Raw genomic sequence first — 72,089 nt, forward strand, 5'->3', positions numbered from 1 at the left:
CCGTCCGCCCCTCCAGGTCCACCCAGATCAAGACCTACTCGTGGGACAACGCGCAGGTGCTGCTGGTGGGCAACAAGTGCGACATGGAGGACGAGAGGGTGGTCTCCTCGGAGCGGGGCCGCCAGCTGGCCGAACACCTGGGTGAGCGGGGCAGAGGGAGGGGCCCCAGAGGGCATCTAGTCCAGACCGCTTCAGTTAGGCCGGACGGCACACTCAAAGCCCTCCCGACAGATGGCCATCCGGCCTCTGTTTTAAAACCTCCAGAGTTGAGGAAAGGTTGTATGAAACATACATTATATTAATATCTATATATATAAAAGAGTGATGGCATCACGGCAGCGGACAAAACAACAAAACTACAGGCCCCCCAACCTCGAAATTTGACAACACAATCCATCATCCACGCCTCTAGGTTGATACAACAAAAAGAAAAGAAAAATAAAGTCCTAATTAGAGAGAGAGGAATAATTGCTTTTATCCAATTGCTGCCAGTTAGAAGGCTAAGCTCCTCCAACTTGGTCTCCTAGCAACCCAATAAAAAATAATAAAAAACACTAAAAATTAATACAATAAAATACTATCATAACAGAAAATAACTAAAAATAATACAAGAAAATAATAACATATAATAAATAAAAATATAACTTACAATAACATTAATAAAAAAATGCAAATAATGTCAAATAAAAATTACACAACAATTTTTAACCAATACCACCACCACTTTGCCACAGCAACGCGTGGCCGGGCACAGCTAGTAATATATATGTGTGTGTGTGTGTATATATATATATGTGTGTATGTATCTGTGTGTATATATGTGAGTGTATGTATATATATTAATGTGTATGTATATATATGTATATATGTATGTGTATATATATTTATGTATGTGTGTTTATATAAATGTGTGTGTACAAGAATTGTATGTGTTTATATATATATATATATATATTAATTTGTATGTATATGTGTGTGTGTGTATATATGTGTGTGTGTGTGTGTATATGTATGTATGTGTTTATATATATATAATGTGTGTATGTATATATGTGTGTATGTGAATATATATGTATGTATGTTTATATATATATTGTGTGTATGTATATGTGTGTGTGTGTGTATATATATGTTTATATGTATGTGTATATATATATATGTATGTATGTGTGTTTATATATATTAATGTGTGTGTTTATATTAATGTGTGCATGTTTTTGTGTGTGTGTATATATATATATGTATATATGTGTGTGTATGTGTATATATGTTTGTATGTGTTTATATATATATTAATGTGTGTGTATATATATGTGTGTTTATATATATATATATATATTAATGTGTGTATGTTTTTGTGTGTGTATATATATATGTATATATGTGTGTGTATGTGTATATATGTTTGTATGTGTTTATATATATATTAATGTGTGTGTATATATGAGTTTATATATATATATTAATGTGTGCACGTATATGTGTGTGTATGTATATATATATATATATGTTTGTGTATGTGTATATGTATGTATGTATGTATATGTGAGTGTGTGTATATATATATGGATGTGTGTTTATATATATATTGTGTGTGTATATATATGTATGTGTTTATATATATATATATATATATATATATATATATATATATATATATATAAATGTGTTTGTGTATATATGTATGTGTGTTTATATATATATTAATGTGTGTGTATATATATGTATGTATGTGTTTATATATATATATACTAGCTGTGCCCGGCCACGCGTTGCTGTGGCAAAGTGGTGGTGGTATTGGTTGAAAATTGTTGTGTAATTTTTATTTGACGTTATTTGCAATTTTTTATTAATTTTATTGTAAGTTATCTTTTTATTTATTACTAGCTGTGCCCGGCCAGGCGTTGCTGTGGCGAAGTCTGGTTGGTTTTTTTTTGTTTGTTGGAGGCAAGTATGAATGCTGCAATTGGGAAAAATGATTAGGATGTAATGGCCTTGCAGCTTTAAAGCCTGGCTGTTTTCTCCCTGAGTGAATTTTTTGTTGGGAGGTGTTAGCTGGCCCCGATTGTTTCCTGTCTGGAATTCCCTTGTTTTCAGAGTGGTGTTGTTTGCGATATTTTATGTGCTTCTACTGTCTGTGGCCCTGAGAAAACAGAGGATTTTCCAGACTTCGATGATGGGAATACTTTGTTGGGAGGTGTTAGCTGGCCCCGATTGTTTCCTGTGTGGAATTCCCCTGTTTATTTACTGTCCTGGTTTTAGAGATTATATTGTTCTGCATTATTCTATCCCAGTAATTATTTCATATTAAAGAAGAATCTCACTTATCCAACATTTGCTTATACAATGTTCTGGATTATCCAACGCAGTCTGCCTTTTCATAATCAATGTTTTTGTAGTCAGTGTTTTAAATTCCTTGTGATATTTTAGTGGTAAATTTGTAAATACAGTACAGTAGAGTCTCACTTATCCAACGTAAACGGGCCGGCAGAATATTGGATAAGCGAATATGTTGGATAATAAGGAGGCATTAAGGATAAGCCTATTAAACATCAAATTAGGTTATGATTTTACAAATGAAGCACCAAAACATCATGTTAGACAACAAATTTGGCAGAAAAAGTAGTTCAATACACAGTAATGCTATGTAGTAATTACTGTATTTACGAATTTAGCACCAAAATATCATGATATATTGAAAGCATTGACTACAAAAATGCGTTGGATAATCCAGAACATTGGATAAGTGAGTGTTGGATAAGTGAGACTCTACTGTAATTACTACATAGCATTACTGCGCATGGAACTACTTTTTCTGTCAAATTTGTTGTATAATATGATGTTTTGGTGCTTAATTTGTATAACGAGTACCTAATTTGATGTTTAATTGGCTTTTCCTGAATCCCTTCTTATTATCCAACATATTCACTTATCCTGCCGGCCTGTTTATGTTGGATAAGTGAGACTCTACTGTATATTTCTAATCTTATATTATCTGCTCAGAACTGGATTATATGAGGCCCCTTCTTCACCGCTGTATAAAATGCACACTGAAGTGGATTATATGGCAGTGTGGAGTCAAGATAATCCAGTGCAAAGCAGATAATGTAAGATTATAAATGGGTTCTATAGCTGTGTGGAAGGCCCTTGAGTCTACACTGCCATATAATCCAGTGCAAATCTGAAAATCTGTGGAAGAGGCCTAAGTGAGGCCTAAGTCTGCCTGTCCCCTAACTGAAACCTGGCTGTCCCTTGGCTGGTTGCTAGGCAACCAAGTGGGCAGAGATTAGCCCTCTAAACTGGCAGCAATTGGATAAAAACAATTATTCCTCTCCCTCTAATTAGGACTTTATTTTTCTTTTCTTTTTGTTGTATCAACCTTGAGGCGTGGATGATGGGTTGTGTTGTCAAATTTTGAGGTTGGGGGGCCTGTAGTTTTGTTGTTTTGTGAATTGCCGTGATGCCATCACTCTTTTATATATATAGATATGTATGTGTGATTATATATATATTAATGTGTGTGTATATATATGTATGTGTTTTTATATATATATATATATATATATATATATATATATATATATATATATATATATATTAATGTGTGTATGTATATGTGTGTGTGTATATATATATGTATGTAGGATGTCTTTTTGGACCCTCTGAACGACCACGATGATCACCCCGGGTTGTGTCCCCTCCTTCCCCGCAGGGTTCGAGTTCTTCGAGGCCAGCGCCAAGGACAACATCAACGTCAAGCAGACCTTTGAGCGCCTGGTGGACATCATCTGCGAAAAGATGTCCGAGTCGCTGGACGCGGCCGACCCGGCGGTGACCGGGGCCAAGCAGGGCCCCCAGCTGAGCGACCAGCAAGCCCCCCCGCACCAGGACTGTGCCTGCTAAGAGACTCCCGCCGGCGACCCCAGACACCCCCTTGTCCCCCCCCCTTGCTTCTCGACCCCCTTTGCGTTGCGGGGGCGTGTCCAGACCCCTTCCCCGGGACGGAAGGAGCGGCGGTGGCTTTTAATGATCGACGTATTTATTTATTTATTGGTCTCTACATATTTATACTTCCCTTCGGTGTACTTCCTGACCCGTCCCTCCCCTTCCTGACCCGTTTTGGGGGTTTACGGTCCAAAAATAAGGTGGTGTGTTCAAAAGGGGGGCCTTTATAAGACCCAGTAAAAGGACCCTCTTGCGGGGTCGCAACGTCGGGAACACGTTGTATGGATTGACCTGTATTGATACTACGTCGTCGTTGTTTTCCTAGCTTGTTTTGAAGGCCAGGCTAGGTCTCTAGGTTGAGCATTTCTTTCCTTTGGTGTTATTTCCGCTATCCCTCCTTTCTCCCAGTATAACACTGGTTTCGGTACTTCGTTACAAGTAAGATTCGTTATACTTCGTTATAAGATTTGGCTTGCGAGATACGACACGATACAAGATCTTGGCTTGCAGTTGCATCCAGATGCAGGTCAGGACCCTCTCTGACTTGGTGGCCATCTATTTATATTATCCCCCTTTTATCCCAGTATAAGACTGGTTTCGGTACGTTGTTACCGAAACCCTATACCTTTTGTCTAAGTTGATACTAGTTCTTGCGAGATACGATACCAGATCATAATCCAGATGCGGACCAAGACCCTCTCTGAGTTGGTGGTCACTTATTTTTCTTCTTTGTGTTGTCTGTGAAATGCTCACATATGGTAGTAATTGCGCTTGAGCCCCTTTCCTCCCAGTATAAGACTGGTTTTGGTACTTCGTTACCGACCAATGTGACCCCGTAATTCAGAAATTATTGCGTCCAGATATGGACCAGGACCTTCTCCGACTTGGCGGCCATTTATTTATTATTATCCTCTTCGCTTCCCAGTATAACACTGGTTTTGGTACTTCGTTACCGACCGATGTGACCCCATAATTCAGAAATTATTGTGACCTTCTCCAACTTGGCGGCCATTTATTATTATCCTCCTCACTTCCCAGTATAAGACTGGTTTCGGTACTTCGTTACCGACCGATGTGACCCCGTAATTCAGAAATTATTGCGTCCAGATACATACCAGGACCTTCCCCCAACTTGGCGGCCATTTATTTATTATTCTTGTTTTCCAGTATAAGACTGGTTTTGGTACTTCGTTACCGACCGATGTGACCCCGTAATTCAGAAATTATTGCGTCCAGATAAGGACCAGGACCTTCTCCGACTTGGCGGCCATTTATTTATTTTCCTCCTCACTTCCCAGTATAACACTGGTTTCGGTACTTCGTTACCAACCGATGTTGCCCAGTAATTCAGAAATTACTGCGTCCAGATATGGACCAGGACCTTCTCCAAAATGGCGGCCATTTATTTATTATTATCCTCCTTGCTTCCCAGTATAACACTGGTTTCGGTACTTCGTTACCAACCGACGTGACCCCGTAATTCAGAAATTATTGCGTCCAGATAAGGACCAGGAACTTCTCCGACTTGGCGGCCATTTATTTATTTTCCTCCTCACTTCCCAGTATAACACTGGTTTCGGTACTTCGTTACCAACCGATGTTGCCCAGTAATTCAGAAATTACTGCGTCCAGATATGGACCAGGACCTTCTCCAAAATGGCGGCCATTTATTTATTATTATCCTCCTTGCTTCCCAGTATAACACTGGTTTCGGTACTTCGTTACCGACCGATGTGACCCCGTAATTCAGAAATTATTGCGTCCAGATATGGACCAGGACCTTCTCCGACTTGGTGGCCATTTATTTATTATTATCCTCCTCGCTTCCCAGTACAACACTGGTTTCGGTACTTCGTTACCAACCGACGTGACCCCGTAATTCAGAAATTATTGCGTCCAGATATGGACCAGGACCTTCTCCGACTTGGTGGCCATTTATTTATTATTATCCTCCTCGCTTCCTAGTATAACACTGGTTTCGGTACTTCGTTACCGACCGATGTGACCCCGTAATTCAGAAATTATTGCGTCCAGATATGGACCAGGACCTTCTCCGACTTGGTGGCCATTTATTTATTATTATCCTCCTCGCTTCCCAGTACAACACTGGTTTCGGTACTTCGTTACCGACCGATGTGACCCCGTAATTCAGAAATTATTGCGTCCAGATATGGACCAGGACCTTCTCCGACTTGGCGGCCATTTATTTATTATTATCCTCCTTGCTTCCCAGTATAACACTGGTTTCTTTACCTTGTCCAAGTCGATACGGGTTTCTTGGATCTTGTCTTGCAGTTGTGGCCAGATGTGGGACTCTCTCCGACTTGGCGGTCATTTATTTCTTATCCCTCTTTCCTCCCAATATAACACTGGTTTTGGTACATGGTTACCAACGGATGTGGTCCTACTTTGTCTCCGTTGATTTCTTGGATATTTGTAATTGTTGAGTTTCTTGGATCTTAGTTTGCCATTGCGTCCAGATGCGGACCAGGACACTTTCAAAAATGGTGGTCATTTATGTTTACAATCTCTCCCAATATAAGACTGGTTTCGGTACCTTGTCACTAACGAATGCAGCCCTATACTTTTTGTCTAAATTGATACGAGTTCCGACGAGATCTCAGCTTGCAATATACGATACGATATGAGATCTTGGCTTGCAATTGCATCCAGATGTGGACCAAGACCCTCTGACTTGGTGGTCATTTATTTATCCCTCTTTCCTCCCAATATAAAAAACTGGTTTTGGTACATCGTTGCCAATGGATGCAGCCTATACTTTTTGTCTGAGTTGATACGAGTTCTTACGAGATTTTGGCTTGCGAGATGCGATACAAGATCGTGGCTTGCAATTGTGTCTCTGACTTGGTGGCCATTTATTTATATTATCCCCCTTTTATCCCAGTATAAGACTGGTTTTGGTACATGGTTACTGAAACCCTATACCTTTTGTCTAAGTTGATACGAGTTCTTACAAGATTTTGACTTGCGAGATACAATACGATACAAGATCTTGGCTTGCAGTTGTGTCCAGATGCGGACCAAGACCCTCTCTGACTTGGCGGTCATTTGTTTCTTCTTCATGGTGTCTATGAAATGCACACATATGGTAGTAATTGCTCCTGAGCCCCTTTCCTCCCAGTATAAGACTAGTTTCGGTACTTTGTTACCAATGGATGTGGCCCTATACTTTTTGTCTTAGTTGATACGAGTTCTTGCGAGATTTTGGCTTGTGAGATGCGATACAAGATCGTGGCTTGCAATTGTGTCTCTGACTTGGTGGCCATTTATTTATATTATCCCCCTTTTATCCCAGTATAAGACTGGTTTCGGTACATTGTTACTGAAACCCTATACCTTTTGTCTAAGTTGATACAAGTGGTCATTTATTTATCCCTCTTTCCTCCCAATATAAGTTTAGTTTCAGTACATCGTTGGTGATGGTTGCGGCCTGTATTTTTGTCTGAGTTGATACGAGTTCTTACGTGATTTTGGTTTGCAAGATTCAATATGATATAAGATCTTGGCTTTCAATTGCGGATAAATGTGGACTAAGACCCTCTCTGACTTAGTGGTCATTTATCCCTCTTTCCTCCCAATATAAAACTGGTTTCGGTACATCGTTGGCAAAGGATGCAGCCTATACTTTTTGTCTGAGTTGATACGAGTTCTTACGAGATTTTGGCTTGTGAGATACGATACGAGACCTTGGCTTGCAGTTACAGCCAGACGTGGGCCAAGACCGTCTCCGACTTGGCGGCCATGTATTTATATTATCCCTCTTTCCTCCCAGTATAAGACTGGTTTCCGTATATCGTTGCCAACGGACGCGGCCCTATACTTTATGTCTAAGTCGATACGAGTTCTTACGAAATTTTGGCTTGTGAGATACTATACGATATGAGATCTTGGCTTGCAGTTGCGTCCAGACGCAGGCCAGGACCATGTATTTATATTGTCCCTCTTTCCTCCCAGTATAAAACTGGTTTCCGTATATCGTTGCCGACGGACGCGGCCCTATACTTTATGTCTAAGTCGATACGAGTTCTTACGAGATTTTGGCTTGTGAGATACTATACAATACGAGATCTTGGCTTGCAGTTGCGTCCAGACGTAGGCCAGGACCATGTATTTATATTACCCCTCTTTCCTCCCAGTATAAAACTGGTTTCCGTATATCGTTGCCGACGGACGCGGCCCTATACTTTATGTCTAAGTCGATACGAGTTCTTACGAAATTTTGGCTTGTGAGATACTATACGATACGAGATCTTGGCTTGCAGTTGCGTCTAGACACGGGCCAGGACCATGTATTTATATTATCCCTCTTTCCTCCCAGTATAAAACTCATTTCCGTATATCGTTGCCGACCATGTATACAGGACCATGTATCCCTCTTTCCTCCCAGTATAAGACTGGTTATCGAAACCCTGTACTTATCCCTCTTTCCTCCCAGTATAAGACTGGTTATCGAAACCCTGTACTTATCCCTCTTTCCTCCCAGTATAAGACTGGTTATCAAAACCCTGTACTTCGTGTCTAAGTTGATACGAGTTCCGACGAGATCTCGGCTTACGAGATACGATACTAGACGCGGACCAAGACCCTCCCCGACGTGGTCATTTATTTTTCCCTCTTTCCTCCCGGGTTTGGGGACACAGTTCCTCGGATCCCGCTCTTTTCCGCCCAGCAAAAAGGGACACTTCACCTTCCTTCCGGCTTGTATAGACCCCCACCCCTTGGCCCGGCTTTCCCTCCCTTCCTCGGTGTACAGAAATATCCGAGAAAAAGGAAGATTTTGGGGTGTTTTCCCCTCCCGGCTCCCCTTGTACATAGACGTAGGTTGTGCCGTGCTCGTGGACCTCGCCGTGACGTGGTTTTTTGGGTTATTTTCGTGTGACGTATTTATGTCCTTTTTATTTTTTAAGAAAACACAAGGTATCGCCGTGACGGTTTCCTTTTTTTTCCAGTTGCTTGTGAGTTGTTACTCATCCATGTATGTATATATATACATATACACACACAGAGAGAGAATTATTTTAAAAAAGAGAGAGAGAAAGCGATGCCGGGAGATGGTGGCGGGGTATAAAATTATTATTATTATTATTATTATTATTATTATTATTATTATTATTATTATTAAATCACGACCCTTTGGGTGCAATTTGGGAAAAGATGGGTTTTTACGACGTATTTTGGGCTCATGTTTCCTTTTCCCCCTGTTTCAGGGATGCTGCTCTCTCTCTCTTTTTGTCAAGTTTACTTCTATGGGGAAATAAATAAAAATAATAAAAAACAAATACACTGTACTGTATGGCAAAAAAAGAAAACAACAAAATAATAAACCTGTCGGAAGTGTCGAAAAAGAATTTTCAGTTCCGTGTGTCGTCGAAAGGCTTTCGTGGCCGGAATCGGGAAAGGGCTAACACCTCCCAACAAAGGACTCCCCCAGGCAGGAAGCAGCCAGGCTTCTTCTCCTTCCTTTCTCGTCCTTCCCTCGTCCCTTCCTTCTTTCCCTCCTTCCCATACTTTTCCCACCGCTTTTCTCCTTCCTTCCCTCACTTCTTTCCCTCCCTTTTCTTTTTTCGTCCTCACACTTCCTTCCTTTTCTTCCCTCTTCCTTCCCTTCTTTCTCCCTCTTCTCTTTTCTCCTCCTTTCCTCTCATCCTTCCCTTCCATTTCTTCCTTCCCTCTTCCCTTCTCTCCTCTTTCCTTTCCTCGCTTCTTACCCTCCTTCCCTTCCTTTTCTCCTTCCCTCCTTTCTTTCCTTCCATCTTACTTCTTTTTGCACTCCTTTCTTCCTCTCATACTTTTCCTTCCCTCTTTCCTTTTTTCCCCTTTTCTCTCCTTTTCCTCCTTTCCCTTATTTTTCTCCTTTCTTCCTTCTCTCCCTCTTCTCTTTTTTCCTCCTTTCCCTTGTCCTTCCCTTCTTTCCCCTTTCTCCTTCCTTCCCTCCCTTCTTTCCTTCCTCCTCTGCTTTCTCCTTCCTTCTTTCCCTCTTCTCTTTCCTTTTCTCCCCGCTTTCCCCCTTCCTTCTCTCTATTTTCTCCTTCCCTCACTTTTGTCTTCCCTTCCTTCCCACCCATCTCCTTCCTTCCCTTTCTCCTTCCGTCCTTCCTCCCTCCCTCCTTTTTTCTCCTTCCCTCCCTCACTTTTCTCCATCCTTTTTCCCTCCCTCCTTTTCTCCTCCTTTCCCTCCCCTTCTTTCCTTCCTTCCCTTTTCTCCTTCTCTCCTTTTTCTTCTTCTTTCCCTCCTCCTTCCTTTTCTCCTTCTTTCTCTTCTCCTTCCCTCCTTTCCCTTCTCCTTCCCTCCTTTTTCTCCTTCCTTCTCTCCTTCTTTCCTTCCTCCTTCCCTTCCTTCTGTCCTTCCTCCCCCCTTTTCTCCTTCCCTCCTTTCTCTTTTCCTTCCCTCCTTTTTCTCCTTCCTTCTTTCTCTTCTCCTTCCCTTTTCTCCTTTCTTTTCTTCTTTCTCTCCCTCTTCTCCTTCCCTCTTTATCTCCCTCCTGCCCCTTTCTCCTTCCCTCCCTTTTTCTCCTTCTTTCTCCTTCCCTTTTCTCCTTTCTTTTCTTCTTTCTCTCCATCTTCTCCTTCCCTCTTTATTTCCCTCCTGCCCCTTTCTCCTTCCTTCCTTCCTTTCCCTTCTTCCCTCCCTTTTCTCCTTCCTTCTTTCCCTCCTCCTTCCTTTTCTCCTTCCCTCCTTTCTCTTCTCCTTCCCTCCCTTTTCTCCTTCCTTCCTTCCTTTCCCTTCTTCCCTCCCTTTTTCTCCTTCTTTTCCTCCTCCTTCCCTCCCTTTTCTCCTTCCCTCTTTATCTCCTTCCTTCTTTCCCTCCTTTTTCTCCTTCCTTCTTTCCCTCCTCCTCCCTTTTCTCCTTCCCTCTTTTCTCTTCTCCTTCCCTCCCTTTTCTCCTTCCTTCCTTTCCCTTCTTCCCTCCCTTTTCTCCTTCCTTCCTTTCCCTTCTTCCCTCCCTTTTCTCCTTCCTTCCTTTCCCTTCTTCCCTCCCTTTTTCTCCTTCTTTCCCTCCTCCTTTCTCTTCTCCTTCCCTTCCTTTTCTCCTTCCTTCCTTCCTTCCTTCCTTCCTTCCTTCCTTCCTTCCTTCCTTCCTTCCTTCCTTCCAATGGAGCTTTTCGGGGATTCTCCTCCCAAACGGTTCTCCTCCTTCTCATCAAACCCGCTTTGGCTGAATTCCCACAGCCACAAGGAGTCCTCCTCCCTTGGACCACAAAGCCCAGAATCCCCCACCTGGAGGGTCTTCTTTGGGCCTTTATTTCCTCATGTTGAATTACGTACAAAGAACAGAATAATCATGATTTATTTCAGCACCAGTTGAGTCTCTTGTTCCGAAAGGCAAAGGATCGAGTAGGGGACGGCTGTCCGGAGAGACCTGCTCCCGTGGGGTTCAAGGAAGGTGGGCGGAGGGCACGGAGGAGAAGAGCCGCTCGCCCCCGCCGCCGAGACGGAGCCCGTTTTTCTCACCCGGCCGTTTGGATCTCGGCCGCGGCACAGACTTCGGGCTCCTCTTCCAAGCCGGGAGACGGATGTTTGGGCTGAAAAGGAGGAAGGAAAAGAATGGTATAATAATGTCATATATTAGTATAATAATTAGAAATAGGGCCATAGAATCCTAGAGTTGAAAGCCTCCCATTATTATTATTATTATTATTATTATTATTATTATTATTATTATTATGACACAGCAAACAAGATAGATATGCTGGATTTCGTATCACAAAACCACAAGTCGAACACTTCCCAAGTGTCTAGGACTGTGTGATGTATTATTATTATTATTATTATTATTATTATTATTATTATTATTATGACACAGCAAACAAGACAGATATGCTGGATTTCGTTTCGCAAAACCACAAGTCGAACACTTCCCAAGTGTCTAGGACTGTGTGATATATTATTATTATTATTATTATTATTATTATTATTATTATTATTTATTTTATTATGACACAGCAAACAAGATAGATATGCTGGATTTCGTTTCACAAAACCACAAGTCGAACACTTCCCAAGTGTCTAGGACTGTGTGATGTATTATTATTATTATTATTATTATTATTATTATTTATTTTATTATGACACAGCAAACAAGATAGATATGCTGGATTTTGTTTCGCAAAACCACAAGTCAAACACTTCCCAAGTGTCTAGGACTGTGTGATGTATTTTCGGATGATGCTGCAGATCCCAGTCGGGTGGCCTTTTGCAGTTGACAGATCGTAATTTTGTCAATGTCTATTGTTTCCAAATGCCGGCTGAGATCTTTTGGCACGGCACCCAGTGTGCCCATCACCACCGGGACCACCTGCACTGGTTTCTGCCAGAGTCTTTGCAGTTCAATTTCGAGGTCCTGAGAGCGGCTGAGTTTTTCCTGTTGTTTTTCGTCAATGCGACTGTCACCTGGGATGGCGACATCCATGATCCAAACCTTTTTCTTCTCCACAACTGTGATGTCTGGTGTGTTGTGTTCCAGAACTTTGTCAGTCTGGATTCGGAAGTCCCACAGTATCTTTGCGTGCTCATTTTCCAATACTTTTGCAGGTTTGTGATCCCACCAGTTCTTTGCTGCTGGGAGGTGGGACTTGAGGCATAAGTTCCAATGAATCATTTGGGCCACATAGTTGTGCCTCTGTTTGTAGTCTGTCTGTGCGATTTTCTTACAGCAGCTGAGGATATGATCCATGGTTTCGTCGGTTTCCTTGCACAGTCTGCATTTTGGGTCATCAGCTGATTTTTCGACCTTGGCCTGAATGGCCTTTGTCCTGATGTCTTGCTCCTGGGCTGCAAGGATCAGGCCTTCTGTCTCCTTCTTCAGGGTCCCATTCGTGAGCCAGAGCCAGGTCTTCTCTTTATCAGCTTTTCCTTCAATTTTGTCAAGGAACTTTTCATGCAGTGTTTTGTTGTGCCAGCTGTCAGCTCTAGTTTGTAGTGCGGTTTTCTTGTACTGGTTTTTTGTCTGCTGTGTTTTGAGGAGTTTCTGATTTTTGACTTCAATCAAAGCAGGTTCTTCACTTTGCTTGACATCTTCTTCCAGGGCATGTTCTTCTTCTTTGACGGCTTGTTTGACTTGTAAGAGTCCTCTGCCCTCTGATCTTCTAGGCAGATATAGCCGGTCAACATCACTGCGAGGGTGCAGTGAATGAGGAATGGTCATGAGTTTTCTTGCTTTTCTGTCCAAAGTGTCCAGTTCCGCCTGTGTCTAGTTTATGATGCCAGCAGTATATCTTATGACAGGTAGGCCCAGGTGTTTATGGCCTTGATGGTGTTGCCTCCATTGAGCTTGCTTTTCACATGTTCATGCTTGATGTCCAGGTATTTATAGGCCTCTGGCTGGTGACACCTTATTGTTTGGCCATTAGGCATATTGATGCCCTCACTTTCAATGATTTTTCCCTTCTTCAATGCCACTGTCGAACATTTGTCCAAACCAAACTCCATGTTGATATCAGTGCTAAAAATTCGGACAGTGTTGGTCAGAGACTGGATTTCAGTTTCGGTTTTTCCATGTCATCCATGTACATCAGATGCGAAATTGTGTGAGAATTCTTAGATGCTTGATAGCCGAGATTTGTTTTTTGTAAGATTGTTGACAGAGGGATCATGGCGATAATGAAAAGCAGAGGGGACAATGAATCTCCCTGGAAAATTCCTCTCCTGATGTTGACAAGTCCATAGCTTTCATTTCCAACAAACAGTTCAGTTTTCCAGTGCTCCATCATGTTTTCAATGAAGGTGCCAACGTTTTTACAAATCCCGATGGCGTCCAGGCACTTGATGATCCAGCTGTGTGGGAGTGAGTCAAAGGCCTTTTTGTAGTCAATCCACGTCATGTGAAGATTAGCTTTTCGGCTTTTACAGTTATTATTATTATTATTATTATTATTATTATTATTATTATTATTATTATTATTACTGTAGAATTGAAAATGACCCCAAGACCCATCCAATATCATCATCATTCCTGAATCATAGAGTTGGAAGGGACCCCGAGGGCTTATTATTATTATTATTATTATTATTATTGCTGTCCCTCTTGGCCAACTCACGCGATGCTTCAGGTAGGAGAGGTAGGTGTCCCATCCGAGCGTGATGACGTTCATGTAGACCACGCGGTACTTGGGGGGCAGGAAGAGGAAGTTGACCAACTGGGCCGGCGGCCAGACACACCAGTCCATCTGCGGGAGGGAAAGCGGGTCAGCGTCTCCATTGGGCGAAAAGGGAATCGAGAGGAAGGCGGAAGGGAACCCACCTTATAAAACTCCCAAAAGTTGTCCTCCAGCTCCTGCCAGCTCCGCTCCAGCGCCTGCCCTTCCAGGGTCCCCATGCCTTTAATAATAAAAAATCATCATCATCATAATTATAATAATAATCTTTGATGGCCCTTGGGGCCTCTTCCAACTCTACAGTTCATTAATACTACTATTACTACTATTAATCATCATAATCATCAACTTTGATGGCCCTTGAGGTCCCTTCCATCACTACGATTCAATAATAATGATGATGATGATTATAATAAGCATCACTGTCCTCATCATCGTCATCATCTTTGATGGCCCTTGGGGTCTCTTTCAACTCTACAACAACAACAACAACAAGCATCATCACCACTACCATCACCATCATCATCTTTGATGGCCCTTGAGGTCTCTTCCTTCACTATGTTTCAATTATCATCATCATCATCTTTGGTGGCCCTTGAGGTCTCTTCCATCACTACGATTCAATCATCATCATCTTTGATGGCCCTTGGGGTCTCTTTCAACTCTACAACAGCAACAACAACAATCATCATCATCACCACCACCATCATCTTTGATGGCTCTTGAGGTCTCTTTCATCACTACGATTCAATCATCATCATCATCTTTGATGGCCCTTGGGGTCTCTTTCAACTCTACAACAACAACGACAACAATCATCATCATCATCAGCACCACCACCACCATCAACATCATCGTCTTTGATGGCCCTTGAGGTCTCTTTCATCACTACGATTCAATTATCATCACCATCTTTGATGGCCCTTGAGGTCTCTTCCATCAGTACAATTCAATCATCATCATCATCATCTTTAATGGCCCTTGAGGTCCCTTCCAACTCTCCAGTTCAATAATGATCATGATGATGATAATAATAATCATCATCATCATCCGATGGCCCTTGGGGTCTCTTTCAACTTTCCGATTCAATAATGATGATGATAATCTTTGATGGACCTTGGGGTTCCTTCCATCACTACAATTCAACAACAACAATCTGGTGGCCTTTGGGCTCTCTTCCAACTCTCTAATTCAATAATGATTAATAATAATAATAATCATCATCATCATCATCTTTGATGAACCTTGAGGTCAATTCCATCAGTACAATTCAACAAAAACAATAATGATGGATGGATCTTGGGATCCCTTTCATCACTACAATTCAACAACAACAACAGTCTGATGGCCCTTGGGCTCTCTTCCAACTCTCCAATTCAATAATAATGATGATGAAAATAATAATAATAACACACAGTCCTAGACACTTGGGAAGTGTTCGACTTAAGATTTTGTGATACAAAATCCAGCATGTCTATCTTGCTTGCTGTGTCATACAATAAAATAATAATAACAATCATCATCATCATCATCATCATCTTTGATGGACCTTGGGCTCAGTTCCATCACTACAATTCAACAACAATGACAATAATAATCTGATGGCCCTTGGGCTCTCTTCCAACTCTCTGATTCAATGATGATGATGATGATAATCTTTGATGGTCTATGGAGTCTCCTTCAACTCTACAACAACAACAACAATAATCATGGGAAGTGTCCAACATGTGATCCAGTACAACAGCCAGCATAGTGATCATGTTTGCTGTGTGCTAACCTAAACCTCAACGGCCATCCAGTCCAGCCCCGTTCTCTCATGACACAATCCGATCCCTCCCGATAGATGGCCATCCAGCCTCGTGAGCCCCGTTTCCCAGCCATGTTTGGGTTCAAACCGACCACCAAACGCCCCCAAATGGGCTCACCCAAGAAGTACCAGACGCCCAGCGCCGGCGAAGCCACGATCTGGTCGATGAAGACTTTCTTCAAGACGGTCCGGATGCCGCTGAGGCCGGCCGCAGGGAAGGCCCCGTCCAGCCACAGGTACCAGTAATGCATCAGCGGGCCCATGCTGCAGCCGATGGCAAACATGCGCGCTGCGGACAAGAGAGACACTAATAATAATAGAATATGACCTCACAATTGTGTTAAAAAACAAAGTATGGATCATTGATGTTGCAATCCCAGGCGATGCACGCATTATTTGCCGATACATCACACAGTCCTAGACACTAGGGGAGGGCCCGACATGGAATCCAAGCCAACAGCCAGCAGAGGGATCTTGTTTGCTGTGGACTCATCTTGTTGTGTTTCAAATAATAAGAATAATAATGCTGGCTGCTCTCAAATGCCAAACTAGAATGGCCCTTGGAGGAGAGGCGGATAAATAATAATAATAATAATAATAATAATAATAATAGATTGAAGTCAAAAATCAGAAACTTCTCAAAGCACAGCAGACAAAAAACCAGTACAAGAAAACCGCACTACAAACTAGAGCAGAGTCAGTACAAGAAATCCGCACTACAAACTAGAGCGGAAAACTGGCACAACAAAACATTGCATGGAAAGTTCCTTGACTTATAAATAATAATAATAAACTTTATTTTTATATCCCGCCCCATCTCCCCGAAGGGACTCGGGGCGGCTCACAACAGGGACAAGCCCGAACAACAACAACATATTTAACATAAACTTGTGATTTTGTGATATGAAAAGCTGAGAAGGAGAAGACCTGGCTCTGGCTCACGAATGGGACCCTGAAGAAGGAGACAGAAGGCCTGATCCTTGCAGCCCAGGAGCAAGACATCAGGACAAAGGCCATTCAGGCCAAGATTGAAAAATCAGCTGATGACCCAAAATGCAGACTGTGCAAGGAAACCGATGAAACCATGGATCATATCCTCAGCTGCTGTAAGAAAATCGCACAGACAGACTACAAACAGAGGCACAACTATGTGGCCCAAATGATTCATTGGAACTTATGCCTCAAGTCCCACCTCCCAGCAGCAAAGAACTGGTGGGATCACAAACCTGCAAAAATATTGGAAAATGAGCAGGCAAAGATACTGTGGGACTTCCGAATCCAGACGGACAAAGTTCTGGAACACAACACACCAGACATCACAGTTGTGGAAAATAAAAAGGTTTGGATCATGGATGTCGCCATCCCAGGTGACAGTCGAATTGACGAAAAACAACAAGAAAAACTCAGCCGCTCTCAGGACCTCAAGATCGAACTGCAAAGACTCTGGCAGAAACCAGTGCAGGTGGTCCCGGTGGTGATCGGCACATTGGGTGCCGTGCCAAAAGATCTCAGCTGGCATTTGGAAACAATAGACATTGACAAAATCACAATCTGCCAACTGCAAAAGGCCACCCGACTGGGATCTGTACGCATCATCCGAAAATACATCACACAGTCCTAGACACTTGGGAAGAGTTCGACTCGTGATTTTGTGAAACGAAATCCAGCATGTCTATCTTGTTTGCTGTGTCATAATAATAATAATAATAATAATAATAATAATAATAATAATAATAATAATAATAATGCTGGCTGCTCCCAAAGGCTGAACTAGAATGGCCCTTGGAGGAGAGGTGGATTAATAATAATAATAATAATAATAATAATAATAATAATAATAATAATAATAATAATAATGCTGGCTGCTCCCAAAGGCCCACGCTGAAATATATCTGCCTCAAAGGCATTGCTGAGTCTCTCCCTTTGCAATAGAAGGCATACAAAACAGGAAAAGCTTAGGACTTTGGTCCCTCGGCTGAGCAGAAAGGTGTGCTCTTTGCACCCATAAAAGCAGGAAAAGCTGCGCCAGCAAGATCTACATCAGGATGTGCCTTCTTGCCTGGATGAATGGGTTTGGACCGAAAGGCTTCCCGCTGAAATATGGACCCAGGTGCGAGCTCCCCCCCCCCCTGCTTCCTACCTGTGCGGGCCAGGTCCTGCTTGTGGTGGTGGTGGGGCTCCTGCCTTCCGCTCCTCTTCCTCCTCTCCCAGGCCTGGCGGAGGGTGTCCCCGGCGGCCAGGAGCCCCCCGCAGCTGAGGGTGTTGGTGAGCAGGAGGAGGCGGCCCCGGAAGAGGGGCCTCCAGAAGGCCGAGGGGCCCCACAGGAAGCGCCGGCCGTGGGGCAGCATCACCCCCTTCCGTCCCTCCGGAAGAAAGAACACCTGAGGAAGGAAGGAAGGAAAGAAGGAGAGAAGAGTTAAGCACCCACACGCAGCCCTAAGACTTCTAAGACTTTATTCTATATACAAATTCCACAGTCGTTAATCAGCTGTGCACAGCGGTTCAAAGACTTTATATACAAATTCCACAGTCGTTAATCAGCTATGCGCAGCGGTTCTAAGACTTTATTCTATATACAAATTCCACAGTCATTACTCAGCTGTGCGCAGCGGTTCTAAGACTTTATTCTATATACAAATTCCACAGTCGTTAATCAGCTGTGAGCAGCGGTTCTAAGACTTTATTCTATATACAAATTCCACAGTCATTAATCAGCTGTGCGCAGCGGTTCTAAGACTATTCTATATACAAATTCAACAGTCGTTAATCAGCTGTATTCAGCGGTTCTAAGACTTTATTCTATATACAAATTCCACAGTCGTTAATCAGCTGTGCACAGCGGTTCTAAGACTTTATTCTATATACAAATTCCACAGTCGTTAATCAGTTGTGCACAGCGGTTCTAAGACTTTATTCTATATACAAATTCCACAGTTGTTAATCAGCTGTACGCAGCGGTTCTAAGACTTTATATACAAATTCCACAGTCGTTAATCAGCTGTGCGCAGCGGTTCTAAGACTTTATTCTATATACAAATTCCACAGTCGTTAATCAGCTGTGAGCAGCGGTTCTAAGACTTTATTCTATATACAAATTCCACAGTCATTAATCAGTTGTGCACAGCGGTTCTAAGACTTTATTCTATATACAAATTCCACAGTTGTTAATCAGTTGTGCACAGCGGTTCTAAGACTTTATTCTATATACAAATTCCACAGTCCTTAATCGGCTGTACGCAGCGGTTCTAACACTTTATTCTATATACAAATTCCACAGTCGTTAATCAGCTGTGCACAGTGGTTCTAAGACTTTATTCTATATACAAATTCTACAGTCGTTAATCAGCTGTGAGCAGCGGTTCTAAGACTTTATTCTATATACAAATTCCACAGTCGTTAATCAGCTGTGCGCAGCGGTTCTAAGACTTTATTCTATATACAAATTCCACAGTCGTTAATCAGCTGTGAGCAGCGGTTCTAAGACTTTATTCTATATACAAATTCCACAGTCGTTAATCAGCTGTGCGCAGCGGTTCTAAGACTATTCTATATACAAATTCAACAGTCGTTAATCAGCTGTATTCAGCGGTTCTAAGACTTTATTCTATATACAAATTCCACAGTCGTTAATCAGCTGTGCACAGCGGTTCTAAGACTTTATTCTATATACAAATTCCACAGTCGTTAATCAGTTGTGCACAGCGGTTCTAAGACTTTATTCTATATACAAATTCCACAGTTGTTAATCAGCTGTACGCAGCGGTTCTAAGACTTTATATACAAATTCCACAGTCGTTAATCAGCTGTGCGCAGCGGTTCTAAGACTTTATTCTATATACAAATTCCACAGTCGTTAATCAGCTGTGAGCAGCGGTTCTAAGACTTTATTCTATATACAAATTCCACAGTCGTTACTCAGCTGTGCGCAGCGGTTCTAAGACTTTATTCTATATACAAATTCCACAGTCGTTAATCAGCTGTGCGCAGCGGTTCTAAGACTTTATTCTATATACAAATTCCACAGTCGTTAATCAGCTGTACGCAGCGGATCTAAGACTTTATTCTATATACAAATTCCACAGTCGTTAATCAGTTGTGCACAGCGGATCTAATACTTTATTCTATATACAAATTCCACAGTCGTTAATCAGCTGTGTACAGCGGTTCTAAGACTTTATTCTATATACAAATTCAACAGTCGTTAATCAGCTGTACGCAGCGGTTCTAAGACTTTATTCTATATACAAATTCCACAGTCGTTAACCAGCTGTACGCAGCGGTTCTAAGACTTTATTCTATATACAAATTATTTACAAGTTACACAGTCCATCGCTCATAGAAGACATGCTTTCTTAAGCAAAGCAAAGCACGTCTTCTCTCCTTGCCGAAGCACACACAGGATAACTGCACATTCCACAGCAGAATGATGAACGTCCTCTCAGACCGGAAGTCACGACCTATTGGCTGTTGTATCACTCAAGCTGGCCTGCTGTTAACACTTAAGTTGCTGGAAAACATGTCCGGTATACACAGCTGCAAACCTCCAACAGCAAAAACACTTGATTCATCATCTCCCCCTTACACCAAAAATACACCAACATAATCTTTGTATCTATTGTTCTATCTATCTATCTATCGAGCTATCTGTCTATCTATCTGTCGCACCTCGACCTTGATTCCCCTTGCTCTAGCACACAAACTCCACGGCAGGTTTGAGTCTTTTTCCTTTCTTAAAGACAGAGAGTAAAAAGTCCTTCCAAAAGCAAAACACCAAAGGTCAGTTACAAATATCGTCTTTTTTAATTTATATTTTTTATTGAAGTTTTACCTTATAGGATAGAGTAAATTAACATCAAAAGAGTGAGAACATTTGATTGTATAGAAAGTAGGAAAACTGTGATTAAAAAAAGGATCAAAAAGAGAAAAAACCAAACACCAAAAACAAAGCTAGTGTCCATATATATATACATATATATATAATCTGAAGAAATGGCGATATAAAAATGCAAAAGTACTTGGCAAAGAAACACACCAAAAAGCAAAAGCAAAAAAGCATTAGCACTGGCATTAAACACTTTGAGTAAAATCGCTAGGTTAGAACCAGCTGACATTGGTAATGTTCTAACAAAGAACTGCCAAAAATTATTGTTCCAGTACAACAATTGTACTGTTGTACAAATATAGTCTTGAGATATAAGTCCAGAAGCTTACAAAGAATAAACAACATCCAAAGAGAGCACGATAAATGCCAAGAAATATGGATACACGGGCTGTAATATAATCCAAAGCACAGTTTTCTGCCTCGTGCACCTGAAAACCATCATCATTAACAACATCATTTCTTCCCATGGGAAACCCTTCCTGCTCCTCATCTCCCACAGCAGGAACACTCTGCACCTGAGTCCCATAATTCCCATCAGTCATCTTGAAACTCATCCTGAACCTGAATCCCATCATCCTGAAACTGCATCCCAGAATCCTCATCAGAGTCTCACAAAGGCTGAGTCACAACACTATCTCCCCCTCCGAGTCCCCCCTTCCACCCTCCCAGTGGCCGAGGCTTGGCCGGGTACACATGATGAAATTGAGCCACTAAATCCGGAGCATGCACATCCCGCGCATCTACTCAACAACGTTCTTCAGGCCCATACCCAACCCAGTCCACCAAGTACTGTAGCCGACGACGGCGTTGGCAAGAGTCCAGAATTTCTGCCACACCGAACTCCTCCTCCCCATCACAGAGCACTGGAGGCGGCGGCGCACCGTGGCCACCATCCGAGCAAACGCTCGTGGCCAGATGCAGCAAAGACTGATGAAACACAGGGTGAATCCGCATCTCCCACAGAAGTTTTAACTTGAAAGTCACAGGGTTGATCTGGTGAATTACTGGATAAGGACCCTCAAAACGAGCGACAAGCTTACGGGAAGGCCTCTGAAGGGGAAGGTGTTTAGTAGACAACCAAACGGTCTCCCACCTGGATCTCAGGGCCTTGCTGCCAATGCACATCCGCCATCCGTTTGTAGTCCTCCTTGGCTTGCTCAAGTTGAGCTTTCTCTTGAATCGCAGATAGTTCCTGCAATCCAGGATGAACTTGCGGTAGTAGTTGGCAAAACCCATGAACCGTTGAACATCTTTCTTGTTCATGGGGGAGTTCCATTCTAACACCGCTGAGACTTTGGCGGGGTCCATGGAAATCCGTTCAGTGGAAATACAGTATCCAAGAAAGTTCATCTCCGTCAAATCAAAAGCACATTTTTCCTATTTGGCATAGAGTCCATGGAGCATGGTGCACACCTGCTGATCATGCACCCGTTGATCTGGGGAGAAAATAATAAAGCATCCAAATAAACGACCAAAAAATGGTTCAAAAAATAATGGAAGACGTTGTTGACGAAGTGTTGAAATGTGATGGAGCCCGAAGGGCATGACTAGATATTCGAAGCTCCCGAAGCAGGTCTGGAAAGCTGTCTTCCATTCGTCACCCTGCCGGGTGCGGACCAAGTTGTATGCTCCCCACAAATCCAGCTTCGTGAAGACTCACACATCCCTCAGCTGGTCTAGTAACTCGGGAATCAACGGCAGGGCGTAATGGTTCTTGATCGTGATGTTGGAGCCTCCGGTGGCCTAGGGGATAAAAGCCTTGTGACTTGAAGGTTGGGTTGCTGACCTGAAGGCTGCCAGGTTTGATTCCCACCCGGGAAGAGCACGGATGAGCTCCCTCTATCAGCTTCAGTTCCATGTGGGGACATGAGAGAAGCCTCCCAAAAGGATGGCAAAACATCAAAACATCCGGGCGTCCCCTGGGCAACGTCCTTGCAGACGGCCAATTCTCTCACTCCAGAAGCAACTCTGGTTGCTCCTGACACGAAAAAAATTGTGATGTTGTTCAAAGCACGGTAGTAATTGCACAGCCGCAACTCCCGACTTCTTCTTGACAAACAGGACTGGAGCCCCAGCCGGCGACTGCGACGGACGGATGAACCCCTTGCGTAGGTTGGTATCCAAAAACTCCCGGAGAGCGGCAAACTCTGGTTCAGAGAGAGAATACGAACGCCCATGCGGAATTGGGGCGCCTGGCTCTAAATTGATGGTGCAGTCATAAGGCTGGTGTGGAGGCAACTGCTCTGCTTCCTTCATATCTCAAAAATCCCGATACTTCCGAGGCAGCGCATTTGACGGTTGCCCCGAACTCTCCTGCACCTGGCACCTCTGCCGCAGAATACAATGTTCCTTACAAAAAGACAAAGTGGAACGTAATTCAAACTGGGTTGTGTTTCGCCAACCACGGGATTCCCAACACGACCAGGTGGGGAATCTCAGTCATCAAAAAGAAGACGTCTTCCACATCACCCCCTACTCTCATTTGTATGGGCGCAGTGTAACAAGCTACCGGCCCCGCTTTCAAACGGTGTCCATCGAAGTATTGTACATCCCTGGGAGGTTGTAAATCCCAGGATTGTAATCCCAGGAACTTGACAAAGCGATGATCGATGAAATTGTTAGTCGCCCCACAGTCCAACAGAGCATGGGCCATGATGGGAGCCTTCTGTGTGGCCCAAAACGTTACCAGCATGAAGAACAACATCCCTGTCGTGGGCTCTGGGGGGTGGGGAGGAGACCGAGCTAGCGAGCCCATCTAAACTCGGCCGCTCCCTTCCCCCGCCGGCTCCTTAGCGCAGCTCTCGCAGCTTCCCGGCTCCTCACCAGGGCCCCGATTTGCTCTTTGCAGGGCACTCTCGTGAAAAATGTCCACTCCCCCCGCAATACCAGCACAGGTTCAGCCGCTGCCGCCGGGCCTTCTCTGCGGCATTGATCTTGGGACGAGTTGAACCCAGCTGCAAGGACTCCTCCCTGTCTGCCACCTGTGGAACCACCGGCATAGGCCACCGAGGCCCCAGCGGCTTGGTCAAGGAGGGGCTGACCTGCCGCTGAGTTGTGAGAACACCATCCAGCCGAAGACACAGCGTAATCAACTCCTCCAAGGTGGCCGTGGGCGGTGCCCTCGCCACCGCCAGCTGCATATCCCAAGTGAGCCCCGCCTTGAAGAAGCTCATGTAGGCAGCATCATTCCAGGCGAGCTCTTGCGCCAAAGCACGGAACTCTGAAATGTATTGGGCCAACTGACCCTCCTTCTGCGACAAGGCCCGCAACTTACGGTCCGGATCAGCCAAGGAGGGGCTGACCTGCCGCTGAGTCGCGAGAACACCATCCAGCCGAAGACACAGTGTAATCAACTCCTCCAAGGTGGCCGTGGGCGGTGCCCTCGCCACCGCCAGCTGCATATCCCATGTGAGCCCCTCCTTGAAGAAGCTCATGTAGGCAGCATCATTCCAGGCGAGCTCTTGCGCCAAAGCACGGAACTCTGAAATGTATTGGGCCAACTGACCCTCCTTCTGCGACAAGGCCCGCAACTTACGGTCCGGATCAGCCAAGGAGGGGCTGACCTGCCGCTGAGTCGCGAGAACACCATCCAGCCGAAGACACAGTGTAATCAGCTCCTCCAAGGTGGCCGTGGGCGGTGCCCTCGCCACCGCCAGCTGCATATCCCAAGTGAGCCCCTCCTTGAAGAAGCTCATGTAGGCAGCATCATTCCAGGCGAGCTCTTGCGCCAAAGCACGGAACTCTGAAATGTATTGGGCCAACTGACCCTCCTTCTGCGACAAGGCCCGCAACTTACGGTCCGCCTCCTCCTTGTTGACTGGCCTCCCCCAGGTATCCCGCAAGTGTTCCATGAAGCCAGTAGCAGTATCCAACACGGGGGCCTTGGCCTCACGCAATGCTGTAGCCCAAGACAAAGCAGGCCCTCCAAGCAGGCTGTAGATGAAACCCACTTTAGCCTCTTCTGTGGGGAAGTCTGCCGGTCGCACCGTGATGTAGGCGTCACATTGTCCCACGAAATCCTTCACCTGCTTGGCTTCCCCGCAAAACTTGTCCGGCATGGCCGTAGGAGTCCTCAAAGCGGGGCTTAGCGCAGCCACTTGTGTCTGCAACGTCTGAACCCGTTGTTGCAACTGCTGAATGTCCGCTGGATTCATGGTGGCTGGTGCAGAGCAAGGATCTAAAAGGTGGTCGAAGCAAACTGTCGCACCTCAGCCTTGATTCCCCTTGCTCTAGCACACAAACTCCACAGCAGGTTTGAGTCTTTTGAGTTTGTTAAAGATAGATCGTAAAAAGTCCTTCAAAAAGCAAAAGTAAAACACCAAAAGTCAGTTACAAATATAGTCTTGAGATATAAGTCCAGAGCTTACAAGGAATAAACAACATCCAAAGAGAGTGTGACAAATTCCAAGAAACAGGGATCCATGGGCTGCAATATAATCCAAAGCACAGCAGGAAAAACTAGAGCGTGCTTCTCCGGTAGCGAGAAAGTTGCTTTGACAACTGCCTTTCCCCAAACGCATCTCTTTTAACACACTTTGCAAAACGTGAAGGCATTTCTCTGCCCTCTCACCTCCCTCTGCCTATTTGCCATCCTCACCCTGTGCCGTCCCCTCAATTCCAAACGCTCAGCCCTATCTGAGGAGCCCATCCCATCAAGGTCAGCTTGCTCGTTGTAAGGAAGTGTGGTTTTTTTAGTTTACGGATGCCATGTTTAATTGTGTTTTAAAAGGGTTAATATTTCAGTTACTCTGCACTTATGAGTTGGTTGCCATGGTGAAGGGGGCAGAGCCAACGGTCATTTTGTGTGGAGAACTGCAGGTTTGAAAAGAAGCCAGTAGTATGTGCCTGAGGAGGTGCAGAGAAGGCTGACCCTCACTGAAGGGATCAGGGTGGCTCAAATGTTTGATTTTGAGTCAGTTTAAAAATAAGTTTGGTGACTTATTTTAAGGTAGTCTGTGTCCAGATAAGGAACAGATAGTCTGTGATTGTAATTCACAGGGTGACTGCAGGTTAAAGCAGTGGAGAAAGAAGTGACATTTTAGGAAGTTTGAATCACCTCATTCTGTTATTGCAACTGTTAATCAAAGTGCCTCGAAGAAGAAAAGTTATTGTAACCATTAAGCTTGTGCCTGAATAAACGCATTACTGTCTATCGGCCTATTTATTGTTCTATCTATTAGTCTCTCTACCTATCGGTCTAACCTATTGGCGTACCTATCTATTGTTCGATCTCTCCCTCTCCCTCTGCATATCTATCTATCAATCTATAGATCTATCTACCGATCTATCTTCCTATTGTTGTTGAAGGCTTTCCTGGCCAGAATCACTGGGTTGCTGTGAGGCCTCGTTTTCCAACAGACCTCAAAACCTCTGAGGATGTCTGCCATAGATGTGGGCGAAACATCAGAAGAGAATGCTTCTGGAGACATGGCCAGACAGCCTGGAGAACTCACAGCAACTTAGATCCGTCTATCTATCTATTACTCTATCAGTCTATCTATTGATTTATTGATCGGTCTATCAGTCTATCTATTGATTTATCTATCTATCAGCCTATCTATTGATCTAGCTATCTATCTATCTATCTGTCTGTCTATCTATCAGCCTATCTATTGCTCTATCTATCAGTCTGTCTATCTACCAGTCTATCTATTTATCTATTGATCGGTCTGTCAGTCTATCTATTTATCTATTGATCGGTCTATCTATTGATCTATCTATCTATCTATTGGTCTATCTGTCTATCAGCCTATCAATTGATCTATCTATCTATCTATCTGTCTGTCTATCTATCAGCCTATCTATTGATCTATTGATCTATTGATCTATCTATCTATCTATCTATCTATCTATCTATCTATCTATCTATCTATCTATCAGCCTATCTATTGCTCTATCTATCAGTCTGTCTATCTACCAGTCTATCTATTTATCTATTGATCGGTCTATCTGTCAGTCTATCTATTTATCTATTGATCGGTCTATCTATCAGTCTATCTATTGATCTATCTATCTATCTATTGGTCTATCTGTCTATCAGCCTATCTATTGATCTATCTATCTATCTATCTGTCTGTCTGTCTGTCTATCTATCAGCCTATCTATTGATCTATCTATCTATCTGTCTGTCTATCTATCAGCCTATCTATTGCTCTATCTATCTACCAGTCTATCTATTTATCTATTGATCGGTCTATCTGTCAGTCTATCTATTTATCTATTGATCGGTATATCTATCAGTCTATCTATTGATCGGTCTATCTATTGATCTATCTATCTATCGGTCTATCTGTCTATCTATCAGCCTATCTATTGATCTATCTGTCTATCTATCAGTCTATCTATTGATGTATTTATCTATCGGTCTGTCTATCAGTCTATCTATTGATCTATTTAATGGTCTACCTGTCTATCTATCAGTCTGTCTGTTGATCTATCTATCTATCTGTCTATCTATCTATTGATCTATCTATCTATTGGTCTATCTATCTTTCTATCTATCAGTCTATCTATTTATCTATCTATCTATTGGTCTATTTATCTATCTATCTTTCTTTCTATCTATCAGTCTATCTATCTATTGATCTATCTATCTATTGGTCTATCTATCTATCTTTCTATCTATCAGTCTATCTATCAATTGATCTATCTATCTATTGGTCTATCTATCTATCTATCTTTCTATCTATCAGTCTATCTATCTATTGATCTATCTATCTATTGGTCTATCTGTCTATCTATCTTTCTATCTATCAGTCTATCTATCTATTGATCTATCTATCTATTGGTCTATCTAGCTATCTATCTTTCTATCTATCAGTCTATCTATCTATTGATCTATCTATCTATTGGTCTATCTATCTATCTATATTTCTATCTATCAGTCTATCTATCTATTGATCTATCTATCTATTGGTCTATCTATCTATCTATATTTCTATCTATCAGTCTATCTATCTATTGATCTATCTATCTATTGGTCTATCTGTCTATCTATCAGTCTATCTATTGATGTATTGCTCTATCTATCTATCAGTCTATTTATTTATCGGTCTGTCTTTCTATCAGTCTATCTATTGATCTATCTATCTCTTGGTCTGTCTAATAATAATAATAATAATAATAAAACACCCCTTGATCCCTCCCGACAGATGGCCAGCCAGCCTCACAGACATGAATGGAGAGGAATAAGGCCATGCAGTCTTAGGGCTGGAACAGACCCCACGGGCCTTCCAATCCAACTCTGATTCTACCCTGAGGGGAAGGCACCATCGAATCCCTCCCGGGAGATGTCCATCCTGCTCGAGAGTGGGAGCCCCGCGACAAGGCCTCTCCCCGGCCTTTGACCCCTCACCTTTGACTCCCCACGAGGCGCTCTCTCTCTCTCTCTCTCTTTCTCTTCCGGAGACTGAAACCAAGGAAGGGGCGGGGCCAGGGGAGGAGCCAAAGGGATGACGTCACGCGCCTTCCCCCGGTTGCCGTGGCAACAGCCCAGGCCTCCCTCCCTCCTTCTGGCTCCGTCTTCCGGCGCATGCGCGCCCGCGGCTGAGGCGTTTGAAGAGAATGGCGGCAAAGCCTCCAGGCGGCGGGTGAGCCAGGCCGGGAAGAGGCTAATAATAACAATAATAATAGTAGTAGTAATAATAATAATATATTTAAAAGAGCCCTGACGCTTTCTTTTCTGTTTGTGTTTTCTCCTCAGGAAGAGCGGCGTCGTCGCCGAGAAAGGGCCCGGCGCTAGGCCCAAGGAGCGGAGTAAGCGCAGTGCGCATGCGTAGTGGGGCTGGGTTCTTGCTTTGGAAGTTTGTTTATACAGTAGAGTCTCACTTATCCAACATAAACGGGCCGGCAGAATGTTGGATAAGCGAATATGTTGGATAATAAGGAGGCATTAAGGAAAAGCCTATTAAACATCAAATTAGGTTATGATTTTACAAATTAAGCACCAAAACATCATGTTAGACTACAAATTTGACAGAAAAAGTAGTTCAGTACACAGTAATGCTATGTAGTAATTACTGTATTTACAAATTGAGCACCAAAATATCACAATGTATTGAAAACATTGACAATGCGTTGGATAATCCAGAATGTTGGATAAGCGAGTGTTGGATAAGTGAGACTCTACTGTAGTTTGGATGGTTTGTAGTTTGGTTTGTAGGTTAGTTGGTTTATAGGTTTCTTCGTTTGTAGTTTGGTTGATTTCTGGGTTTCTTTGTAGGATGTATAACAATATAATAATATATAATAATCATATTAAACTATAATAATAATATAATGTATATGCATATACAGTAGAGTCTCACTTATCCAAACCTCGCTTATCCAAGCTTCTGGATAATCCAAGCCATATTTGTAGTCAATGTTTTAAAAATATCATGATATTTTGGTGCTAAATTCGTAAATACAGTAATTACAACATAGCATTACTGAGTATTGAACTACTTTTTCTGTCAAATTTGTTGTATAACATGATGTTTTGGTGCTTAATTTGTAAAATCATAACCTAATTTGATGTTTAATAGGCTTTTCCTCAATCCCTCCTTATTATCCAACATATTCGCTTATCCAAGCTTCTGCTGGCCCGTTTAGCTTGGATAAGTGAAACTCTACTGTAGTTTGGATGGTTTATAGTTTGGTTTGTAGGTTGGTTGGTTTATAGGTTTGTTTGTAGTTTGGTTGATTTCTGGGTTTCTTTGTAGGATATATAACAATATAATAATATATAATAATCATATTAAACTATAATAATAATATAATGTATATCCATATGATATTAATATACATAATACTTAATATAATGTAATACAATATAATAATATATTATAATGGTATATTTATATTACATGTAATATTACTAATAATATTACAATATAGTGTTATAGAACAATATAGCAATATATAATGTGTATATTGTAGTATACGAATAATATAATATATTGTATGTACATATGACTTGTAAGCTGCCCTTAGTCCCCTTTGTGGTGAGAAGGACGGAATATAAATGTCGTTTGTTTGTAGGTTAGTCGATCTATAGGTTTGCTTGTTTGTAGTTTTATAGGTTTGTTTGTAGATTAATTGATCTATAGGTTTGCTTGCATGTGGTTTTATAGGTTTGTTTGTAGGTTAGTTGATCTATAGGTTTGCTTGCTTGTAGTTTTAAAGGTTTTTAGGTTAGTTGATCTATAGGTTTGCTTGTTTGTAGTTTTATAGGTTTGTTTGTAGGTTAGTCGATCTATAGGTTTGCTTGTTTGTAGTTTTATAGGTTTGTTTGTAGGTTAGTTGATCTATAGGTTTGCTTGTTTGTAGTTTTATAGGTTTGTTTGTAGGTTAATTGATCTATAGGTTTGCTTGCTTGTAGTTTTATAGGTTTGTTTGTAGGTTAGTTGATCTATAGGTTTGCTTGCTTGTAGTTTTATAGGTTTCTTTGTAGGTTAGTTGATCTATAGCTTTGCTTGTTTGTAGTTTTATAGGTTTGTTTGTAGGTTCGTTGATCTATAGGTTTGCTTGTTTGTAGTTTTATAGGTTTGTTTGTAGGTTAGTTGATCTATAGGTTTGCTTGTTTGTAGTTTTATAGGTTTGTAGGTTAGTTGATCTATAGGTTTGCTTGCTTGTAGTTTTATAGGTTTGTTTGTAGGTTAGTTGATCTATAGGTTTGCTTGCATGTAGTTTTATAGGTTTGTTTGTAGGTTAGTTGATCTATAGGTTTGCTTGTTTGTAGTTTTATAGGTTTGTAGGTTAATTGATCTATAGGTTTGCTTGCTTGTAGTTTTATAGGTTTGTTTGTAGGTTAGTTGATCTATAGGTTTGCTTGTTTGTAGTTTTATAGGTTTGTTTGTAGGTTTATTGATCTATAGGTTTGCTTGTTTGTAGTTTTATAGGTTTGTTTGTAGGTTAGTTGATCTATCGGTTTGCTTTTTTGTAGTTGGTTGCTTTATAGCAGTGGTTCCCAACCTTCGGGCCTCCGGGTGTTTTGGACTTTAATTCCCAGAAATCCCAGCCAGCTTACCAGCTGTTAAGAACTGTGGGAGCTGAAGTCCAAAACACCTGGAACCCCAAAGGTTGGGAACCACAGGTTGGTTGGTTGGTTGGTTGGTTTACAGGGTCTTGGAAGGAAAGAAAGGAAAAGAGAAAGGGAGAAGGTGTGGGAGAGAAACAGAGGAAAGAAAGAGCCCTAAAGAGACTGCAAACTTGGGCAACGCCAGCCATCCTACTAATAAGCCTCCCTGTTTTCCCCATCTTTGATGGTTGGGATTTGTAGTTTGGGGAGGCCGCGGCCGTCATTCCCATGGCGCTTTCATGGCTCTGTTTCTTGTTCTTTCAGAGGGAAGAGTGGTGCCCTCGCGGTACATGGATTACGAGAAGAAAGTGGAGGGAAAGGTGAGGCTTTGGGACAATTTCTTCATTCTGGTTTGCTTGTCCTCTTTAAGAATCCTTGGGATTAATACCCAAGAAGCTATGTTTTTCCTTTATAAAAAGGGAAAGTGTTCCCAACAGCCTTTAACGCTAGAGGAACTATTGTTCAATCAAAGATTCAAATACTAACAGACGAAAATACTTCTAGTTTAAGAGACTGGCAGGAAATGAGTGACCTTTATGCGGAGCTTCGGAAAATTGATGCATTTTAGACAAATTGTTAGAGATGAGGAGGGATGCGATGGGATTACTTTTGTAGTTTTACTATGTGTTTGTAAAGCCTCATAAAAGAAGAGTGAAGAACGGGGGGCCAGGAAGACATCCTACCAACCTGAGAGCCATCTTGTCTCCTGTGCCATAGCAACATGCTATACTAACTTTATATACATATATAATTTATAATAATGTATAAATATACTAGCTGTGCCCGGCCACGGGTTGCTGTGGCAAAGTGGTGGTGGTATATGTTAAAAATTGTCGTGTAATTTTTATTTGACTTTATTTGCATTTTTTATTAATTTTATTGTAAGTTATATTTTTATTTATTATATTTTATTATTTTCTTGTATTATTTTTAGTTATTTTCTGTTATTATCGTATTTTATTGTATTAATTTTTTAGTGTTTTTAATTTTTTTAATGTTTTTTATTATTTTTTATTGGGTTGCTAGGAGACCAAGTTGGAGGAGCTTAGCCTTCTAACTGGCAGCAATTGGATAAAAGCAATTATTCCTCTCTCTAATTAGGACTTTATTTTTCTTTTCTTTTTGTTGTATCAACCTAGAGGCGTGGATGAGGGGTTGTGTTGTCAAATTTCGAGATTGGGGGGCCTGTAGTTTTGTTGTTTTGTGGGTCGCCGTGATGCCATCACTCTTTTATATATATAGATTGTATATACATATAATATTGATAATAATATTATAATGGAATACAATATTATACTACTCATAATACAATATAAGAATATTTATTATATATTATATATCAAATGTAATATTACTACTAATATTACCATATAATGATATAGCACAATATAGTAATTTAATGCTTATATTGTGCTATGCTAATAATACAATATGTTCATTTGATTTGTAAGCCGCTCTGAGTCCCTTTCGGAGTGAGAAGAGCGGGATATAAATGTAGTAAATAAATAAATAAATTGTAAAGGAAGAGAAGATCATGGGCATTTTCTGAGTGGTTAATAATAATAATTAATAAGACTGGTGAGTGGTAAAGAATTATATTAATGATACTAATAATAAACAAGTCTGCTGAGTGGTAAAGAATACTACTACTAATAAAAGACTGCTTAGTGGTATATTAATGATACTAATAATAAATAGGACTGCTAAGTGGTAAACAATAATACTATACTAATACTACTAATAAAAGAAGACTGCTGAGTGATGAATTAATACTAATAATAAGTAGGACTTATGAGTGGCAAAGAATAATAATAATATTAAGAATATTACTAATAATAAATTGGACTGCTGAGTGGTAATGAATAATACTAAATAATAATAAAATAAGACTGCTGAATGGTGAAGAATAATACTAATAATAAATAAGACTGCTGAGTGATTAATAATAATAACAAATGGGACTGCTGAGTGGTAAAGAATGATAATAATAGTAATAATAACAGTGCTAAGTGATAAATAATAGTAAAAATAGGACTGCTGAGTGGTAAACATTACTAATAACAAAACGGTTGAGTGATAAATTAATACTAAGAATAAATAGGATTGCTGAGTGTCAAAGAATAATACTAAATAATAATAAAATAAGACTTCTGAGTGATTAATAATAGTAATAACAAATGGGACTGCTGGGTGGTAAAGAATGATGGTAATAATAAATAACAGTGCTAAGTGATAAATAATAGTAATAATAGTAAAAATAGGACTGCTGAGTGGTAAACATTACTAATAACAAAATGGTTGAGTGATAAATTAATGCTAAGAATAAATAGGACTGCTGAATGGTAAAGTATAATAATAATACTACTGATAAATAAGGATGGCTGAGTGGTAAAGAATACAGTAGAGTCTCACTTATCCAACACTCACTTATCCAATGTTCTGGATTATCCAACGCATTTTTGTAGTCAATGTTTTCAATACATTGTGATATTTTGGTGCTAAATTCGTAAATACAGTAATTACTACATAGCATTACTGTGTATTGAACTACTTTTTCTGTCAAATTTGTTCTATAACATGAAGTTTTGGTGCTTAATTTGTAAAATCATAACCTAATTTGATGTTTAATAGGCTTTTCCTTATTGCCTCCTTATTATCCAACATATTTGCTTATCCAACATTCTGCCGGCCCATTTATGTTGGGTAAGTGAGACTCTACTGTACTAATAAAAGACTGCTGAGTGGTATATTAATAATACTACAAATAAATAGGACTGCTGAGTGGCAAAGAATAATAAAATTAATAATGCTACTAATAATAAATAGGACTACTAAGTGGTAAACAATAATAGTAATAGTAATAATAAATAAGACTTATGAGTGATTAATAATAGTAATAATAACAAATGGGACTGCTGGGTGGTAAAGAATGATAGTAATAATAGTAATAATAAATAACAGTGCTAAGTGATTATTATTACAGTAGAGTCTCACTTATCCAAGCTAAACGGGCCGGCAGAAGCTTGGATAAGCGATTATCTTGGATAATAAGGAGGGATTAAGGAAAAGCCTATTAAACATCAAATTAGGTTATGATTTTACAAATTAAGCACCAAAACATCATGTTAGACAACAAATTTGACAGGAAAAGTAGTTCAATACGCAGTAATGTTATGTTGTAATTACTGTATTGACGAATTTAGCACCAAAATATCACGATATATTGAAAACATTGACTACAAAAATGGCTTGGATCATCCAGAGGCTTGGATAAGTGAGGCTTGGATAAGTGAGACTCTACTGTAATAGTAAAAATAGGGCTGCTGAGTGGTAAACATTACTAATAACAAAATGGTTGAGTGATAAATTAATACTAAGAATGGTAAACAATAATAGTAATACTCCTGATAAATAAGGATGGCTGAGTGGTAAAGAATAATAGTAGTAATACTAATAAGACTGCTAAGTGAATGTTTAAGTGCTGTATGTGTTTTATTCTACAGTATTTTAATGTTTGCATTTTTGTATATTTTAAATTGTATAAAACCTGGCTGTTTCAAAAGGCCTTCGATGTTTAGTTGTTGCTGGATTGATCTATCTGTCCATTCCATAAGAGTCCCATTGTTGTTGTCTTGCCATTTTATACCGCACTTTATTGTCCAACTGTGAAATTTCCTTTTCCCATTTCGTATCACTCTGCATCTCGCCTGGGATCTACGAATTAATCTCCTGTTTTTAACACTGTATCCTGCTTGTTGATTTTAATGATTGTTTTTATTGATGTTGATGTTTTTTACTGGGATAATTGTTTTATTGCTTTGTTACTGTTGTTTGTTTTATCGGGCCTGGCCCCATGTAAGCCGCCCCGAGTCCCTTCGGGGAGATGGGGCGGGGTATAAAAATAAAGTTATTATTATTATTATTATTATTATTATTATCAACACAATGACGTTGTATGGCACAGCAAACAAGATAGATATGCTGGATTTCGTTTCGCAAAACCACAAGTCGAACACTTTCCAAGTGTCTAGGACTGTGTGATGTATTTTCTGATGATGTGTGCAGATCCCAGTAGGGTGGCCTTTTGCAGTTGGCAGATGGTGATTTTGTCAATGTCTATTGTTTCCAAATGCCGGCTGAGATCTTTTGGCACAGCACCCAGTGTGCCCATCACCACCGGGACCACCTGCACTGGTTTCTGCCAGAGTCTTTGCAGTTCAGTCTTGAGGTCCTGATAGCGGCTGAGTTTTTCCTGTTGTTTTTCATCTATGCGACTGTCACCTGGGATGGCAACATCAATGATCCAAACCTTGTTCTTTTCCACAACTGTGATGTCTGGTGTGTTGTGTTCCAGAACTTTGTCAGTCTGGATTCGGAAGTCCCACAGTATCTTTGTGTGCTCATTTTCCAATATTTTTTGCAGGTTTGTGATCCCACCAGTTCTTTGCTGCTGGGAGGTGGGACTTGAGGCCTAAGTTCCAATGAATCATTTGGGCCACATAGTTGTGCCTCTGTTTGTAGTCTGTCTGTGCGATTTTCTTACAGCAGCTGAGGAGATGATCCATGGTTTCGTCGGTTTCCTTGCACAGTCTGCATTTTGGGTCATCAGCTGATTTTTCAATCTTGGCCTTAATTGCATTTGTTCTGATGGCTTGCTCCTGGGCTGCAAGGATCAGGCCTAATAATAATAATAATAATAATAATAATAATAATAATTATTATTATTATTATTATTATTATTATAAATGCTTTTATGTCATGCTTTTATTGTATAAATGCTTTTATGTCAAGCTGCTTCACATCCCTTTGGGGAGATAAAGCAGGGTAGAAATAAATACAATAATAATAAAAAATAATAGTACCAATAAAAACAGGACTCCTGAGTGAGTGGTAAACAATACTAATAAGACGACGGCTGAGTGGTAAATAACAACAACAGCAATCGTAATCATGGGGAATAGGACTGCTGGAAAGTCCAAAGTGCTTGCTAGCCTCAAAGTTAAGAGAAGAGGAATCTTTTCATGTTGTTCTCTTGTGTTTTTGTGACTTGTAGTCCATCTTGGAGAGAAGCCTGCAGGCTCCCAAAGGGCAGGAGACATCATTCAAAACACCGGCCACGCAGGTTGCAAAAGGCAAAGCTCCTGCAGGTGAGTCTGGATCCCTCTTCTCTTGAGAAACTACAACTCCCAGGGTCCAGTGGGATCAGTTAGAGTGGGATCCAAAAGCGGATTTGACTGTGGAGGCAGCTTTCCACCGCCGTCTGTTTTTAAAGCTGTTTGTTGGCCAATCTTTGGCTGCCATCCTTCTGCTTTCGATCCAGACGATTTCAAACAGCCCCTCTCGGCCTAAATGAGCCGATCCAACTCATAAGACCTTTGGGGTTTTCTCCCAAATGCCAGGTACCCAAGCTATTACTAAACACATGATTTAAAACCTAAAAAAATACACAAATATTAATTTAGAATGCATTATTGATTTTGAACCATTATTATTATTATTATTATTATTATTATTCTCCATAAGGAGAGAATGTGCAAAATAATAAAAGCAACAATCATATATTCTACATAAAGTGTCTAATAATAAGGGATACTTTATGTATATAATCATGAGTGTTTATTATTATTATTATTATTATTATTATTTATATCCCGCATTTCTCTCCATGAGGAGAGAATAGCAGAATAATAAAAGCAGCAATCATATATTCTACATAAAGTGTCTAATAATAAGGGATACTTTATGTATATAATCATGAGTGTTTATTATTATTATTATTATTATTATTATTATTTATATCCCGCATTTCTCTCCATAAGGAGAGAATAGCAGAATAATAAAAGCAGCAATCATATATTCTACATAGTGTCTAATAATAAGGGATACTTTATGTATATAATCATGAGTGTTTATTATTATTATTATTATTATTATTTATATCCCACATTTCTCTCCATGAGGAGAGAATAGCAGAATAATAAAAGCAGCAATCATATATTCTACATAAAGTGTCTAATAATAAGGGATACTTTATGTATATAATCATGAGTGTTTTATTATTATTATTATTATTATTATTATTATTATTATTATTATTTATATCCCGCATTTCTCTCCATAAGGAGAGAATAGCAGAATAATAAAAGCAGCAATCATATATTCTACATAGTGTCTAATAATAAGGGATACTTTATGTATATAATCATGAGTGTTTATTATTATTATTATTATTATTATTATTATTATTATTTATATCCCGCATTTCTCTCCATAAGGAGAGAATAGCAGAATAATAAAAGCAGCAATCATATATTCTACATAGTGTCTAATAATAAGGGATACTTTATGTATATAATCATGAGTGTTTTTTATTATTATTATTATTATTATTATTATTATTTATATCCCGCATTTCTCTCCATAAGGAGAGAATAGCAGAATAATAAAAGCAGCAATCATATATTCTACATAGTGTCTAATAATAAGGGATACTTTATGTATATAATCATGAGTGTTTTTTATTATTATTATTATTATTATTATTATTATTTATATCCCGCATTTCTCTCCATAAGGAGAGAATAGCAGAATAATAAAAGCAGCAATCATATATTCTACATAAAGTGTCTAATCATAAGGGATACTTTATGTATATAATCATGAGTTTCTATTATTATTATTATTATTATTATTATTATTATTATTTATTATATCCCGCATTTCTCTCCATAAGAAGAGAATGTGCAAAATAATAAAAGCAGCTATCATATATAGTACATAATGTGTCTAATAATAAGGGATACTTTATGTATATAATCATGAGTTTGTATTATTATTATTCTGCTTTTTCTCTCCATAAGCAGAGAATGTGCAAAATAATAAAAGCAGCAATCATATATTCTACATAAAGTGTCTAATCATAAGGGATACTTTATGTATACAATAATGAGTTTGTATTATTATTATTATTATTATATCTCAGCTTTTCTCTCCATAAGTTGACTCAAAGTGGCTAATAATATAATATATTGTATATACATATAATATTGATAATATTATAATGTAATACAATATAATAATAATACACTATTTTAATTGTATATTATATATTACATGTAATATTACTAATAATATTGCAATATAGTGGTATAGTACAATATAGTAATATACAATGTTTATATTAGGCTGTGCTAATAATATAATATATTGTATATACATATAATGTTGATAACTAGCTGTGCCCGGCCACGCGTTGCTGTGGCGAAGTATGGTGGTATGGGAAATAAAGTACTGAGGAATTGGTGCTAGTTAAGGTAAAGGGTAAAGGTGCCGGCCTGTTTATGTTGGATAAGTGAGATTCTACTGTATATTTATAATCTTATATCATCTGCTTAGAACTGGATTATATGAGGCCCCTTCTACACAGTTGTATAAAATGAACGCTGAAGTGGATTATATGGCAGTGTGAAGATAATCCAAAGCAGATAATATAAGATTATAAATGGGTGATATAGCTGTGTGGAAGGGCCTTGAGTCTACACTGCCATATAATCCAGTTCAAATCTGATAATCTGTATTTTATAGGCAGTGTGGAAGAGGCCTGAGTGAGGCCTAACTCTGCCTGCCTGGCATGGATGAGGGGTTGTGCTATCAATTTTTGAGGTTGTGGGGTGTTTAGTTTTGTTGTTTTGTCCGCTGCCGTGATTCCATCACACTTATATATATAGATATAATGTAATACAATATTATAATAATACACTATTTTAATTGTATATTATATATTACATGTAATATTACTGATAATATTGCAGTACAGTCGTATAATACAATATCTATATATATAAAAGAGTGATGACATCACGGCAGTGGACAAAACAACAAAAGTAAACACCCCACAACCTCGAAAATTGACAGCACAACCCCTCATCTATGCCTCTAGGTTGATACAACAAAAAGAAAAGAAAAATAAAGCCCTAATTAGAGGGAGAGGAAAAAATTATTTTTATCCAATCACTGCCAGTTAGAAGGCTAAGCTCCGCTCACTTGGTCTCCTAGCAACCCACTCAGCCCAGGGGACCCTTTACCTTAACTACTACCAATTCCTCAATACTTTATTTCCCATACCCCCATACTTCGCCACAGCAACGCGTGGCCGGGCACAGCTAGTAGTCATATATAATGCTTGTATTGTGCTAAGCTAATAATATACTATATTGTATGTACATATAACTTGTAAACTGCCCTGAGTCCCCTTCGGGGTGAGAAGGTCGGGATATAAATGTCTAGATTATATTATTATATTATGTTATTATTTATATTATAAATATAATAATAAATAACCAATAGACATAAGTGGGAGATAAAGGTGGAATCAGCAAGTGTAATGTGACTGAGAATATATAATTGGATGTGGTTTAATAAGTGTGGCCTGAGCGGTTTGGGAGGAAAGTCTTGAAGTCTTGTTTCCTTCCCTCCAGCGTTGCAGTCGACGCTGCTGGATTGCCATGAGAGCCTCCCTCCGGCTCTGGAAGTGTCGGCCATTCAAGGTGAGGCTTGGATTTGGGGGCTTCTGTCTGCAGGATGATGATGGGGATGATGATGGGGATGATTTCTCTATTGGGTGTAGCACCAGGGGCCAGGAAGAAGCCCACCTCCGCCAAGGAGAAGCAAAGCCCCACCAGGGAGAAGAAAACCACCAAGAAGATGAAGCAAGCCCAGGTGAGGGAATCATCCATTGGAAGACTAATAACAGATGCGTGGCCTGAGTCTCCTTGTGGAGGGAAAAGGCCAGGTATAGATAAAGATAAAGATAATAATAATAATAATAATAATAATAATAATAATTGAAGGAAAAGCTGATAAGGAGAAGACCTGGCTCTGGCTCACGAATGGGACCCTGAAGAAGGAAGGAGACACAAGGCCTGATCCTTGCAGCCCAGGAGCAAGACATCAGGACAAAGGCAATTCAGGCCAAGATAAAAAAATCAGCTGATGACCCAAAATGCAGACTGTGCAAGGAAACCGACGAAACCATGGATCATATCCACAGCTGCTGTAAGAAAATCGCACAGACAGACTACAAACAGAGGCACAACTATGTGGCCCAAATGATTCATTGGAACTTATGCCTCAAGTCCCACCTCCCAGCAGCAAAGAACTGGTGGGATCACAAACCTGCAAAAGTATTGGAAAATGAGCATGCAAAGATACTGTGGGACTTCCGAATCCAGACTGACAAAGTTCTGGAACACAACACACCAGACATCACAGTGGTGGAAAAGAACAAGGTTTGGATCATTGATGTTGCCATCCCAGGTGACAGTCGCATTGACGAAAAACAACAGGAAAAACTCAGCCGCTCTCAGGACCTCAAGATTGAACTTCAAAGACTCTGGCAGAAACCAGTGCAGGTGGTCCCGGTGGTGATGGGCACACTGGGTGCTGTGCCAAAAGATCTCAGCCGGCATTTGGAAACAATAGACATTGACAAAATCACCATCTGCCAACTGCAAAAGGCCACCCTACTGGGATCTGCACACATCATCAGAAAATACATCACACAGTCCTAGACACTTGGGAAGTGTTCGACTTGTGGTTTTGCGAAACGAAATCCAGCATATCTATCTTGTTTGCTGTGCCATACAACGTTGTTGTGTTGATAATAATAATATTCTAATACTAATACAGTAGAGTCTCACTTATCCAACATAAACCGGCCAGCAGAACGTTGGATAAGCGAATATGTTGGATAATAAGGAGAGATTAAGAAGAAGCCTATTAAACATCAAATTAGGTTATGATTTTACAAATGAAGCACCAAAACATCATGTTATACAACAAATTTGGCAGAAAAAGTAGTTCAATACGCAGTAATGCTATGTAGTAATTACTGTATTTATGAATTTAGCATCAAAATATCACGATGTATTGAAAACATTGACTACAAAAATGCGTTGGATAATCCAGAACGTTGGATAAGCGAGGCTTGGATAAGTGAGACTCTACTGTACTTTTCGTCTGCTGGTGTAGAGAAAAGCAGGATATTAAGATTAATAATCTATATATATAAAAGAGTGATGGCATCATGGCGACCCACAAAACAACAAAACTACAGGCCCCCCAACCTCGAAATTTGACAACACGACCCATCATCCACGCCTCTAGGTTGATACAACAAAAAGGAAAAGAAAAATAAAGTCCTAATTACAGGGAGAGGAAAAATTGCTTTTATCCAATTGCTGCCAGTTAGAAGGCTAAGCTCCACCCACTTGGTCTCCTAGCAACCTACTCAGCCCAGGGGACAGGCACAGTTAGGCCTCACTTAGGCCTCTTCCACAGATTATCAGATTTTAACTGGATTATATGGCAATGTAGACTCAAGGCCCTTCCACACAGCTATATTACCCATTTATAATCTTATATTATCTGCTTTGAACTGGATTATCTTGACTCCACACTGCCAGATAATCCACTTCAGTGTGCATACTAAACATAAAGACAACCATACAACAGACATTCAATAACACCACTACCTCAACTATTTCTCACCAACACCACCAGACAACAACACAGCAACGCGTGGCCGGGCACAGCTAGTAATAATATATTCTAATACTTTGAGTCTGCTGGTGGAGAGAAAAGCAGGATATTAAGATTAATAATAATAATAATATATTCTAATACTTTGAGTCTGCTGGTGGAGAGAAAAGCAGGATATTAAGATTAATAATAATAATATATTCTAATACTTTGAGTCTGCTGGTGGAGAGAAAAGCAGGATATTAAGATTAATAATAATAATATATTCTAATACTTTGAGTCTGCTGGTGGAGAGAAAAGCAGGATATTAAGATTAATAATAATAATAATATATTCTAATACTTTGAGTCTGCTGGTGGAGAGAAAAGCAGGATATTAAGATTAATAATAATAATATATTCTAATAATACTTTGAGTCTGCTGGTTTAGAGAAAAGCAGGATATTGAGATTAATAATAATAATATATTCTAATACATTGAGTCTGCTGGTGGAGAGAAAAGCAGGATATTGAGATTAATAATAATATATTCTAATAATACTTTGAGTCTGCTGGTGTAGAGAAAAGCAAGATATTAAGATTAATAATAATAATATATTCTAATACTTTGAGTCTGCTGGTGGAGAGAAAAGCAGGATATTGAGATTAATAATAACAGTAATAATACGTTCTAACACTAATACTTTGCTGGTGGAGAGAAAAAGCAGGATATTGAGATCAATAATAACAATAATATGTTCTAACACTAATACTTTGAGCAGGATATTAAGATTAATAATAACAATAATACATTCTAACACTAATACTTTGAGTCTGCTGGCCGAGAGAAAAAGCAGGATATTGAGATTAATAATAACAATAATACATTCTAACACTAATACTTTGAGCAGGATATTAAGATTAATAATAACAATAATACATTCTAGTACTAATACTTTGAGTCTGCTGGCGGAGAGAAAAAACAGGATATTGAGATTAATAATAACAATAATACGTTCTAACACTAATACTTTGCGTCTGCTGGTGGAGAGAAAAAGCAGGATATTAAGATTATTAATAACAATAATACATTCTAACACTAATACTTTGAGTCTGCTGGTGGAGAGAAAAAGCAGGATATTGAGATCAATAATAACAATAATACGTTCTAATACTAATACTTAGAGTCTGCTGGTGGAGAGAAAAAACAGGATATTAAGATTAATAATAATAATAATAAAATTGATATTACTAATTGATACATAGCCACTTTGAATCTCCTGGTGGAGACTAAAATCAGGGTATAAACATAATAATAATAATAGTAATTTCTAATTCTAGTAATTGATATAGCTTCTTTGAGTCTCCTGGTGGAGAGAAAAAGCAGGAGGTAATAATAATAATTAATAATAATAATAATACATTCTTATACTAAAAATAGATACATAGCCACTTTAAATCTCCTGGTGGATAGAAAAAGTGGAGTATTATTATTCTTAATAATAATAATAATAATAATAATAATAATAATAAAAATTGGCTAGCCCTCCTGTTTGCTGTAATTTGGACCATTCTTTTATCTTTTTCTCTGTGTAATAATAATTATAAAAATGATGATTTATTATTTATTATATTATAATTTATTATTGTAGCGGTATACAAGTCTAATAAATAAATAACATTAACGATGATTTATTATTTATTATATTATAATTTATTATTGTAGCGGTATACAAGTCTAATAAATAAATAAATAACATTAACGATGATTTCTTATTTATTATATTATAATTTATTATTGTAGCGGTATACAAGTCTAATAAATAAATAACATTAACGATGATTTATTATTTATTATATTATAATTTATTATTGTAGCGGTATACAAGTCTAATAAATAAATAACATTAATGATGATTTATTTATTATATTATAATTTATTATTGTAGCGGTATACAAGTCTAATAAATAACATTAACGATGATTTATTATTTATTATATTATAATTTATTATTGTAGCGGTATACAAGTCTAATAAATAAATAACATTAACGATGATTTATTATTTATCTATATATATAAAAGAGTGATGGCATCACGGCGACCCACAAAACAACAAAACTACAAGCCCCCCAACCTCAAAATTTGACAACACAACCCATCATCCACGGCTCCAGTAAGATACAACAAAAAGCAAAGAAAAATAAAGTCCTAATTAGAGGGAGAGAAATAATTGTTTTTATCCAATTGCTGCCACTTAGAAGGCTAAGCTTTGCCCACTTGGTCTCCTAGCAACCCACTCAGCCCAGTGTTAATAAAAGAATAAAAAATAAAATAAATACAAATAATACAATAAAAATAATAAAAAATACAAAAAAAATTAATACAATAAAATACTATAACAAAATAACTGAAAACAATACAACAAAATAATAAAATATAATAAATAAAAAAGATAAGTTACAATAAAATTAATTTTAAAAATACAAATAACGTCAAATAAAAATTCCACAACTTTTAACCAATACCACCACCACTTTGCCACAGCAACGCGTGGCCGGGCACAGCTAGTTATATTATAATTTATTATTGTAGCGGTATACAAGTCTAATAAATAAATAGCAGCTGCTAGTCTTCCCAATAGCAACAGTTGGATTTTATACCATCCTTTTATCTTTTTTGTGTGTGTAATCATGATGATAATGATGAGGTGGGGACAGAAAAATACAGTATGATGATGATAATGCTTATTATTATTTGTTCTTTAACGGCGGCTAGTCTTCCCAATAGCAACAGTTGGATTTTATACCATTCTTTTGTCTTTTTTGTGTGTGTAGTCATGACGATAATGATGAGGTGGGGACAGAAAAATAAAGTATTATTATTATTTGTTCTTTAACAGCGGCTAATCTTCCCAATAGCAACAGTTGCGTTTTATACCATTCTTTTATCTTTTTTGTGTGTGTAGTCATGACGATAATGATGAGTCATGACGATAATGATGAGATAATAAAGTATTATTATCAACACAACGACGTTGTATGGCACAGCAAACAAGATAGACATGCTGGATTTCGTTTCACAAAACCACAAATCGAACACTTCCCAAGTGTCTAGGACTGTGTGATGTATTTATTATTATTATTATTATTATTATTATTATTATTATGACACAGCAAACAAGATAGACATGCTGGATTTCGTTTCACAAAATCACAAGTCGAACACTTCCCAAGCGTCTAGGACTGTGTGATGTATTTTCGGATGATGCTGCAGATCCCAGTCTGGTGGCCTTTTGCAGTTGGCAGATGGTGATTTTGTCAATGTCTATTGTTTCCAAATGCCGGCTGAGATCTTTTGGCACGGCACCCAGTGTGCCGATCACCACCGGGACCACCTGCACTGGTTTCTGCCAGAGTCTTTGCAGTTCAATCTTGAGGTCCTGAGAGCGGCTGAGTTTTTCCTGTTGTTTTTCGTCAATGCGACTGTCACCTGGGATGGCGACATCCATGATCCAAACCTTTTTCTTTTCCACAACTGTGATGTCTGGTGTGTTGTGTTCCAGAACTTTGTCAGTCTGGATTCGGAAGTCCCACAGTATCTTTGCGTGCTCATTTTCCAAGACTTTTGCAGGTTTGTGATCCCAACAGTTCTTTGCTGCTGGGAGGTGGGACTTGAGGCATAAGTTCCAATGGATCATTTGGGCCACATAGTTGTGCCTCTGTTTGTAGTCTGTCTGTGCGATTTTCTTACAGCAGCTGAGGGTATTATTATTATTATTATTATTATTATTTGTTCTTTAACAGCGGCTAGTCTTCCCGATAACTGTCCCGAGTTGTCAGAGGTTTGTTATATCCCGTCCCTCAAGATGGGATCCCTGACAACTCGGCAGCCCGCTGTGAAGCATTTGCTCGGTTCTTTGCGGACAAAGTCGCTTTGATCCGTTCTGGCTTTGACACTATATTAACGGCAGTCTCCGAGGATGTAGCAAGAGCACCTGCTTGTCCTATTTTGATGGATTCGTTTCAATTGGTTCAGCCTGAGGACGTGGACAAGGTGCTTGGAGAGGTGAGGGCTACCACATGCATCCTAGACCCCTGCCCATCCCGGCTGGTGAGAGAAGCCAGAGGGGGATTGGCCGAGTGGGTGAAGGTGGTGGTGAGTGCCTCCCTCCTTTCGGGAAGGCATATTTCCAGCGAGCCTTAAATTGGCTGTGATCAAACCGCTGTTGAAGAAGCCATCACTGGACCCCACTCAATTGGATAGCTATCGGCCTATTTCCAATCTCCCCTTTTTGGGCAAGGTCGTGGAACGTGTGGTGGCCGCACAACTCCAGGCATTCTTGGTTGACACTGATTTTCTGGATCCGGCGCAGTCTGGTTTCAGGCCGGGGCATGGTACCGAGACAGCCTTGGTCGCCTTAGTCGATGATCTACGCCGGGAACTGGACAGGGGAGGGTGTCCCTGCTGGTTCTGCTGGACCTCTCAGCGGCCTTCGATACCGTCGATCACGGTATCCTTCTGGGGCGCCTTGCCGGGATGGGTCTCGGAGGTACTGTTTTGCAGTGGCTCCGGTCCTTCCTGGAAGGTCGGTCCCAGATGGTGTCCTTGGGGGACACCTGCTCGGCCCCACAACCATTGACTTGTGGGGTCCCGCAGGGTTCAGTACTGTCCCCCATGTTGTTCAACATATACATGAAGCTGTTGGGAGAGATCATCAGGAGTTTCGGGGTTCGGTGTCATCTGTACGCAGATGATGTCCAGCTCTGTCACTCCTTCCCACCTGTCACTCAGGAGGCTGTTCAGGTCCTGAACAGGTGCTTGGCCGCTGTGTCGGACTGGATGAGGGCGAACAAATTGAAACTTAATCCAGACAAGACAGAGGTCCTCCTGGTCAGTCGCAGAGCTGAACAGGGAATAGGGTTACAGCCTGTGCTGGACGGGGCCGCACTCCCCCTGAAGACACAGGTTCGCAGTCTGGGGGTTCTTCTCCTGGACTCATCGCTGAGCCTGGAACCCCAGGTCTCGGCGGTGGCCAGGGGAGCCTTCGCACAACCAAGACTGGTGCGCCAGCTGCGCCCGTTCCTTGGGAGGTCTGACTTGGCCACGGTGGTCCACGCTCTGGTTACATCCCGTTTGGACTACTGCAACGCTCTCTACGTGGGGTTGCCTTTGAAGACGGCCCGGAAGCTCCAACTAGTACAACGGGCGGCAGCCAGATTAATAACTGGGGCGGCTTACAGGGAGCGTACCACCTCCCTACTTAGCCAGCTCCACTGGCTGCCGATATGCTACCGAGCCCAATTCAAAGTGCTGGTCTTGACCTATAAAGCCCTAAACGGTTCTGGCCCAATCTACTTGTCCGAACGTATCTCCTCCTATGAGCCAGGAAGATCCCTAAGGTCATCTGGAGAGGCCCTGCTCTCGGTCCCACCTGCCTCACAGGCGCGGCTGGTGGGAACGAGGGACAGGGCCTTCCTTCTCGGTGGTGGCTCCCCGGCTGTGGAACGCCCTCCCCAGAGATATACGGCAAGCCCCAACCCTTTTGAGTTTTAGAAAAGCCCTGAAAACATGGCTATGTGCCCAGGCTTTTGAAGATTAAACGATAATGACGACCCGGACTGATTTACGGCTACAGCACGAGGATTTTGGAGGAATGGATTTTAATCATATGTTTTTATATTTTTTATATTGTTTTAATTGTTTTATTGGATTTTTATAGCTGTTTTAATTATGTATAGGCATCGAATTGTTGCCAATTTTGTACGCCGCCCTGAGTCCCTTCGGGTGAGAAGGGCGGGATATAAATGTTGGAAATAAATAAATAAATAAATAAATAAATAACGACAGCTGCCATTGGGCCGGTTCTTTCCCCTTTTTGTATCTGTCTTGATAGATGATTTAAAGACCTCGTTTCTCTAGAGATGCTTTTCCTTTCCTTCCAGGCCGAGACCTTGATTGAGATGCAGGATTCCCGGTCGCTGCTCTGGACCTTTGCGGCTCTTCAGGTAGAATAAGAGGGCTGGCGGTTGGATCGATGCTTCGACTGGAGCCTGTTTGGGGCTGTTTCTGAGCTTTGTGTGGCCGCAGATGGAGCAGAACCTGGCCCGTTTGGAGCAGGAAGGCGAGGAGAAGCTGGCCGTGCTCTTGGCGGAGAGGGACCGGCTCCAGAGAGAAGCCCTGCGCAAGAAAGGCCTGTTGGCCGAGAAGGAGAGGCAGAGGCAGCTCGGCCAGGCCTTGGAGGCACAGGTAGGCCACGGGAGGCCTGGGCTGGGCCCCCGCCTTGGCTTCTTGTGGAAGGAGTCCTGGTTTGCTTTGGGTTTGGTGAAGGGGCTTCGGAGGAAAGGCAGAGTCCTGTGGGTGGACTACAGCTCCCATCGTCCCCTGTCATTGCCCCTCCGGTCCCTTTGGTTGGTCATCATGGGTCTGAGTGCCAAGTTGGGTACCTTCTAGAGCAGGGGTCCCCAAACTTTTAAAGCAGAGGGCCAGTCCACAATTGTCAGGCACCAGGCTACAGAGCACCAATAACCATGCATAGAGACCAGATTCTATCTAATATCTTTATTAAGGGAATATATGAAGTTAATAAAAACAAGTGTAGAATATAGTTCAGAAGTAGTCCTTTCAGGAAAGGTCAAAAGTAGTCCAGGAAAACAATGTCCAATAAGGGATATTAGAGTCCAAAGTTATAATCCAATAACCGAAATACACACTTTGCCAAGCAAAGTGTGGGGAAATGACAAGGTCCTTTAGTCCAATGGAGCTTGACAACAAGGCTGAGAGCAAACTAGATTCTTGGCGACAAGGCTGGATACGTGGCAACGAGAGGCAAGGAACAAGAACAAGGTCCGTGGAAACAAGGAAAGCTGGATGCAAGAACGAGGTCCGTGAAACAAGGCTTGGAACTTGGTCCTGGAGGCGCGGGCTGGAGTAGCATAGTCCACACACGATCTCACTCCACAAGGTGACGAATTGACTCCGCAAGGATTTCTTTGCGGGCAAACACCTATATAGGATCTTGTTTTCCCGCCAAGGAACACTTTCCCTGGGGAACAAGAACCGAAACCTATACTGTGTCCAGATGCATGACTCCTTAAAGTTTCCCAAGGGAAACAGACTTAATCAGCTAATTGTCTGGCAGCTATCCTGGCGCTCCTGCGAGTCGCCTCTCGAGCGCCTCTATCTTGATTATAATAATCCCGGCGAGAAAATGGGGGAGATTTCTGCTCAAGGCTTGTTTGGCTGACTTCCTGTGGACAAACATCTCGCAGGTGCAAGGGCTCCAATTCTGGCTGAAACGGTTGGAAACCCAAGTTTTCCTCTTCATCTGTCACAACAGTACTAGGAACGGGACTACATGGCCCATGAGACATCACAACAATCCTTCAGACTGTGGAGGGGCCGGATTATCATTTGGAAAAAAAAAAACCAACAAATTCCTATGCACACTGCACATGTCTTATTTGTAGTGCAAAACAACAACAACAATGAAAGAACAATAATAATAATAATAATAATAACTTTATTTTTATACCCCGCCCCATCTCCCCGAAGGGACTCGGGGCGGCTTACATGGGGCCTGGCCCGATAAAACAATCAAATATCAAAACACAGCAATAAAACAGTTATCCAATAAAAACGTCAATTACAGTAAAAACAATCGTTAAAATCAACATAAAACATACAATATTAACACTGGAGACTAATTCAAAGAACCCAGGCAACGTGCAACATGGGCCGAAATGGGGAAGGTAATTTCACAGTTAAAATGGACAAAGTGCAATATAACATTGGCAACACCTCAAGAATGGGGCTATTATAAAATGGGCAGATCGATCAGACCAACACCAGATTAAGTATCAAAGGCCTTTGAATAATACAATATTTAAAAATGAAAACAATTTTAACCAACATAAACCTATTAGGATTTCAATGGAAAGTGTGGGCCTGCTACTGGCCAATGAGATAGTCAAGTTAATTAGGATTGTTGTTGTTGTGTGCCTTCAAGTCATGTCAGACTTTGGCCGAGCCTAAGTCTAAAATTAATTATTTATTTACTGCATTTATTTACTACATTTATATCCCACCCTTCTCACCCCAAAGGGGACTCAGAGCAGCTGTATGTACATACAATATATTATATTATTAGCATAGCACAATATTAGCATTATATATTACTATATTGAACCACTATACTGTAATATTAGATGCAATATATATCATATAATTAATGTTTTTATATGGTATTATTAGTATTATATTTGTAGGAGCCTCCGGTGACCAAGGGGATAAAAGCCTCGTGACTTGAAGGTTGGGTTGCTGACCTGAAAGCTGCCAGGTTCGAATCCCACCGGGGAGAGCGTGGATGAGCTCCCTCTCTCAGCTCCAGCTCCAAGCGGGGACATGAGAGGAGCCTCCCACAAGGATCGTAAAACATCAAAACATCCGGGCAACGTCCCCTGGGCAACGTCCTTGCAGACGGACAATTCTCTCACTCCAGAAGCAACTCCGGTTGCTCCTGACACAAAAAAAAAGTATTATATTGTATAACATTATAATATTATTATCAATATTATATGTATATACAATATATTATATTATTTAAAATGATATAAAAATATTATATTATAAAACTGAAGGTGGGGGCCAGGTAAATGACCTTGGAGGGCCGCATCCGGCCCCCGGGCCTTAGTTTGGGGACCCCTGATCTAGAGATATAAAAATATACAATACTAGCTGTGCCCGGCCACACGTTGCTGTGGCTTTGTCTGGTGGTGTTGGTGAGAAATTGTTGAGGTAATGGTGGTATTGAATGTCTGTTGTATGGTTGTCTTTATGTTTAGTATGCACACTGAAGTGGATTATCTGGCAGTGTGGAGTCAAGATAATCCAGTTCAAAGCAGATAATAGAAGATTCTAAATGGGTTATATAGATATGTAAGGGCCTTGAGTCTACACTGCCATATAATCCAGTTAAAATCTGATAATCTGTGGAAGAGGCCTAAGTGAGGCCTAACTGTGCCTGTCCCCTGGGCTGAGTAGGTTGCTAGGAGACCAAGTGGGCGGAGCTTAGCCTTCTAACTGGCAGCAATTGGATAAAAACTATTATTCCTCTCCCTGTAATTAGGACTTTATTTTTCTTTTCCTTTTTGTTGTATCAACCTAGAGGCATGGATGATGGGTTGTGTTGTCAAATTTCGAGGTTGGGGGGCCTGTAGTTTTGTTGTTTTGTCCGCTGCCCTGATGCCATCACTCTTTTATATATATAGACTAGCTGTACCCGGCCACGCGTTGCTGTGGCGAAGTCTGGTGGTCTGGGAAATAAACTATTGAGGAATTGGTGGTAGTTAAGGTAAAGGGTAAAGGTTTTCCCCTGACAGAGCTTAGCCTTCTAACTGGCAGCAATTGGATAAAAACAATTATTCCTCTGTCGGCCCGTTTATGTTGGATAAGTGAGACTCTACTGTACTACTAGCTTTGCCCAGCCACGCGTTGCTGTGTCTTATGGGAATCCTTTGTTGGCCAGCAGGAATAGCAGTGAATAGCCTCAAAGCCTGGAGTTGCTACCCTGTTTCCCCTAAAATAAGACATCCCCAGAAAATAAGACCTAGTAGAGATTTTGCTGAATTGCGAAATATAAGGCCTCCCCCGAAAGTAAGACCTAGCAAAGTTTGTGTTTGGAAGCAGGCCCAACGAACAGAACACCAGAGCAGGCAGGATCGATAAATGTACATACCAGAGTGTTGTACATGGAAATAATGGTAGTAACAAGAAATTCTTGATAGGATTCACAGTTTGTCTGGTTATGCTGGTTTGTGATGACAACTACCGTACAGTATGTAATAAATGTTCATTTTTTTTGTTCAACAATAAATGTGAATTCTTCTTCATGGAAAAATAAGTCGTCCCCTGAAAATAAGACCTAGAGCAGGGGTCCCCAAACTAAGACCCCTCCGAGGTCATTTACCTGGCCCCTGCCCTCAGTTTTATAATATAATATATTGTATATACATATAATATTGATAATAATATTATAATGTAGTACAGTATAACACTAATAATAATACCATATAATAATATTAATTATATATTCTATATTACATATAATATTACTAATAATATTACAGTATAGTGGTATAGTTCAATATAGTAATATATCATGCTAATATGGTGCTATGCTAATAATATAATATATTGTATGTACATATAATTTGTAAGCCACTCTGAGTCCCCTTTGGGGTGAGAAGGGTTTGATACAAATGTAGTAAATAAATGCAGTAAATAATAAATAAATACATTTTAGACTTAGGCTCACCCAAAGTCTGAAATGACTTGAAGGCACACAACAACAACAATAACAACAACCCTAATTAACTTGACTATCTCATTGGCCAGAAGCAGGACCACACTTCCCGTTGAAATCCTGATAAATGTATGTTGGTTAAAATTGTTTTTATTTTCATTGTTCTTGTTCTTGTTCTTGTTTTTGCACTAAAAATAAGACATATGCAGTGTGCATCGGAATTTGTTTGTATTTTTTTTTTTCAAATGATAATCCGGCCCCACAACAGTCTGAAGCAGGGGTCCCCAAACTTTTTAAACAGGGGGCCAGTTCACGATCCTTCAGACCGTTGGAGGGCCGGACTATAGTTGGCCACTGAGCAATAATAATTAATAATAATAATAATAACAATAATAAAAAGAAGAGGGTCGGAAGAGACCCTTTGGGCCATAGAGTCCAATCCCCTTCTGCCTTTATGCACCGAAAGCACAAGCAAAGCACCCCTGACAGATGGCCATCCAGCCTCAATGTTAATAATAATAATAATAATAATAATAATAATAATAATAATAATAATAATAAAGAGGGTTGGAAGAGACCCCTTGGGCTATTTAGTCCAATTCCCTTCTGCTTTTGTGCACCAAAAGCACAAGCAAAGCACCCCTGACAGATGGCCATCCAGCCTCAATGTTAATAATAATAATAATAATAATAATAATAATAATAATAATAATAAAAAAGAGGGTTGGAAGAGACCCCTTGGGCTATTTAGTCCAATTCCCTTCTGCTTTTGTGCACCAAAAGCACAAGCAAAGCACCCCTGACAGATGGCCATCCAGCCTCAATGTTAATAATAATAATAATAATAATAATAATAATAATAATAATAATAATAATAAAGAGGGTTGGAAGAGACCCCTTGGGCCATAGAGTCCAATCCCCTTCTGCCTTTGTGCACCAAAAGCACAAGCAAAGCACCCCTGACAGATGGCCACCCAGCCTCAATGTTAATAAATAATAATAATAATAATAATAATAATAATAATAATAATAATAATAATAATAATAATGGTTGTAAGAGAAGAAGAGACCCCTTGGGTCATTGAGCCCAACCCCCTTCTGCCCTTATGCCGTGGGGGCCCGATAAATGGCTTTGATGGGCCGCATCCGGCCCCCGGGCCTTAGTTTGGGGACCCCTGGTCTGAAGGATTGTGGACCGCCCTCGGCTTAAAAAGTTTGAGGACCCCTGACCTAGAGCATCTTTGGGAGCAAAAATTAATATAAGACACTGTCTTATTTTCGGGGAAACATGGTAGGAGACAAAGGGGGCGGGGCCCAAAGGCAGCAGGGCCTACCTTTCCGACTGGCAGTTAGGGGGAGAAGGGCTCTTCCTCGTCCTCTGTTTTTCTAGGTTTTTTTTTTTTATTGAAAGACATACTTTGGATGGCTATGCCTTTTGTGGCCAAATTTGGTGTGTGTTGGTTCAGTGTTTTTGTTGTTTACTCCATAGTAAGATGTGCATGACATTGAGGATGTTGTTTGATGTCTTCCTTTTGTGAGCGCTGGGCTTGGGGCTCTCTCTTCCAGCGGGAGGCCCTGGGGCCCTTGGAGGAGCACGGCCTCTGCTTCCAGGAGGAATACCAGGCCTTTGCCACCGCCCTGGAGGCCACGTGCCAGGCGCTGCCCGTGAAGGAGGCCCACGTGCCGGAGGACAAGGGCCGCTTCCTAGGTACGCGGGGGGCGGGTGGCCCTTCTTCTTCTCCTTCTCCCCGGGGCTTTTGGGGGACAGTCCTTGCCCAACGGACGCCTCTTCCTCCTCCGCGCAGCCGACCTGGAAGCAGCCCTTTGGGAAAACAAAGGCCTCTTGGCCGAAGCCCTCCGGGAGCCCAGCCGAAGCCACGCCCACGCCCAGAAGCCGGCCCAGGAGTTGCAGGAGGCGGCCCAGGAAGTGGCCCAGGAGCTGGCCAGGTAGCCCCATTCAAGTTATTATTATTACTAGCTCTACCCGGCCACGCGTTGCTGTGGCAAAGTGGTGGTGGTATTGGTTTAAAATTGTTGTGTAATTTTTATTTGACATTATTTGCATTTTTTTAATTAATTTTTTTAATTTATTATATTTTATTATTTTCTTGTATTATTTTTAGTTATTTTCTGTTATTATCGTATATTATTGTATTTTTTAGTGTTTTGTATTATTATTTTTTGGGTTGCTAGGAGACCAAGTTGGAGGAGCTTAGCCTTCTAACTGTCAGCAATTGGATAAAAGCAATTATTCCTCTCTCTCAAATTAGGACTTTATTTTTCTTTTCTTTTTGTTGTATGAACGTAGAGGCGTGGATGATGGGTTGTGTTGTCAAATTTCGAGGTTGGGGGGCCTGTACTTTTGTTGTTTTGTGGGTCGCCATGATGCCATCACTCTTTTATATATATAGATTATTATTATTCCCAACTCGAAGGAAGGAAAAGGGGCCTTTCTACCCGTCTACCTTTCTCTCTCTTCCCCGCCTTTCTCCATCTCTCCTGCCTTCCCTCCTTCACTTCTTATTTATTTACTTAATTTTATTTATATGCCGCTTTATCTCTCCATACGGAGACTCAAAGCGGCTCACAGTCAAACACATTGCCACTTCAAAATATACCAATCGACAATAATAAAACAGTCTATCATTATATATGATCAGTAGTATTATATTTAACTAGCTGTGCCTGGCCGCGCGTTGCTGTGGCGAAGTATGGTGGTATGGGAAATAAAGTATTGAGGAATTGGTGATAGTTAAAGTAAAGGGTCCCCTGGGCTGAGTGGGTTGCTAGGAGACCAAGTGAGCGGAGCTTAGCCTTGTAACTGGCAGCAATTGGATAAAAACCATTATTCCTCTCCCTCTAATTAGGACTTTATTTTTCTTTCCTTTTTGTTATATCAACCTAGAGGCATGGATGAGGGGTTGTGCTGTCAATTTTCGAGGATGTGGGGTGTTTACTTTTGTTGTTTTGTCCGCTGCCGTGATGCCATCACTCTATTATATATATAGATATATTAGTATTACTATACTACAATATTATATATTACTATCTGTGCCCGGCCACGCGTTGCTATGGCATTGTCTTTTGGTGTTGGTGAGAAATTGTTGAGGTAATGGTGGTATTGAATGTCTGTTGTATGGTTGTCTTTATGTTTAGTATGCACACTGAAGTGGATTATATGGCAGTGTGGAGTCCAGATAATCCAGTTCAAAGCAGATAATATAAGATTCTAAATGGGTTATATAGCTGTGTGGAAGGGCCTTGAGTCTACACTGCCATATAATCCAGTTAAAATCTGATAATCTGTGGAAGAGGCCTAAGTGAGGCCTAACTCTGCCTGTCCCCTGGGCTGAGGAGGTTTGCTAGGAGACCAAGTGGGCGGAGCTTAGCCTTCTAACTGGCAGCAATTGGATAAAAACTATTATTCCACCTGTAATTAGGACTTTATTTTTCTTTTCTTTTTTGTTGTATCAACCTAGAGCCGTGAATGATGGGTTGTGTTGTCAAATTTCGAGGTTGGGGGGCCTGTAGTTTTGTTGTTTTGTCCGCTGCCCTGATGCTATCACTCTTTTATGTATATAGATATAGATATTGTATTACTTGTATTATGTGGTATATACAATATATTTTATATCTATATATATAAAAGGGTAATGACATTTCGGCCTAGGACAAAACAACAAAACAAGGGCGGGGCTAGGGGTGGGGCCTTCTTCCAAGAGCCCAGGGCGGGGCTGAGCCTCTATACCTCTCCTGAGAGGCCTTTTAGGACTAAAGGGCGGGGCTAGGGAAGGGGGCGGGGCCTCTTCCCAAGAGCCCGAGACAGGGCTGAGCCTCTATACCTCTCCTGAGAGGCCTTTTAGGACTAAAGGGCGGGGCTAGGGAAGGGGGCGGGGCCTCTTCCCAAGAGCCCGAGACAGGGCTGAGCCTCTATACCTCTCCTGAGAGGCCTTTTAGGACTAAAGGGCGGGGCTAGGGAAGGGGCGGGGCCTCTTCCCAAGAGCCCGAGACAGGGCTGAGCATCTACCTCTCCTGGGTTCTTTTAGGACTAAGGGGTGGGGCCTCCTCCCAAGAGCCTCTGTATACCTCTCTTGAGACTTGTTAGAACACGGGGGCGGGGCATAGAGGTCCAGCCCCGTCAGGCACTTGGGAAGAGGCCCCGCCCCTCATCTAGCCCCGCCCCCTGTGTCCTGGCAGGTGCCGCAGGACAGGGATAGAAGCTCAGCCCTATCACAGAGCTCTTAACTCCGCCCATCCCATTGGTGGCCCCGCCCTCTGGAGCAGGAGCCACGCCCACCCCTTCTAAGCCACGCCCACCCCTTCTAAGCCACGCCCACCCCTTCTAACCCCGCCCTTCCTTCTGCTCCTCAGGGCCTTTTCGGAGGTGGCCAAGCTCTCTGCGGACGTCAGCAAGGCGGTCTCTTTGGCGGCCCAGGCGGCCGGGGAGGAGGCCGTGGGCCTGGACGTGGCCAAGCGGCTCTACTTCGGATAGCCCCCCCCCCCTCTCTCATCCAGACGCACCGCGGCACTTTCCAGCCTCACCACGGCACTTGCCTCTTGCACAGAAGAAACCACGGAGATTTCTCTTTCGAGGAGAGCAGGGTTTTGTGATAAGTTCACTTGGTTTGTACTAGAACACGTTGGTATTTTCTGACCTCCTGCCTTGGCTGCTTTCTTTGGGAAACGGGGAGGGAGAGACCCCCGGTGGAATGAGTGATGGGCCATCTGTCGGGGGGGCTTTGATGGTGCTTTTCCTGCAAGGCAAGCGGGTGGACTCGATGGCCCACGGGGTCTTATTCTTCGGTGATTCTGGAATAATGGGCGTCCAGTCTCTGTTTATTCTATGCAGGAGGACACCATCCAAACCCTCCCGGCAGATGCACATCCAGCCGCTGCCTTAAAAGGTCTTTAAAAGACTCCACGGGAGCAGATTCCACTGGCAAATAGCTTTTACCATGAGAAAGATTAGGTGCTCCATTATATCACAAAGCAAGGCTTTTGGTTATTTATAAAAAGGCTTCTATGCCAAACATTGTTTATTGATGTTGATGTTTTTTACTGGGATAATTGTTTTATTGCTTTGTTACTGTTATTTGTTTGTTTTATCGGGCCTGGCCCCATGTAAGCCGCCCCGAGTCCCTTCGGGGAGATGGGGTGGGGTATAAAAATAAAGTTATTATTATTATTATTAAACATAATAATAATAATAACAAAAACTTTATCTCCCCAATGGGCGATAAAGCAGCAAAAAAGAAGGCTTTTGGTAATTTATAAAAAGACTTATATGCCAAATACTATAATAATAATAATAATAATAATAATAATAATAATAATAATAACTTTATTTATATACCGCTCTATCTCCCCAAAGGGACTCAGGGCAGTTTCCAGAATAAATACAAAACAACACAATACAGGAAATAATACATGATTAAACACTAGAAATAATTATAAAATAATCATATATATAGATAAATACATAGATACATAGATTAGGTACTCCATTATATCCCAAAGCAGCAAAAAAGGCTTTTGGTTATTTATAAAAAGACTTCTATGCCAAACATAATAATAATAATAATAATAATAATAATAATAATAATAATAATAAACTTTATTTATATACCGCTCTATCTCCCCAAAGAGACTCAGGGTGGTTTCCAGAATAAATACAAAACAACATATAGTACAATACAGGAAATAATACATGATTAAATACTGTAGAAATATATATAAAATAATCATATAGATAGATAAATACATACAGTAGAGTCTCACTTATCCAACATAAATGGGCCGGCAGAACGTTGGATTAGCGAATATGTTGGATAATAAGGAGGGATTAAGGAAAAGCCTATTAAACATCGAAATAGGTTATGATTTTACAAATTAAGCACCAAAACATCATGATATACAACAAATTTAACAGAAAAAGTAGTTTAATACGCTCTGTAGTAATGCTATGTAGTAATTGCTGTATTTACGAATTTAGCACCAAAATATCACAATGTATTGAAAACATTGACTACAAAAATGCGTTGGATAATCCAGAACGTTGGATAAGTGAGACTCTACTGTAGATACATAGATTAGGTACTCCATTATATCCCAAAGCAGCAAAAAAAGAAGGCCTTTGGTTATTTATAAAAAGACTTCTATGCCAAACACTATAATAATAATAATAATAATACTTTATATACCGCTCTATCTCCCCGAAGGGACTCAGGGCGGTTTCCAGAATATATATATATATATATATATATATATATATATATATATGTACAGTATTTATATATGCAGTACAGTACAGGAAATAATACATTATCAAACACTGTACGCTATAGACCTTTAGTGTATGGGTTCAGAGCTTTAGTCCCAAAATATATCTATTCATCTAAGACCAGGTTTCGGAATATGATATACAGTAGAGTCTCACTTATCCAACATAAACGGGCCGGCAGAACGTTGGATAAGCGAATATGTTGGATAATAAGGAGGGATGAAGGAAAAGCCTATTAAACATCAAATTAGGTGATGATTTTACAAATGAAGCACCAAAACATCAGGTTATACAACAAATTTGACAGAAAAAGTAGTTCAATAGTCAGTAATGCTATGTAGTAATTGCTTTTTGGCGTGAGCCCCGCCCACTCTCCCCAGTAGAATATATAAGGCCCTGTGGGCGGGGCTAGCCAGTTCCCCGTCGCCAGGAAGCAGCTGTAGCCCAGTGGCATGAAATCAGCGGGGAGGATGGGCGGGTTGTGCGAATTCCACGGAACACCACTCGAAGAAACACAGTGACGGGTAAGCAACTATATCTTCTTCTGCGGAAATCGCACATATGGGAGACTAACAAGCTACTTACCAGTGGTGGTGGGTCATGCCACGCATGAGAAGAGGACCGCTCTCCCAAACTCCGCATCTCTCTTTGCCGTGACGACCAGTTTGTACTGGGAGGCAAAGGTGAGCGAAGGAACAGCCGAGGAGACTTTCTATGGTCTTTAGTCCTTTGGAGGTAATATGCCAGCGCTCTCTTCACGTCTAAGGAGTGCAAAGCCGTCTCCAAAGGTGAGGAAGGATTCTGAAAGAACGCCGGCAACGTAATGTCCTAGAATCATAGAATCATAGACTAGTAGAGTTGGAAGAGACCTCATGGGCCATCCAGTCCAACCCCCCACTAAGAAGCAGGAAATCGCATTCAAAGCACCCCCGACAGATGGCCATCCAGCCTCTGCTTCAAAGCCTCCAAGGAAGGAACCTCCACCACGGCCCGGGGGAGAGAGTTCCACTGGTGAACAGCCCTTCTCACAGTGAGGAAGTTCTTCCTGAGGTTCAGACGGAATCTCCTTCCTTCCCTGTAGTTTGAAGCCCTTGTTCCCTTGTGTCCTAGTCTCCAGGGCAGCAGAAAACAAGCTCCCTCCCTCCTCCCTAGGACTTCCCTTCACGTATTTGTACATGGCTCTCATCATGTCTCCTCTCAGCCTTCTCTCCTGCAGGCTAAACATGCCCAGCTCTTTAAGCCGCTCCTCATAGGGCTTGTTCTCCAGACCTTTGATCATTTTAGTCGCCCTCCTCTGGACGCTTTCCAGCTTGTCAACATCTCCCTTCAACTGTGGTGCCCAAAATTGGACACAGTGTGATTCCAGGTAAAGTGGTCTGACCAAGGCAGAATAGAAAGAGGGGGAGCAGGACTTCCCTGGATCTAGACGCTATTCCCCTCTTGATGCAGGACAGAATCCCGTTGGCCTTTTTAGCTGCTGCATCACATTCCTGGCTCATGTTCCCCTTCCTCCCCACGAGGACTCCAAGGTCTTTTTCGCACACACTGCTGTCAAGCCAGGCCTCGTCCCCCATTCTGTATCTTTGATTTCCATTTTTTCTGCCGAAGTGAAGTCTCTTGCATTTGTCCCTGTTGAACTTCATTTTGTGAGTTTCGGCCCATCTCTCTCGTCTGTCAAGATCGTTTTGAATTCTGCTCCTGTCTTCTGGAGTGTTGGCTCTCCCTCCCAGTTTGGTGTCGTCTGCAAACTTGATGATCGTGCCTTCTCACCCTTCGTCTAAGTCAGGGGTCCTCAAACTTTTTAAGCAGGGGGCCGGTCCACAATCCTTCAGACTGTTGAGGGGCCAAATTATCATTTGAAAAAGAAATACGAACAAATCCCTATGCACACTGCACATGTCTTATTTGTAGAGCAAAACAACAACAACAAAGAACAATAAAATATTTTAAAATGAAAACAATTTTAGCCAACATAAACCTATCAGGCCAATGAGATAGTCAAGTTAATTAGGATTGTTGTTGTTGTTGTGTGCCTTCAAGTCAAGTGGGCGAGCCTAAGTCTAAAATTATTTATTTATTCATTTACTACATTTATTTACTACATTTATATCCAACCCTTCTCACCCCGAAGGGAACTCAGAGCAGCTGTATGTACATACAATATATTATATTATTAGCATAACACAATATTAGCATTATATATTACTTTATTGAACTATACCACTATACTATAATATTATTAGTAATATAGAATATATAATTAATATTATTATATGGTATTATTATTAGTGTTATATTGTATTACATTATAATATTGTTATCAATATTATATGTACATACAATATATTATATTATTAGCATAGCACCATATTAGCATGATATATTACTACATTGAACTATACCACTATACTGTAATATTATTAGTAATGTTATATGTAATATAGAATATATAATTAATATTATTATATGGTATTATTATTAGTGTTATATTGTATTACATTATAATATTGTTATCAATATTATATGTACATACAATATATTATATTATTAGCATAGCACCATATTAGCATGATATATTACTACATTGAACTATACCACTATACTGTAATATTATTAGTAATGTTATATGTAATATAGAATATATAATTAATATTATTATATGGTATTATTATTAGTGTTATATTGTATTACATTATAATATTGTTATCAATATTATATGTACATACAATATATTATATTATTAGCATAACACAATATTAGCATTATATATTACTATAGTGAACTATACCACTATACTATTATATAATATGTAATATAGAACATATAATTAATATTATTATATGGTATTAGTATTACATTGTATAACATGATAATATTATCAATATCATATGTATATACAATACATTATATTATTAAAACTGATATAAAAATATTATATTATAAATGAGGGCAGGGGCCAGGTCAATGACCTTGGAGGGCCGCATCCGGCCCCCGGGCCTTAGTTTGGGGACCCCTGATCTAAGTCGTTGATAAAGATCCTGAACAGAACCGGGCCCAGGACGGAGCCCTGCTTGTGGCACTCCACTTGTCACTTCTTTCCATGATGAAGACGACGCATTGGTGAGAATCACCCTTTGGGTTCGTTCGCTTAGCCAATGATCTTTTAGCAGGACCTATTGAGGATTTCATTTGGAGCCCAATACAGAAAAATATCACCCTTTCACAACCTGGAAAGCAGTTCCAACAACTAGAGCAGTGGTTCTCAACCTGGGGTCCCCAGATGTTTTTGGCCAACAACTCCCAGAAATCCCAGCCAGTTTACCAGCTGTTAGGATTTCTAGGAGTTGAAGGCCAAAAAAACATCTGGGGACCCCAGGTTGAGAACCACTGAACTAGAGGGTGAGTCTAATATCAGTGGGGCAGAGAATATTTCATTTTGATTTTTAAATGAGCTCTCAACAGTTCCCCAGAATAGATTCATCATATTGTATTGTAAAGTTTGGACTGAAATAGGGAATCAGTTCTCCACTCCACTCATATAAGACCTACAAACCATCATTGGCTACTATTAAATATTAATTCACTTCTCTAAGCACTTATTGTTTCTGTACTATATTGTAAATTTACATTATATTAGTGTAGTACAATACTGGTAACAAATTACTATATTGTACTGTATCAACATATTGTAATATTATTAGTAATATTACATGTAAAATATGATATATAATTAATACTATTATATTGTATTATTAGTATTATATCGTATTACAATATAATATTATGAATATTATATGTATATACAATATGTTATAATTATTGTAAATTACTGTAAACTTGATCAGGGTTACAATGGGAATTGTGGGCCTGCTTCTGGCCAAGGAGAGATACATTTGTAAAAAGGGGCAGGCGGGGATCGAACCCGCGACCTCGAGCACTGAAAGCCTTTCCAGAAGGGGGCGGCGTCTGCGCACGCGCGGGTTCTGGGCCTCCCTCCTGGCCCCGCCCTGCCCGCGCGCATGCGCCTTTCCCTCTCTCTGTCCTGGCGGGCTCGAGCCGCTCCCTCCTTCCTGCCCGGCCGGAAGTGGCCTCTCTCGCCTCAGTCGGAGGAAGAAGGAAAGAAAGAAGGAGGCGCGGAGGGAGGGCGCTCGCCGGCTGAGGAGCCCCGTCGGGAGAGGAGAGGGCCCGGCCCGGCCCCGCCTGAGGTAAAAGAGGGTCGTGGGGTGGATGGAAGGAAGGAAGGAAGGAGGCCCCGAGGCCGGCCTCCCCGGGCACCACTCGAGCCCTCCCCACAGATGGCCATCCCGCCCCATAGACACTCATGGAAAGGGAAATATAGAGACTCAAAGGCCGACCCATTCTGCCATGACACCATTCGAGCCCTCCCGACAGATGGCCATTCAGCCCCATAGACATTCATGGAGAAAGGGAAATATAGAATCATGGGCTTGAAAGAGATCCAAAGGCCAACCCATTCTGCCATGACATCATTCGATCCCTCCCGACAGATGGCCATTCAGCCCCATAGACATTCATGGAGAAATGGAAATATAGGATCACAGGATTGAACGAGTCTCCAAAGGCCAACCCTAGGCTGTCATGACACCATTCGATCCCTCCCGACAGATGGCCACCCGGCCAAAAGAGACCCACAGGGCATCCAGTCCAAACCATTCTGCTATTAAGGAATGGACACAACCCAATCCCTCCCGACAGATGGCCACCCGGCCAAAAGAGACCCACAGGGCATCCAGTCCAAACCATTCTGCTATTAAGGAATGGACACAACCCAATCCTTCTCGACAGATGGCCATTCAGCCCCATAGACATTCATGGAGAAATGGAAATATAGAATCATAGGATGGAAAGAGTCTCCAAAGGCCAACCCTACTCTGTCATTACACGATTCGACCATCCACTCATAGACACTCATTGAGAAATGGAAATATAGAGACTCAAAGGCCAACCCTAATCTGTCATTACACCACCCGATCCCTCTCAACAGATAGCCATTCAGCCCCATAGACATTCATGGAGAAAGGGAAATACAGGATCACAGGATTGAACGAGTCTCCAAAGGCCAACCCTACTCTGTCATTACACCATTCGAGCCCTCCCGACAGATGGCCACCCGGCCAAAAGAGACCCACAGGGCATCCAGTCCAAACCATTCTGCTATTAAGGAATGGACACAACCCAATCCCTCCCGACAGATGGCCATTCAGCCCCATAGACATTCATGGAGAAATGGAAATATAGAATCATAGGATGGAAAGAGTCTCCAAAGGCGTCATGACACCATTCGATCCCTCCCGACAGGTGGCCACCCGGCCAAAAGAGACCCAAAGGGAAATGTGACCATTGGTGACCCATCCAGTAATGGACACAATCCAATCCCTCCAGACAGATGGCCATCCAGCCCCATAGACACTCATTGAGAAATGGAAATATAGGATCATAGGATTGAAGGAGTCTCCAAAGGCCAACCCTAGGCTGTCATTACACCATTCGATCCCTCCCGACAAATGGCCATCCAGCCCCATAGACACTCATTGAGAAATGGAAATATAGGATCATAGAGTTGAAAGAGACCCAAAGGCCACTCTGCCATGACACCACCCGAGCCCTCCCGACAGAGGGCCAGCCAACCAAGAGAGACCCAAAGGGCATCCAGTCCAACACATTCTGCCATTAAGGAATGGACACAACCCAATCCCTCCCGACAGATGGCCATCCAGCCCCATAGACATTCATGGAGAAAGGGAAATATAGAATCACAGGATTGAAAGAGTCTCCAAAGGCCAACCCTACTCTGTCATTACACCATTCGAGCCCTCCCCACAGATGGCCATCCCGCCCCATAGACACTCATTGAGAAATGGAAATATAGAGACTCAAAGGCCGACCCATTCTGCCATGACACCATTCGATCCCTCCCGACAGATGGCCACCCGGCCAAAAGAGACCCAAAGGGAAATGGGACCATTGGTGACCCATCCAGAAATGGACACAATCCAATCCCTCCCGACAGATGGCCATCCAGCCCCATAGACACTCATTGAGAAATGGAAATATAGAGACTCAAAGGCCGACCCATTCTGCCATGACACCATTCGATCCCTCCCGACAGATAGCCATTCAGCCCCATAGACATTCATGGAGAAAGGGAAATATAGAATCACAGGATTGAAAGAGTCTCCAAAGGCCAACCCTGTTCTGTCATGACACCATTCGAGCCCTCCCGACAGATGGCCACCCGGCCCCATAGACATTCATGGAGAAATGGAAATATAGAATCACAGGATTGAAAGAGTCTCCAAAGGCCAACCCTGTTCTGTCATGACACCATTCGAGCCCTCCCGACAGATGGCCACCCGGCCAAAAGAGACCCAAAGGGAAATGGGACCATTGGTGACCCATCCAGAAATGGACACAATCCAATCCCTCCCGACAGATGGCCATCCCGCCCCATAGACATTCATGGAAAGGGAAATATAGGATCATAGGGTTGAAAGAGACCCAAAGGCCACTCTGCCATGACACCACCCGAGCCCTCCCGACAGAGGGCCACCCGGCCAAAAGAGACCCAAAGGGCATCCAGTCCAACACATTCTGCGATTAAGGAATGGACACAACCCAATCCCTCCCCACAGATGGCCATCCCGTCCCATAGACACTCATGGAAAGGGAAATATAGGATCATAGGGTTGAAAGAGACCCAAAGGCCACTCTGCCATGACACCACCCGAGCCCTCCCGACAGAGGGCCACCCGGCCAAAAGAGACCCAAAGGGCATCCAGTCCAACACATTCTGCGATTAAGGAATGGACACAACCCAATCCCTCCCCACAGATGGCCATCCCGTCCCATAGACACTCATGGAAAGGGAAATATAGGATCATAGGGTTGAAAGAGACCCAAAGGCCACTCTGCCATGACACCACCCGAGCCCTCCCGACAGAGGGCCACCCGGCCAAAAGAGACCCAAAGGGCATCCAGTCCAACACATTCTGCCATTAAGGAATGGATACAACCCAATCCCTCCCGACAGATGGCCATCCAGCCCCATAGACATTCATGGAGAAAGGGAAATATAGGATCATAGGATTGAAGGAGTCTCCAAAGGCCAACCCTAGGCTATCATTACACCATTCGATCCCTCCCGACAAATGGCCACCCAGCCCCATAGACACTCATTGAGAAATGGAAATATAGAGACTCAAAGGCCGACCCATTCTGCCATGACACCATTCGATCCCTCCCGACAGATGGCCACCCGGCCAAAAGAGACCCAAAGGGAAATGGGACCATTGGTGACCCATCCAGAAATGGACACAATCCAATCCCTCCCCACAGATGGCCATCCCGCCCCATAGACACTCATTGAGAAATGGAAATATAGAGACTCAAAGGCCGACCCATTCTGCCATGACACCATTCGATCCCTTCCGACAGATGGCCACCCAGCCCCATAGACACTCATTGAGAAATGGAAATACAGAGACAAAGGCCAACCCATTCTGCCATGACACCATTCGATCCCTCCCCACAGATAGCCATTCAGCCCCATAGACATTCATTGAGAAATGGAAATATAGGATCATAGAGTTGAAAGAGACCCAAAGGCCACTCTGCCATGACACCACCCGAGCCCTCCCGACAGAGGGCCAGCCAGCCAAAAGAGACCCAAAGGGCATCCAGTCCAACACATTCTGCCATTAAGGAATGGATACAACCCAATCCCTCCCGACAGATGGCCACCCAGCCACATAGACACTCATTGAGAAATGGAAATATAGAGACTCAAAGGCCGACCCATTCTGCCAAGGCACCACCCGATCCCTCTCAAAAGATGGCCATCCAGCCCCATAGACATTCATGGAGAAATTGAAATATAGAGATTCAAAGTCCAACCCATTCTGCCAAGACAGCACTCGATCCCTCCCCACAGATGGCCATCCGGCCCCATAGACACTCATTGAAAAATGGAAATATAGAGACTCAAAGGTTGACCCATTCTGCCAAGACAACACCCAATCCCTCCCCACAGATGGCCATCCAGCCACATAGAAATTCATGCAGAAATGGAAATATAGAATCATGAGCTTGAAAGGGACCCCAAAGGACATCCAGTCCCACCCATTCTGTCATGGCACAATCCGATCCCTCCCAACAGATGGCCGTCCAGCCTCATAGACATTAAGGTTCATGGAGGAATTGAAATACAGAATCATGGGCTTGAAAGAGACCCAAAGACAGCACCCGATCCCTCCTGACAGATGGCCATCCAGCCCCATAGACCTTCACGGAGGAATAGAATCACAGGATTGACAGAGACTCAAAGGCCAACCTCATTCTGCATTGCACCATTCGACCCCTCCTTACAAATGGCCATCCAGACCTTCAGAGACACCATTCAATCCTTCCCGACAGATGGCCACCCACCCCAATAGACATTCATTGAGAACTGGAAATATAGAATCAAAGGATTGAAAGGGACCCCCATTCTGCCACTAAGGAATGGACACAGTCCGATCCCTCCCAACAAATGGCCATCCATCTCCAAAGACATTCACGGAGAACTGGAAATATAGAATCATAGGCTTGAAAGAGACCCAAAGCCCAACCCATTATTCCAGGACACAATCCGATCCCTCCTGAGAGATGGCCACCCATCCATCCTGTGGCTTAAAAGCCTCCAGATAATAATAATAATTATTATTATTAGCGACATTTATATCCCGCCTTTCTTACCCCGAAGGGGACTCAGAGCAGCTTACAAGTTATATGTACATATATTATATTATTAGCATAGCCAAATGTAAGCATTATATATTAATATATCGTACTATATCATGATACTGCCACATTATTAGTAATATTACATGTAATATAAAATAGAAAATTATTATATTGTATTACATTATAATAGTATTATCAATATTTTATGTACAGTAGAGTCTCACTAATCCAAGCTAAACGGGCCGGCAGAAGCTTGGATAAGCGAATATCTTGGATTATAAGGACTGATCAAGGAAAAGCCTATTAAACATCAAATTAGGTTATGATTTTACAAATTAAGCACCCAAACTTCATGTTATACAACAAATTTGACAGAAAAAGTAGTTCAATACGCAGTAATGTTATGTTGTAATTACTGTATTTATGAATTTAGCACCAAAATATCACGATATATTGGAAACACTGACTACAAAAATGGCTTGGATTATCCAGAGGCTTGGATAAGCGAGGCTTGGATTAGTGAGACTCTACTGTATATACAATATATTATATACTGTATATACTCGAGTATAAGCCTAGTTTTTCAGCCCTTTTTTAGGACTGAAAAAAAAACCTCGGCTTATACTTGGGTGAGGGTCCTGGTGGTATATATGATATATATATATATATTTTTCTATTATTATTGGTATTGTTACATTTATTATTTTACTCTATTAGTATTAATACATTTATTATTTTACTCTATTTAATATTATTAATACAGTAGAGTCTCACTTATCCAACATTCTGGATTATCCAACACAGTCTGTCTTGTTTTTGTAGTCAATCTTTTCAATACATTGTGATTTTTGGTGTCAAATTTGTTTTTCTGTCAAATTTGTTGTATAACATGAAGTTTTGGTGCTTAATTTATAAAATCATAACCTAATTTGATGTTTAATCGGCTTTTCCTTAATGCCTCCTTATTATCCAAGTTACTCGCTTATCCAAGCTTCTGCCGGCCCGTTTATGTTGGATAAGTTAGATTCTATTGTACGTTTATTATTTTACTCTATTTATTATTACATTTATTATTTTACTGCATTTATTATTGTTATTACATTTATTATTTCACTCAATGATTATTAAAAGGATACATAAGCACATTGACACTGAAGAAGATGAAAATAATGATTTCATCAGAGTTGAACACTCATATCTTAAATTACAGTTTGTGGTAAAGATTCAAAAATGTTTAAACTACTGAGGCCTCAATTAATGTAATTTTATTGGTATCTATTTTTATTTCTGATATTTACCACTTGGCTTATACTACCCAGAGTCAATGTTTTCCCAGTTTTTTGTGGTAAAATTAGGTACCTCGGCTTATATTCGGGTCGGCTTATACTCGAGTATATACGATAATTAGCATAGCACAATGTGAGTATTATATATGACTACAGTAGAGTCTCATTTATCCAACATAAACGGGTATGTTTGTTTTGGTTGTGAATTTGCCCAGTTTGAAAACTTTTGTGACCCAGTCGTCCGACGTTTGGTGTGTGTTTTGCGATTTCCATCGTTTGGCGTATTTCATTCTTGCTTCCTTATTGAGACTTCAGTGTTTTGTTGTTTAATGATCTGTGTGGTATTTGCAGCCCCTGCGTTTTGGAGACCGGTTTGGACGTCTCCGGGTTGCCTTTTAATGGCACACACGGGAGGGAAAATTGACCGTTTGGGACGTCTCCTCATAGGCAGCGGGATCTGGTTTCTGCAGTTTTGCTTTCTTCCTTCCCTGCAATTATGGCCGTGGGTTGGCCTCTCAGCCTCAGGCTAGTCATCCTGCCTTTTTATCCATGTTGGCGGAAAGCAGGCCCGCCTGACATCACTTTTCCTTGCCGCCGCATTGCAAATCACCTCCTACGTTTGGGACTCTCCAGACTAGTAAGAAACCATGTTAATGTAAGCCGCTAGAGTCTCCTTTTGGAGAGAAAAAGACAGATCTAAATAAACTTCAACATCATAATAATAATAATAATACAGAAAACTGATGACCATTCATCATTCACTGTACCCCCGCAGCGATGTTGACCGGCTATATACAGTTCTTTACTGCTGTCCTCAAAGCACAGCAGACAAAAAACCAGTACAAGAAAACCGCACTACAAACTAGAGCAGAATCAGTACAAGAAAACCACACTACAAACTAGAGCAGAATCAGTACAAGAAAACCGCACTACAAACTAGAGCAGAATCAGTACAAGAAAACCGCACTACAAACTAGAGCAGAATCTACAAGAAAACCGCACTACAAACTAGAGCAGAATCAGTACAAGAAAACCGCACTACAAACTAGAGCAGAATCAGTACAAGAAAACCGCACTACAAACTAGAGCAGGATCAATACAAGAAAACCGCACTACAAACTAGAGCAGGATCAGTACAAGAAAACCGCACTACAAACTAGAGCAGGATCAGTACAAGAAAACTGCACTACAAACTAGAGCTGACAGCTGGCACAACAAAACATTGCATGGAAAGTTCCTTGACTTATAAATAATAATAATAAACTTTATTTTTATATCCCGCCCCATCTCCCCGAAGGGACTCGGGGCGGCTCACAACAGGGACAAGCCCGAACAACAACAACATATTTAACATAAACTTGTGATTTTATGATATGAAATCCAGCATATCTATCTTGTTTGCTGTGTCATAATAAAATAATAATAATAATACACAGTCCTAAACGCTTGGGAAGTGTTCGACTTGTGATTTTGTGATATGAAATCCAGCATGCCTATCTTGTTTGCTGTGTCATACAATAAAATAATAATAATACATTTTATACAAATTATGAAATCCAGCATATATATCTCATTTGTTGTGTCATACTATGTCTTTGTGTCAATAAAATATATATTTTTTCATGTCAGGAGCAACCGGAGTTGCTTCTGGAGTGAGAGAATTGGCCGTCTGCAAGGACGTTGCCCAGGGGACGCCCAGATGTTTTGATGTTTGCGGGAGCCTTCTCTCCTGTCCCCGCATGGAGCTGGAGCTGATAGAGGGAGCTCATCTGCGCTCTCCCCGGGTGGGATTCAAATCTGCCAGCCTTCAGGTCAGCAATCCAACCTTCAAGTCATGAGGCTTTTATCCCCTAGGCCAGGGGTCCCCAAACGTTTTAAACAGGGGGCCAGTTCACCATCCTTCGGACCATTGGAGGGCCGGACTATAGTTGGCCAGCAAGCAATAATAATAATAATAATAATATCAAGTCCCACCTCCCAGCAACAAAGAACTGGTGGGATCACAAACCACAAAATAAGAAAATTGCACAGACAGACTATAAACAGAGGCACAACTATGTGGCCCAAATGATTAATTGGAACTTATGCCTCAAGTGCCACCTCCCAGCAGTAAAGAACTGGTGGGATCACAAACCTGCAAAAGTATTGGAAAATGAGCACGCAAAGATACTGTGGGACTTCCGAATCCAGACTGACAAAGTTCTGGAACACAACACACCAGACATCACAGTTGTGGAAAAAAAAAGGTTTGGATCATTGATGTCGCCATCCCAGATGACAGCCGCATTGATGAAAAACAACAGGAAAAACTCAGCCGCTCTCAGGACCTCAAGATTGAACTTCAAAGACTCTGGCAGAAACCAGTGCAGGTGGTCCCAGTGGTGATGGGCACACTGGGTGCCGTGCCAAAAGATCTCAGCCGGCATTTGGAAACAACAGACATTGACAAAATTACGATCTGCCAACTGCAAAAGGCCACCCTGCTGGGATCTGCGCGCATCATCCGAAAATACATCACACAGTCCTAGACACTTGGGAAGTGTTCGACTTGTGATTTTGTGATATGAAATCCAGCATATCTATCTTGTTTGCTGTGTCATAATAAAATAATAATAATAATAATAATAATAATAATAATAATAATAATAATAAAGAGGGTTGGAAGAGACCCTTTGGGCCATTGAGTCCAACCTCCTTCTGCCTTTGTGCACCAAAAGCACAAGCAAAGCACCCCTGACAGATGGCCTCCCAGCCTCAATGTTGTTGTTAATAATAATAATAATAATGATAATAATAATAATAGAGGTGACCCCTTGGGTCATTTAGCCCAACCCCCTTCTGCCTTTGTGCCGTGGGGGCCGGATAAATGGCTTCGATGGGCCGCATGTGGCCCCCGGGCCTTAGTTTGGGGACCCCTGCCCTAGGTCATTGGAGGCTCCAATAAAATAATAATAATAATACAATAATACATTCTAATACAAAATTATGATTGGTCAACCACAAAAGGCCACCTTAATGCAATCTGCGAGCATCATCCGAAAATACATCACACAGTCCTGAAAATAATAATAATAATAATAATAATAATAATAATAATAATAATACATTCTAATACAAAATTACGATCTGTCAACTGCAAAAGGCCACCTTACTGGGATCTGCCTGCATCATCCGAAAATACATCACACAGTCCTGAACATAATAATAATGATAATAATAATACAATCTAATACAAAATTATGATCTGTGAATTGCAAAAGGCCACCTTACTAGGATCTGCGTGCATCATCCGAAAATACATCACACCGTTCTGAACATAATGATAATAATAATAATAATATAGATAATACATTCTAATACAAAATTACGATCTATCATCTGCAAAAGGCCACCTTACTGGGATCTGCGCACATGTCCTAAATGCTTTGGAAGTATTTGACTTGTAATTTTGTGATATGAAATTCAGCATATATATCTTGTTTACTGTGTCATACTCTGTCTTTGTGTCAATACATTCTACATTGCCTCTTTGAGTTTCCTTGTGGAGAGAAACAGCTGGATATAAATAAACATAATAATAATAACAATAGTAGTAGTAGTAGTAGTAGAAGATTGATCTTAAAAACTTTATTATTATTATGTTATATTATAATATTATATATTGTTATAATATAAATATATACCACAGCAGCCACTGACTTGATGATGGTGATGATGGAGGTGATGGTGATGATGGAAATGGTGATATTGGAGATATTAATGAAAGTAATGGTGATGATGGAGATGGTGATGAAGGTGGTGGTCGTGATGGAGATGATGGTGGTGATGTTTTTGATGGTTGTGGTAGTGATGATGATGGAGATGATGATGATGGAGACATTGATGAAAGTAATAGTAATGATGGAGATGGTGATGGAGATTATGGTGATGATGGAGTTGATGGTGGTGGCGATGACAGAGATGGTGATGGAGATGATACTGATGGAGGTGATAGAGATTATGATGATGGTGTTGGTGGTGATGATGGAGATGGTTATGTTAATGATGATGGTGATGATGGAGGTGGTGATGATGGAGATGATATGGTAAGGATGGAGATGATGGTGGTGATGGAGATGATGATAGAGATGGAGGTGATGGAGATGATGATG

At 41.1% G+C, this 72,089-nt stretch overlaps 4 protein-coding genes across 12 annotated transcripts in view; 3 read left to right on the plus strand and 1 right to left on the minus strand.

Moving 5' to 3' along the window:
• rab3a (RAB3A, member RAS oncogene family) overlaps positions 1–9,314 on the plus strand; it is a 33,435-nt gene extending 24,121 nt beyond the window's left edge. The window contains exons 4-5 of the mRNA XM_062959984.1: positions 17–141; positions 3,713–9,314. Coding sequence (XP_062816054.1) covers positions 17–141; positions 3,713–3,903 — 316 coding nt within the window. The 3' untranslated portion in view covers positions 3,904–9,314. The remainder of the gene's footprint in view (positions 1–16; positions 142–3,712) is intronic.
• A 1,923-nt stretch (positions 9,315–11,237) lies between these two features.
• On the minus strand, positions 11,238–28,225 carry mpv17l2 (MPV17 mitochondrial inner membrane protein like 2). Of its 5 annotated transcripts, none has more exons than XM_062959981.1 (6): positions 28,105–28,225; positions 18,009–18,249; positions 15,987–16,157; positions 14,208–14,284; positions 14,005–14,133; positions 11,238–11,490 (listed from the first exon to the last, which is right to left on the minus strand). In XM_062959981.1, exons 2-6 carry the CDS (start codon positions 18,214–18,216, stop codon positions 11,416–11,418), a joined length of 660 nt encoding a protein of 219 aa, XP_062816051.1. In that variant the 5' UTR covers positions 18,217–18,249; positions 28,105–28,225; the 3' UTR covers positions 11,238–11,415. The 5 variants fall into 5 exon arrangements, with proteins under 5 accessions (XP_062816051.1, XP_062816052.1, XP_062816053.1 ...); XM_062959982.1 differs by having other exon boundaries at positions 28,004–28,137; XM_062959983.1 differs by lacking the exon at positions 28,105–28,225 and adding an exon at positions 20,183–24,050.
• A 10-nt stretch (positions 28,226–28,235) lies between these two features.
• haus8 (HAUS augmin like complex subunit 8) lies at positions 28,236–56,284 on the plus strand. Its single transcript, XM_062959978.1, has 11 exons — positions 28,236–28,339; positions 28,453–28,505; positions 31,075–31,130; positions 35,864–35,957; positions 39,288–39,355; positions 39,430–39,528; positions 47,273–47,335; positions 47,418–47,576; positions 53,197–53,338; positions 53,436–53,577; positions 56,002–56,284. The coding sequence occupies exons 1-11, from the start codon at positions 28,314–28,316 to the stop codon at positions 56,120–56,122; spliced, it is 1,023 nt and encodes a 340-aa protein (XP_062816048.1). The 5' UTR covers positions 28,236–28,313; the 3' UTR covers positions 56,123–56,284.
• A 5,679-nt stretch (positions 56,285–61,963) lies between these two features.
• The window catches only part of myo9b (myosin IXB), a 133,095-nt gene continuing 122,969 nt past the window's right edge, over positions 61,964–72,089 (plus strand). For all 5 annotated transcript variants that reach the window (XR_010000160.1, XM_062959759.1, XM_062959762.1 and 2 more), the window contains exon 1: positions 61,964–62,115. The gene's annotated coding sequence lies outside the window, so the exon portion shown is untranslated. The remainder of the gene's footprint in view (positions 62,116–72,089) is intronic.

The sequence above is a fragment of the Anolis carolinensis genome, unplaced genomic scaffold (assembly GCF_035594765.1).
Source record: "Anolis carolinensis isolate JA03-04 unplaced genomic scaffold, rAnoCar3.1.pri scaffold_7, whole genome shotgun sequence".
NCBI lineage: Eukaryota > Metazoa > Chordata > Lepidosauria > Squamata > Dactyloidae > Anolis > Anolis carolinensis.

Excerpts from the sequence above, each read along its gene's own strand:
- mpv17l2 (XM_062959979.1), bottom strand. The coding sequence starts at position 24,904 with ATGAATCCAGCGGACATTCAGCAGTTGCAACAACGGGTTCAGACGTTG. Across the intron at positions 18,250-24,546 it reads CAACAAGGAGGAGGCGGACC|GTGTTCTTTCTTCCGGAGGG; the intron begins GTAAGTTGCGGG and ends TTCCTTCCTCAG. Across the intron at positions 16,158-18,008 it reads GCAGGACCTGGCCCGCACAG|CGCGCATGTTTGCCATCGGC; the intron begins GTAGGAAGCAGG and ends TCTTGTCCGCAG.
- haus8 (XM_062959978.1), top strand. The coding sequence starts at position 28,314 with ATGGCGGCAAAGCCTCCAGGCGGCGG. Across the intron at positions 28,506-31,074 it reads CGCTAGGCCCAAGGAGCGGA|AGGGAAGAGTGGTGCCCTCG; the intron begins GTAAGCGCAGTG and ends TTGTTCTTTCAG. Across the intron at positions 47,336-47,417 it reads GGACCTTTGCGGCTCTTCAG|ATGGAGCAGAACCTGGCCCG; the intron begins GTAGAATAAGAG and ends GTGTGGCCGCAG.